Consider the following 72,089-nt stretch of genomic DNA (forward strand, 5'->3'; position numbering starts at 1 on the left):
TCGGCCTGATAGGGGTTACGACAGGGGCCAGCCTAAGAGAGCCAGATCGGCTGGGTATTCAGAGGGATTTCAGAGCGAGCCTTCCCAGCGGCAGAGAAACAGGTATTCGTCCCAGCCAGCCTACAGTACGCCCCCACAGTTCACAGGACAGAGCTCCAGAGGTCCCGGTCAGTCGAGGCCACCCATACCCCCATGTTCTTACTGTGGGAGGCCCCACCCGGGGGAGTGTTACCGCGCTACGGGCGCTTGTTATTTTTGTGGGAGCCCAGACCATCGAGTCAGAGAGTGCCCACTTAAGGGCAGTTCGGGTTCAGCCCGGCCTGCTGGGTCCGTTGCAGGCTCATCTTCTCCTTCAGCGGCCATGCGCCCTGCGGGGCGAGGAGCACCAGCACCAGCACCCGCACCAGCGCCAGCGGGTCGTGGCAGAGGACGTGGTGCAGCTTCTGGTTACAGCGGTCCTTCGAACCGCGTGTTTGCTTTAACCGGCTGGCAGGACCCAGGAGCGTCTTCGAGTGCACGCCCAGGTACGCCAGCCAATACTTTTTGAGAAATGTATGTATGGATAAGTTTGTATTTTGCTGAATTACGTGATCTTATACTTCTGGGTATTAGAAATAGTAAGATAAAGGTTAATTTGGTGGATACCGAGATTCAGAAAAGCAATATGGTAATGGTATGACTTAGCCGGGGGTGGGACTCGCTACCAAAATTTTTCCGAAAACCTGCGAAGACCCCGATTTACTCTAAAATTACGTGACAAAGGTCGTGAGGGGCACTCGACGAAATTATATTAGCCCTAACGTGTCGAAATGCATGAAAGTTTCGGAGTTAAGCGTGCTCAGGCCATAGCAATTCTGGGATGGGTGACCCCCTGGGAAGTAATGCAAAGTTTTGCACAATTGTAGGTATGACCGATATAAATGAAAAACTTGGGGTAATCTAAAGGAAAAGAGGATGTATGGAGTAATTAACGCCTTTACAGACACCACACAGACCGACGCGGATTAAATGGGCAAAAAGGAAAGGTGCGATACCACTCGGAAAACTTAGCGAATCTGGATAACAGTCAGCGACGACCCGAATGTTGTCAGGGGATAGAAAAAGCCCAATTACATCATAAGTTAGTCTGGTATGACGATGGTTGTAAAAGGAAAAAAAGTATGGATAGTAGGGAAGGAGAGAGATAAGTAGAGCGGGTAAGCAGAAATTTGAAAAAAGTCGATGAGCGACACCCAAGACGATTTGTATGATTGATTCTGAATATGTTTCTGTCTGACATATCTCTGTACGATTAACCCTGATTACGAATCTGTCTGACACACCTCTGTATGTCTGACTCCGGATATAAATCCGTCTGGTGTGCCTCTGTACGTCTAATTTTGATCACGCATCTGTCTGATACATCTCCGCATGTCTGATTCTAAGTGCGACTCTGTATGATACATTTCTGTAAGCCTGATTCCGATTTTGAAATCCGTCCGATACCTTTTTATACATCTGACTCCGATCTTAGGTCTGTCTGACATACTTCCGTGCCCCTGATTTTGACTACGAGTCCGTCCGATATGCTTCTACGCGTCCGGCCCTAATTCTGAATCTGTTGGTAAGGAGTGTCTGGTATGAAGTGGGATGTCGATAATGTGGTAGGGAATTCAGGAGTGTAATAAGAAATGAGGTGGACTATGATGTTTAGGAAACGTTCGTCGGTTACAAGAATATAGCTTATGGTTCGATTATTATGTGGGGTATGAGAAAAAAAAATCTATTATGAAGGCATTTAAATCGGTGATGTGAAAAATTACCCCATAATGTTGGCAAAGCAGCCATGTCGGAAAGTCAGTAAAGGACGACTATAAAGAGAACCCTCCCGGAGTAGTATGACGCCCCATAAGGTCAATTTAACATTCGAGGACGAATGTTCTAAAAGGGGGGGAGAATGTTACATCCGACATTTTTGTTCATTCGGAAAATTCAAGATAAATTGACTTGTGATGAATAAGGCCACAATTGGGCCTTACTTGGTATGAATGTGTAAGTTATGAATACCTTGGTGTGGAATTTCGAAAGGAGGCCAAGGGCAAAATTGGAATTTTGGAAATTTGCCCATGAATTATAATATGTGACCAACCATTTTGGGCTCCAAAAATTCATAGAATAAGGCCCAATATGGGAGGCCCAACCGGCCACAAAGGGGTCCAAACCCATAAAATATTTTTTATTATGTATATAATATTATATAAGTAGGATAAGATTGTGAGAACCTTCAAGAAAAATCAAAAGAAATCAAGAACAAAAGAGAGGAGCATTTCGGGTTTGGAGAAAAAAAAAAAGGAAAAGAAAGAAAAATTTTTGGAGCCAATCCTTTGGTTTAAAAAGCTCATCTCTTGAGAGATTATTGCTAAGCACAAGATTCTCTACAAGTTGATATAAAGATTGTGGCAAGAAAACAACTTCATCTTCCAAGTGTAGAACTTGAAGAAAGGTAAGGATTTCATGCTTTTGTTGTGTTAAAAATGATGTATGTATGTTGTAGTATGTGTGAATGAATGAAAAATATGGAAATTTGGTGTGTTGGAATTTGGGGTGTGTGGCCGAAATGCATATATGTATATGGCATGTCTATGGTGACTTGAAACTATGTTGAAATCTAGTTGTAGTGTGGTAGGAATTGTATTAGAAATTAAAGTTGAATGAATTAAGGAAAGTTGAGAATTTTGAGGTGTGGTCGTGTGGTGTGTGTTGGTGTTGGAAGGTGAATTGAATCTTGTTAGCATGTTAATTGTGTTGTTATGGAAGATTGGTTATTAAATTGTTGAAGGAAATTATTGAACTTTGTTATGATTTGTGTATAAGTGAAAATGAAAGTGTTAAGAGGCAAATTATGCTTATGACAATGAACTTGGAATATAAAAATGTGTTGATGAGTTTGCATGTTGAAAGTTAGGAAGGGATTGGAAAAGTAGTGACTTGATGGAAAGTTGAATGTTTGTGAATTTTATGAATATCTTGTGAATATTATGAGAACATGTTATGGATTCCTCCGATGTGTGTCGTAATGATTTTGATGGATAATGGATATGAAAATAATAAGTTTTGGTTGGAAATGTAAGCTTGAAACGAAAGATGATTCGTCGTGTCGAAAGGTGGCTAATAATGCCATAGCGTATGATTTAGTGTTTATTGATGTTTGTTGTTGTTTGGATGTCTCCTCTGGGTTATTGTGTTGCTAAATTGAGCCGAGCTAAGTCTCGGGGATGTCGTATATACAGAGGAAATGCTGCCGAAATTTCGGTAGGCAATTATGTGTAAAGTTAGAGTATTGAAAGAATGGAACTAACCAAATGGTAAACTTGACCATTTCCAGATTTTGGACGAAATTTGGAGTGACGCCAAGCGAGCATAAGGCGCCATCAAGGTATGTGAAGCACTTCTCTACGTTCCTAGGCATGTTCTGGATGTGGTAGGCTCGGCCGCGAGCCTTAAGTCCGACTCCGTTCCCCGGAATTCGAGACGGAAAACCGCTCCAATTCCTTCAATTCAATTGAACCTATTTTCTTACAAATTGTCCTTAAAGTGAGATTTTGCACAAAAATTTCCCCAAACGGAGTCGGAACACTTCCGAATGAGTATGGGTGACCTCATAAGGTCAATTATCAATAATTTACATATGTAGCCTCGGGTTGGTCCGAGGTGGGCCCACGAGGCCCGATACTCCCGGTACGATTTTAAATACTTCCATTTTGGGTCCGATTTTCTTTAAAAACTTCTGAACTATTATTTTGTGTATATTATGGCTATTTTGGTGCAATTTATACAACATGATTTTTGAATATCTAAGAATCCCATTCTGATAACAATCTGTCGTGCCTTCCCAACTAGGATATAGGCGCGTACTGTGCATATTATCTGGATATTCTGATTTTGGCTCGCCGTTTGGCACCCCTTCAGTTTGATCGAGTCTGTATGTTGAGTCTGTAGGTAGGTGGTTTCTCATTTATCGATTCGTGTCTGTCTCAATGCATTCCTTCACTGCGACCCGGGCCAGGTTCTGTTATCGTGCATATTTCTCTGCATTGTTCACCGCGTCCCTCGGCGTACGGGCCGGGATCTGTATGTCTGTATGATCTGTGTATGGGGATGGCGGCCAGGATGGCATATGATCTGATATGATTCTGTCTGTCCACCGCGTCCCGTACTAAGAGGGCCGGGTTCTGTTACCGCGCCCCCAGACAGGGCCGGGATCTGTATGAATATATACGTGTGCCATCTGTATTTATAAAGCACACGCCTCTGTATGATTTTGTATGATTCTGTGCTACTCCGCATGCATAATTCTGTCCGTCATACTACAGTCTGTCCGTCTGTGTTACGACTATTTCTGTATGTCCGTATGGCTTCTGCTTCTGTATGTCCGTATGGATTCAGATTCTGCTCGTCTGTCCGTATTATGATTCTGTCTGTCTGTCCGAACTATAATTCTGTTCATTTGTGTGTAACACGATTCTGTATGTCTGTCTGGATCATAACTCTGTCCGTCAGTTTGATTTATGATTTTGCCCGTTATATTTCTGTGACTCTAGTTCGGACTATGTTTATATCTGTTACGTTTCTGCTTTACATACTCGGTACATTTTTCGTACTGACCCCCGTTCTTCGGGGGCTGCGCTACATGCCCGCAGGTACAGACGCGCCAGGTAATACGCCGCCAGCGTAGGTTTCCGACTCTGCTATCTGAAGAGCTCCCTTGACTCGGAGCATATCTTTTTGGTATATATTTTCTGTCTTCTATGTACTCCGTATGTGTGTATTCTGGGTACGCCGGGGCCCTGTCCCGCCATATGATTCTGTATGTCTGTAGAGGCCTGTAGATAGATGTGTGGGTTTCGGGTTTCGTCTGTATGTTAGCCTTATCGGCTTATCTATATGTTTCTGTATGTTCAGATATATATATATGTTTGCACGCGTGCCGTAGTTGTATCGGCCTATTTCTGTACTTCTGTTTTGAAACGAAAAAAAAAAAAAATCCGTATGATTCGAAAGTCGGTCGGGTAGGTACGTACGGGTACCCAGTTAGGGTACCAGTCGCGGCCCACAGGGTTGGGTCGTGACAGATATGTTGGTCTGTGTTGCGTAGTGAATTATGTATGACTACAGATTTGTGCGCTTGGAAGATTCGAGAAGGAATATTTCTGAGAAAAAAAAATACTATGTATTTTACCTGATTTGATTTAAAAATTTTGGCGTAACTTTTTGTGCAGCAAGAGTCTGAGGGTTCGCTCGGCCCTAAGTAAGGGTCGGGTGCCCATCACACCCTAGTAAGGTTGGGGTGTGACAACAACGACGTAGAATTACCACTTCGAGAGGCAAGAGCAAGAACAAATATTATGAAAATGGTTACTGAGAAAGCTGGAATGTATTATAACAGATTGAAGGAAATCGACCAACGAAAGAGGCATGTGAGGAGTATAATTCAGTAAGAGAACATTCAAGGAAATATTGGGAATGCAGGATTAGTTTAACATTCGAGGACGAATGTTTCAAAGGGGGGAAGGATGTTATACCCCGTATTTTTGTACGTCGAATTATTAGCAAGCTAATCGACATAAGTTAAGGACGGGATTATTTTTTGATACGAAATAGGAACTTTTAATTCTCAATTTTAATTAGTACACGATTTGTTTATAAATTTCAATTAGTGTAGAAATATTATTGGAAATTAGGGACTAATTAACTATGATTAGATTATTAAGTAGGGATTAGTATTAATTAAGATTAATTAAGTTAATTATATCTTATGGGCCCCACCCGTTTTTAAATTAAAAAAATATATAAAACAAAACAAATTGATGAGCCATAGGGGGGGCGGCACGTGTCCAAAGAAGGAGCACCATATATAAAGTTAGGATGATGAACAACTTAGGTAATTCATTTCATTTTTCAAGTGGAAGGTTAAGAAAAAGAAAAAAAAAGGCATTGCCATGGTTGCCAAGCTCTCGGCCAGCCATGGTTGATTAAACAAAAATTTTGTTTCTTGTTTTGATTAAGTTCCAAGGTTATTTGCAAGTCGAAGGAGGTGATAGCAACATTGGGTATTGAATTGAGGAAGAAGAAATAGTGAAATTGGAGCAAATAAGTGTAGAATTGCCTCCGATTAAATTAAGGTAAGATTTTCATATTTTATGGTATAATTGGATTGATGGTGTTGTAATGAAAAGATTAAAATTAGATTAGATGAAATTGGAAGTAACAAATTGCATGAATTCATTGATATTAGGAGTTGTGGTTGTTATATGAATTGTTGAGTTGAAAGGATTAAAAGTATGATTTATGTTCATATGTTGTGGTTCGTGTTGTTGTCGTGTTGTTATTGATGTGGATTCTAAATTTGGAAGGAAGAAGTGTATAACGTATCGTATACAAAGCGTATGTTGGTTTGTTTATAATCTTAAATGTTAATGATTTGGATTGGAAAAGGGTTAAGAAAGGTTATTGGGTTGTTTGAGTTGTTTGTGGGATGGATTGTAAGGATTCTATATGAATATTTCTATTACTGTCATTGTTGGTATTGCTGTGATAACAGGAGGTTAATCAGAAGTTCGGGTTAGGCGAGTTATATAGGGGAAATGCAACTCAATTTCCGTTAAGTTCTTAACTAATAAAAATCCTAATCAAGAAAGTATGAATTGAAGAATGATTCCTACAGGTAATTGATTGCATATTTATAAGCTAGAAAGTATAGCTTACTAATACTTTCATATCGAATAGGCTAAAGGGGCGGCGAAGCGAACTTGACTATGGTTAAACTATAACAGGTATGTAAAGCTAACCCTTCTTTCTTTTTGGCATGATCTTTATGAAACAAACAGGCGATGTGTATATGATTCCAAAGAAGTTCCTATTCTTAGAGCCACTAGGATAGCCAATGTTCTTAATTTCCAGAAGCTATTTCATTATGTCTTGATACGTGTATATGATTCCAGAAGTTCTATTTTGATATAATCCATAGTCACATTCGAAAGGTACTTTATATGACTATTGTCTTGATTTTCGAGTGATAGCTCGTTTTGATTGTTCTATCGAGTCACAGATATGATTTAACTTGCATATAGTTTCTCACTACTCTGCTCGTGCATGCCTCAATATGTCTTTCACTGAGTCCCGGGCAGGGTATGTTATCGTGCACAGTTTCACTGCATTGTTCACCGAGTCCCTCACTAGAGGGCCGGGTACGGTATATATATATATATATGATGATATGATGATATGTTTATGGCGGCCAGGATGGTATATGATGACTTTATTCACCGAGTCCCACAATGGGCCGGGTATGATATATGATATTGACATGCATGATTTATGTTTCGAAAGGCAAGTGTTTTGGTATTCTGGATGTTATACTTGTCTCCTGTACTCCCTACTTCAGTTATGATCTTCTTTACTGTATTTCATGCTTTATATACTTAGTACATATCTCGTACTGACCCCCTTTCTTCGGGGGGCTGCATTTCATGCCCGCAGGTACAGACACTCGATTCGGTGATCCCCCTAGCTTAGGATTTTCCAGTCAGCTGTCTTGGAGAGCTCCGTTGTTCCGGAGCCTAGATTTTTGGTACAGATCTTCTGATGTATATATATGTTTTTCCAGGGGTACGACGGGGCCCTGTCCAGTCATATTTCGCTGTTGATACTCTTAGAGGTCTGTAGACATTTGTGTGGGTTGTGTATAGATTATGATCAGTTGTGTCTATATAGTTTCTTGTGGATGTTTCTATTTGTTGTGGCAGCATTGCCGGCTTGCGTATGTTATCGATATGTAGTGGCAGCCTTGTTGGCTTGCGTATTATAATGATATATAGTGGCAGCCTTGTCGGCTTGCGTACTTCATTACGTTGTGATTGGTTGAGACTCCGCAGGAGACAGATTATCATGATCTGTGACATTGAGAACCTTTGGGTCTATGTCGATTCCCATGTTGTCTATAGTGTCAGTCTGACTATTTATAGCAGGTGCACATATGGGTGTCCAACTCGGGCACCAGTCATAGCCCACGGGGATTATTGACCCCTCAAGGTATGTAAATGATTTCTACCTTTGTATTTAAGTTGAGTATCAAGAGTTTTAGTGATTCTAAGTCAAGAGGGGGGTAGTTGTGAAAGTGGTAAGTGACGAAAGACAAAATAGTAACTTAGGGTTATTTTAAGAGATGATTGGGAATGGATTGGAATATATTTTGATATATAAGTGTTGTTATTGTTGTTATGGTTGGTATTAAAGTGAATGAGAAGTTGAAGAGTTGTTAAGCGTATGAGAGAAATTTTGTTCATGATTCGTTAAGCTCTATATGCATCTAAAGGAGGTTAGCAAGTGAAGTACCTAGTCTAATGATGGTCTATATTGTCTTAATTGTATACTTACAAGTTGAGAAGTAGGAGTTGGACGATTTCATATACGTCAAGGTATGTTAAGGCTATCTTTACTTTCTTTTGGCATGATCCTATGATGTGATCCAACAAGCGAATAAGCGAGATTTCATATTTCTCTACTCTTAGAAGCATAGGAGTATTTCAGTCCTTGATGTTCATGTACCTCTTTTATGATTATTCCTTCTGTTCATGGGTCCAGTTTTATGTATACAGTTATTCATGCATCACATTCATTTATAGATATATATGTATGTTGACCCGTGACCAGAAGGCGTTATATACGCAAGTATTATATGTATATGGGGTATGGAAAGGAGCAGGCGTTATATACGCATTACCACCTGATCAGCTGGTGCACTATTATGACGATATGAGAATCAGGCTGCAAGTATCGCAGCAATGTACATGATGATGGCCGCAGAGAGGCTGATATGATATTACAAAAGAGACAGGCGTTATATATGCGTATATATCAGGCATTACTTACGCACCTATATACAAATGTATGACCTTCATTGATAGGCACGAGTAAGAATATTATGCACCCACTGAGGTATTGTTAGATATATATATTATGTTGCTCTTATGCTTTACATGCTCAGTATATTATCTGTACTGACTCCCCGTTGCTCGGGGGACTGCGTTCATGCCCACAGGTACAGGGAGATAGACAGGTGGTCTAGCTCAGTAAGACCTCTAGATTTAGTAGCGGTCAGTACGCTCCATTCGATCCGGAGCTAAAGTCAGTTTTGGTATGCCCCTTTTGAGATGTGTGTGCATATGGGTATGAGGGGCCCTGTCCCGCCCTTTCTACAGCTTTTATTCCAGTAGAGGTCTGTAGATAGTTTTATGTATTAGTCAGACGATGTAGCCTTGTCGGCCTCTATTCTTTTGTGTACAGTATATGTAGCAGCCGAGTGGGCTTGCATTGTTCTTCCACATGATTGTGTATATAGGTATGCAGATTGTACAAAGTTCTGATGTTTCATTTTTATGAGATTAGTTGTGCCATTTTTGGGCCTTTGATGTTCATTATATTTCAGATACGAGTATAGGGGTGTTTGGTCGCTAGAGGTCAGACCCCCGTCACGGCTCATCGGTTGCGTCGTGACAGAAGTGGTATCAGAGCAGTTCCGTCCTAGGGTTGTCTACAGACCGTGTCTAGTAGAGTATTGTTTATGGGCGTGTTGTGCACCACACTTATAAATAGGAGGCTACAGGACATTTAGTATGAAGTCATTCTTTCCCTACTAGATTGTGCGACAGAGCCATGTGTTAGGCGTTCGCTTTCTGATAAATTGTTACGATTTCAGCGATGCCTCCCAAGAAAGCTACAGCTGCCCAGAAGGGCAAAAAAGCCATAGGTGAGGCCACTAGCCGTACTCAACGGGCCACTAAAGCCCAGGATGCGATTCAGAGTGAGGGGCCGTCTGAGACATCGCATACACGCCTCCAGCCCCTGCCCTAGTTCCTCAGCAGGATGCACCGGGCCAGGATATGCGGGATGCCGTACGGTTATTGACCCGATTAGTAGCCGCCCAGGCTCAGCGGCCGGGAGTCGGTGTTGACCAGGCAGATGGGACTGGTAGTTCGAGGGTTAAAACCTTTCTTGGGTTAGGTCCTCCAGAGTTTTCCGTGGTAAAGCAGAATATGGACCCTCATGATTTCATTGATGGTGTGCAGAGGACTTTGAGGGTTATGCATGCGGATGAGGTCGAGTCCGTAGAGTTGGATTCGTATAGTCTGCATGATATTGCAGTACAGTGCTATCTGACTTGGGAGTTATCTAGGGGAGAAAATGCCCCTCCAGCTGTGTGGCGATAGTTTGCAAATGCTTTTATCCGCTATTATTTGCCTCTTGAGGGCAGGCGAGCCTGAGCAAATAGATTCTTATGTATTAAGCAGGGCAGTATGAGTGTCCAGGAGTATTGCGTGTATTTTGATTCTATGGCCAGGTATGCTCCAGCCATGGTGGCTGAGATGGAGGATAGAGTTCATTGTTTTTGTTATGTCCCGTATTTTCGTATAACGAGAAATCAAGAAATAAATAAGACTTGTGTGTGTTGAGGAAATAATTTTGGTCCAAGTTGCTATGCTCATGTTGATTATGAAATCATGGATGTCAAGACCTCGGGGAAGGCCGAGGGTAAATTCGGAATTTTAGAAATTAGTTTCGGGAATTACAAAGCGGGACATATTATGAATTGGGCCAAGAGAATTTGAACAAAGTTGAGGCCCAAATTTTGTGAAGTGGCCGGCCAAGGGAGGCCCAAGCCCACTTTTAAAGAGTCATGTGCTAAGCACATGACTCCTATTATGGATATATATCATGATCACTTGGTAATTATCAAGACTTTAATCAAAAAAAAAAATCCAAGAACAAAGAGAAAGGGGTTTCGGCCGAAAAAGAAAGAGAAAAAAAAAAATTTGTGGCTTGTTTCTAATCCAATCACCTAGCCTCTTTTGGAAAAATTGATGGGTTCGAGGTGCTCTTCGTGGTGGTACAACTAGTTTGACGAGAGGACGACGTTTGCGGCGAATCGGGATCTTAAGATTAAGGTAAGGTTTTGATGTTTTAATGATATGAAATGGATGTATATGTGTTAGTAATTGAATTGGCGTAAAGATTTTAGAATGGTGTTGTGTTGTGCATGGCGTGTGTGTGCAAAGAGAGGGTGTTTGGCCGTGGGTTTTGTAAGATTTAAGGCATAGGAATTTGATCTTGTTTAGCTTGAATGATGTGTTGTTGTGGTCATTATGTTGTAAAGGATTGATTAAGGAATTGAGTTGGTGTTAGAAAATAATTTTGGACGTTATCGGAAAGTGTATACCCTTGGTATATTTGTGTATATCATAGTATATATATATATGATACTAAAGACTTTAAATATGATTTATGGTTGATGATAATGAGTGTGGAATGAAACGACGCAAGTTAGAACGTTCGTCGTAACTTTTGGTGTTTTGAATGAAAATTGGAAAGTAGTGAATTTTGGGGATGTTTGTATGTGGTTTGGAACTTGTTTGTTATGTAATGGAATAATCTTGAATGAATGAATACAATAATGTGGATATGAGTTGAAATTGCGAAGTTTGGAAATAGGATTACCAACTTACGAAATAAGGTGCAATTGTGAAGTTAATGTGTTTGATTGTAATTCGTATTGTGTAATGATGTTTGGGCTGTTGATGTTGTTATATTTTGAGCCGAGCTAAGTCTCGGGGGTGTTAGATTTATAGGGGAAGTGCTGCCGAAATTTCGGTAGCCAAATATAGCCCAAAGACTAAAATGTTAATTCTCATGAATAGTAACTGGTAAAAGTGACCATTTGCAGTTTCTGGACGAAACGGGAATTGCGATTTGAGGAGCGTAAGGCACCAACCAGGTATGTAAAGCCTACCTCTCATTCTTTTGGCATGTCCTAGACCCACTAGGAAAATTTCGGAATCTCGGGATTAACCCTGCTCTTGGAAATCGAAGTTGAAGTTCGAGCACTATTCACTCAGCGCGATTGAACCCTTTTTTGTCACTTTTGGTTAAAAGAATGTTCGTACCTCCATAACTTGTGCTGTTGTGTCCCAAACCCTTCGAAACTTTCGTAGATGGCTCTATGGAGCCGAAAGTCTGTGATTTGTGTCCGCCGCCTCAATTTGACCCGAGGTGGGCCCGCGAGCCCCGAGGCTCCCCTTATTCGGTTTGTTTGATTCGCTTGGGTCTGTTATGATTCGCAATCTTCTGTTTATGACTCAAGGATGTGTTTGAAACTTCCTATGCCATTAATGCATGTTCCGTACTTTGGGATGATGTGATAATTCCGGAAAAAAAAAAGACTTATGAACAGTTTTCTTACGAATTTGACAGTTTGGAACTTCGTAACCTTTATATGCCTACTTTTATCAATTCGATTCCTACTCCGAGCCTTCTGGCGTCGGTATATACCTATATGTAAACTATATGTTGAGTCCGGTAAATTATTTTTGATATGCATATGGTTTCTGCACTACTCTGTTCGTGCTGTCTGCTATGATTTCGTTCGTCGGTACCCGGGCCGACTTTGTGATCGTGCGCGCTATAATATATTCGGGAGTTATGATGTGTTACGGTTTCCGAGGCCTCGCCATAGGGCCGGTTACCGTTTATGGAGTTATGATGTGATATGGCATTTGACATGTTCTGATGATATGATGTGTGTGTGATATGATGTGTCTGGAGACTGTACGGAGATTTGAAAACTTCTGGAGTTATGATGTGTTGTGGCACCAGCGTCGGGGGGGTGACCACGTTCCTAAACCCTATACATGATTTGATTTGCATTTGTACGTTCGCCTCCCGCACAGGTTTGCTTTGTGTGCGATGTTGGTGTGTTTGTTCTTTCTGACTCCAGCTATGTTTGGGATTTCTGTACCTTCTGCTTTACATACTCAGTACTTCTCCCGTACTGACCCCCGTTTCTTCGGGGGCTGTGTTTCATGCCCGCAGGTACAGAAGCTCGTTTGGGTGGTCCTCCAGTTTAGGCTACTCATTCTGCTGTGTTGGAAAGCTCCCCTTGATCCGGAGTCTACTTTTGGTACATATCTTTTGTTGTGTCTGTACTCTGTATATTTGGATGAGTGGGTACGGCGGGGCCCTGTCCCGTCCTATGTTCTTATGTTCTGTTTTGTCTAGAGGCCTGTAGTCAGATTTGTGGGTCGTGGGTCCGGTGTGTTTGCATGTGAGTCTGTTGTACGATCTTAAGTGGCTCGTACGCTACTATGGCCAAGTCGGCCTCTGAGTTTGTATGTATGTGTATGCATTTGGGGGCGATGTGCATTCCGCCACCCTTCTGATGTGTGTGTGTGAAATTTGGCGATGTATATTCCGCCTCCTTTCTGATTTGCGATTTGTTTGATTTGTACGGGCGACTGCTTAGGATAAGTGTTCGGTAGTTGTCTGATTGCGATGTTGAGTTCGAATAACGTACGTTGCGTTTGGTCGAGTCTGATTACGATGATTTGGGTGTGAGTTCGTTTGGGGTGTCCCGGAAGGGCACCAGTCGCGGCCCACGGGGCTGGGTCGTGACAAAAGTGGTATCAGAGCGGTTTGTCCTCGGAATGTCTACAGGCCGTGTCTAGTAGAGTCTTGTTTATCGATGTGTTGTGCACCACATCTATAAACAGGAAGCTACAGGACATCTAGGATGTTGTGTTGCCCTTTCTTTGGAATCTTAGATCGTGCGATAGAGCTGTGTTATTAGGATTATTCTGATCTGACCCGTTGTTGTGTTTGCAGTAATGCCTCCGAAGAAGGCAACGGCGGCCCAGAAGGGCAAGGCGAAGGTGGGAGAGACCAGTCAGGCACAACGAGCTACTCGGGCTCGTGTCTATGATTTGCCTGAGGTTGCACCTCATTCTGAGGGGTCTGCTACACCCCCATTAGTACAGCCTGGAGCGGGACCTTCAGCAGCTCCAGAGGTCCGTGTACCCGCTCCTGAGACTCCAGCTCCTCAGCCAGGGGCGGAGGATAGGACCCTGAGGGAGGCTGTACAGTTGTTGACCACGATTGTAGCCGGACAGGCTCGCAGGCGCGGGCGGAGGGACGATGATGATGAAGACAGGCGGGAAAGCCTGAGAGTTCGGGAGTTCTTGTTATGCGGCCCTCCAGAGTTTTTCGGGTCTAAGCCCGACGAGGACCCCCATGACTTCATTCGGGGGATGCGGCGTGCATTAGACTTGGTCAGGGCGTCAGAGACCGAGTCGGTTGAGCTAGCTTCGCATAGACTTCGGGATGTTGCCGCGCATTGGTATGAGACTTGGGAGCTATCCCGGGGTGAGGGTGCTCCTCCAGCTATGTGGGATCAGTTTGTGACTGCTTTCACCCGCCACTTTCTGCCCCCAGAGTTACGACGGGAGCGAGCTGATCGGTTTTTGCATCTGCAGCAGAGGGGTCGGAGCGTCCGTGAATATAATTTGGAGTTTGATTCCCTGGCCCGGTATGCCCCTGCTGTGGTGGCAGATATGACAGATCGGATGCATAGATATGTTATGGGGTTGGATCGTTATCTGATTGACGGCTGTATGGCGGTGTCATTGCAGACAGATATGGATATTGCCCGTCTACAGGCCTACGCCCAGGGGATGGAGAACCGGCACCGAGCAGATCGGCCCAGCAGAGAGTATGATGGGAGACGGCCCAAGAGGGCCAGATCAGCGGGGCATTTTGGAGATTCTCGGGGCGGGCAGCCTCAGTATCAGTCCAGTGGGTATTTTCCTCCGTCAGGCCGGGACACACAGTCTGCTAGTAAGAGATTTGATGGCGCAGGACCGTCCAGGGCAGACCAGAGTTCCAGAGCCCCAGGTCCTCAGGCGAGCAGGGGTCCCAGTCAGATTAGGCCACCTATGCCCCCGTGTTCATATTGTGGAAGATCGCACCCAGGTGAGTGCTTCAGGGTCACAGGGGCCTGTTTTGCTTGTGGCCGCCAGGGCCATATCATGCGGGATTGTCCGTGGGCAGGCGGTTCCGGTAGCGCAGCACCACCGATGAGATCCGTTGCTGGTTCGTCATCTACCCCTTCGGCCACGCGCTCTACAGGGCGAGGTATGCCAGCACCAGCGGGCCGCAGTAGAGGCCGTGTTGGGGGTTCAGATTCTAGCGGTCCCTCGAACCGCATCTACGCTTTGACTGGTCGTCGGGACCCAGAGGCACCCCCAGATACAGACCCAGGTATATTACTAACCTTTTTGTTTAATGAATATGTGCAATGGTAGGTTTGTACCTCAGTATTATGCGATATTGTTTTTGTGTGTGTCAGTAAAGGTAGGGTAAGAATCCGAATTAATGAAAGTAACCGAGGCAGTTATCTTTACATGTGGGAGGAAAATATATGGGATTTGGAAGGCTAGAACGATAGACCACGCAGCCAGAAAAGCAAACCACCTTTTTGGGTCAGAGTGGGACCCGCTACGAAAAATTTCTGAAAGATTTGCTAAGACCCCGTTTGGCCTAAAATTGCGTGACAAAGGTCGTGCAGGGCAATTGATGGAATTATATCAGCCCTAACGCATCAAAATGCGTGAAAGTTTCGGGGTTAAGCGTGCTCAAGCCAGAGCAATCCTGGGATGGGTGACCCCCTGGGAAGTAATGCAAAGTTTTTCATAAGTGTAAGTATGATTAATGTAGATGGGAATTTGAGGTAACCAAAAGGTAATAGAATGTGTGTGGAGTAATTGGTGCCCTTTCGAGAGTCGCGCGGAACGAGGCGGACTAAATGGGCAAAAAGGATAGGGTACAACACTTCTTGGGAAATTGAACGAATTTGAATAACAGCCAGAGATGTTCGCCGGTAAGGTATGAGTAAACGTGTGTAGGTGTATATGTATGTGTATGTGTGTGTATGATTCTCATTTGGTGCCTAGGAGGGCTAAGAGCTGAGCCCGGCGACTAATGTTGTGATAAATGAAAGGTAAGCAGTGTGAATAAATAGAATCCTTGAAAGAATCGATACGTAAGACGCAAGGTAAATTGTGTGACGACTGATGAGTGAGTTTGCAAATAAAAAGGAAATTCTCATGAATTATTGGAGCCTTAATGTGAATGATGTGATCCTAAATTGACAATCTATCTGTGGTGCTTCCGCACTTCCAATTCCGATGAGGCTCTACCTGGTACGCCTCTATATTTCTGAGTTCGACTATGTTCCCGTCCGATGAACCTTTTGTGCGTTTGATTCTGGATCCGTTTCTGTCTGGCACACCTCTGTATGTCTGACTCTGGATATAAATCCGTCTGATATACTTCTGTGCGTTTGATTTTGACCGCGTGTGTGTTTGATACACTTCGGTTTGACTGGTCACAACTTTGTATGAAACAATCCTGTATACTTGATTCTGATTTCGGATCCGTTCGATATGAGTCCATACGTTTGACTTCAAGTGTGAATCTGTCTGGTGTATCTTCGTGTGTTGATTCTGCTTACGAGTTCGTTTGATACGCCTTTATACGTCTGACTCCGATCTCAGATGTGTCTGATATGCTTCCGTACCTTCGATGTTGACTACGAATCCAACCGCCATAGTTGAGTATGTCTGCCTCCGATTATGAATCCGTCCGGTTTTAGTTCTGAATCTGTTCGGCATGAAGTGTCTGATATGAAGTAAAGCGAGATTACGACGATGTGGTAAGGAAACTCAGGAGTGTGAAAAGAAGATGATATTGACGATGGTGTCTGGAAAGCGTCCGTCCCTTACAAGAATATAGTGCAGAGTTCGGTGATTACGTAGAGTATGAGAAAATGTATCATGAAGGTAGTTGAGTCAGCGATGTGAAAAATCTACCCTAGTATTGGTAAAGGAGACATATCAGAGAAATCGATAAAGGACAACTATCAAGAGAACACTCCCGGAGTAGTACGACACCCGTGGGTTCGATTCAACATTCGAGGACGAATGTTCTTAAGGGGGGGAGAATGTTATGTCCCGTATTTTCGTATAACGAGAAATCAAGAAATAAATAAGACTTGTGTGTGTTGAGGAAATAATTTTGGTCCAAGTTGCTATGCTCATGTTGATTATGAAATCATGGATGTCAAGACCTCGGGGAAGGCCGAGGGTAAATTCGGAATTTTAGAAATTAGTTTCGGGAATTACAAAGCGGGACATATTATGAATTGGGCCAAGAGAATTTGAACAAAGTTGAGGCCCAAATTTTGTGAAGTGGCCGGCCAAGGGAGGCCCAAGCCCACTTTTAAAGAGTCATGTGCTAAGCACATGACTCCTATTATGGATATATATCATGATCACTTGGTAATTATCAAGACTTTAATCAAAAAAAAAAATCCAAGAACAAAGAGAAAGGGGTTTCGGCCGAAAAAGAAAGAGAAAAAAAAAAAATTCGTGGCTTGTTTCTAATCCAATCACCTAGCCTCTTTTGGAAAAATTGATGGGTTCGAGGTGCTCTTCGTGGTGGTACAACTAGTTTGACGAGAGGACGACGTTTGCGGCGAATCGGGATCTTAAGATTAAGGTAAGGTTTTGATGTTTTAATGATATGAAATGGATGTATATGTGTTAGTAATTGAATTGGCGTAAAGATTTTAGAATGGTGTTGTGTTGTGCATGGCGTGTGTGTGCAAAGAGAGGGTGTTTGGCCGTGGGTTTTGTAAGATTTAAGGCATAGGAATTTGATCTTGTTTAGCTTGAATGATGTGTTGTTGTGGTCATTATGTTGTAAAGGATTGATTAAGGAATTGAGTTGGTGTTAGAAAATAATTTTGGACGTTATCGGAAAGTGTATACCCTTGGTATATTTGTGTATATCATAGTATATATATATATGATACTAAAGACTTTAAATATGATTTATGGTTGATGATAATGAGTGTGGAATGAAACGACGCAAGTTAGAACGTTCGTCGTAACTTTTGGTGTTTTGAATGAAAATTGGAAAGTAGTGAATTTTGGGGATGTTTGTATGTGGTTTGGAACTTGTTTGTTATGTAATGGAATAATCTTGAATGAATGAATACAATAATGTGGATATGAGTTGAAATTGCGAAGTTTGGAAATAGGATTACCAACTTACGAAATAAGGTGCAATTGTGAAGTTAATGTGTTTGATTGTAATTCGTATTGTGTAATGATGTTTGGGCTGTTGATGTTGTTATATTTTGAGCCGAGCTAAGTCTCGGGGGTGTTAGATTTATAGGGGAAGTGCTGCCGAAATTTCGGTAGCCAAATATAGCCCAAAGACTAAAATGTTAATTCTCATGAATAGTAACTGGTAAAAGTGACCATTTGCAGTTTCTGGACGAAACGGGAATTGCGATTTGAGGAGCGTAAGGCACCAACCAGGTATGTAAAGCCTACCTCTCATTCTTTTGGCATGTCCTAGACCCACTAGGAAAATTTCGGAATCTCGGGATTAACCCTGCTCTTGGAAATCGAAGTTGAAGTTCGAGCACTATTCACTCAGCGCGATTGAACCCTTTTTTGTCACTTTTGGTTAAAAGAATGTTCGTACCTCCATAACTTGTGCTGTTGTGTCCCAAACCCTTCGAAACTTTCGTAGATGGCTCTATGGAGCCGAAAGTCTGTGATTTGTGTCCGCCGCCTCAATTTGACCCGAGGTGGGCCCGCGAGCCCCGAGGCTCCCCTTATTCGGTTTGTTTGATTCGCTTGGGTCTGTTATGATTCGCAATCTTCTGTTTATGACTCAAGGATGTGTTTGAAACTTCCTATGCCATTAATGCATGTTCCGTACTTTGGGATGATGTGATAATTCCGGAAAAAAAAAAGACTTATGAACAGTTTTCTTACGAATTTGACAGTTTGGAACTTCGTAACCTTTATATGCCTACTTTTATCAATTCGATTCCTACTCCGAGCCTTCTGGCGTCGGTATATACCTATATGTAAACTATATGTTGAGTCCGGTAAATTATTTTTGATATGCATATGGTTTCTGCACTACTCTGTTCGTGCTGTCTGCTATGATTTCGTTCGTCGGTACCCGGGCCGACTTTGTGATCGTGCGCGCTATAATATATTCGGGAGTTATGATGTGTTACGGTTTCCGAGGCCTCGCCATAGGGCCGGTTACCGTTTATGGAGTTATGATGTGATATGGCATTTGACATGTTCTGATGATATGATGTGTGTGTGATATGATGTGTCTGGAGACTGTACAGAGATTTGAAAACTTCTGGAGTTATGATGTGTTGTGGCACCAGCGTCGGGGGGGTGACCACGTTCCTAAACCCTATACATGATTTGATTTGCATTTGTACGTTCGCCTCCCGCACAGGTTTGCTTTGTTTGCGATGTTGGTGTGTTTGTTCTTTCTGACTCCAGCTATGTTTGGGATTTCTGTACCTTCTGCTTTACATACTCAGTACTTCTCCCGTACTGACCCCCGTTTCTTCGGGGGCTGTGTTTCATGCCCGCAGGTACAGAAGCTCGTTTGGGTGGTCCTCCAGTTTAGGCTACTCATTCTGCTGTGTTGGAAAGCTCCCCTTGATCCGGAGTCTACTTTTGGTACATATCTTTTGTTGTGTCTGTACTCTGTATATTTGGATGAGTGGGTACGGCGGGGCCCTGTCCCGTCCTATGTTCTTATGTTCTGTTTTGTCTAGAGGCCTGTAGTCAGATTTGTGGGTCGTGGGTCCGGTGTGTTTGCATGTGAGTCTGTTGTACGATCTTAAGTGGCTCGTACGCTACTATGGCCAAGTCGGCCTCTGAGTTTGTATGTATGTGTATGCATTTGGGGGCGATGTGCATTCCGCCACCCTTCTGATGTGTTTGTGTGAAATTTGGCGATGTATATTCCGCCTCCTTTCTGATTTGCGATTTGTTTGATTTGTACGGGCGACTGCTTAGGATAAGTGTTCGGTAGTTGTCTGATTGCGATGTTGAGTTCGAATAACGTACGTTGAGTTTGGTCGAGTCTGATTACGATGATTTGGGTGTGAGTTCGTTTGGGGTGTCCCGGAAGGGCACCAGTCGCGGCCCACGGGGCTGGGTCGTGACAAAAGTGGTATCAGAGCGGTTTGTCCTCGGAATGTCTACAGGCCGTGTCTAGTAGAGTCTTGTTTATCGATGTGTTGTGCACCACATCTATAAACAGGAAGCTACAGGACATCTAGGATGTTGTGTTGCCCTTTCTTTGGAATCTTAGATCGTGCGATAGAGCTGTGTTATTAGGATTATTCTGATCTGACCCGTTGTTGTGTTTGCAGTAATGCCTCCGAAGAAGGCAACGGCGGCCCAGAAGGGCAAGGCGAAGGTGGGAGAGACCAGTCAGGCACAACGAGCTACTCGGGCTCGTGTCTATGATTTGCCTGAGGTTGCACCTCATTCTGAGGGGTCTGCTACACCCCCATTAGTACAGCCTGGAGCGGGACCTTCAGCAGCTCCAGAGGTCCGTGTACCCGCTCCTGAGACTCCAGCTCCTCAGCCAGGGGCGGAGGATAGGACCCTGAGGGAGGCTGTACAGTTGTTGACCACGATTGTAGCCGGACAGGCTCGCAGGCGCGGGCGGAGGGACGATGATGATGAAGACAGGCGGGAAAGCCTGAGAGTTCGGGAGTTCTTGTTATGCGGCCCTCCAGAGTTTTTCGGGTCTAAGCCCGACGAGGACCCCCATGACTTCATTCGGGGGATGCGGCGTGCATTAGACTTGGTCAGGGCGTCAGAGACCGAGTCGGTTGAGCTAGCTTCGCATAGACTTCGGGATGTTGCCGCGCATTGGTATGAGACTTGGGAGCTATCCCGGGGTGAGGGTGCTCCTCCAGCTATGTGGGATCAGTTTGTGACTGCTTTCACCCGCCACTTTCTGCCCCCAGAGTTACGACGGGAGCGAGCTGATCGGTTTTTGCATCTGCAGCAGAGGGGTCGGAGCGTCCGTGAATATAATTTGGAGTTTGATTCCCTGGCCCGGTATGCCCCTGCTGTGGTGGCAGATATGACAGATCGGATGCATAGATATGTTATGGGGTTGGATCGTTATCTGATTGACGGCTGTATGGCGGTGTCATTGCAGACAGATATGGATATTGCCCGTCTACAGGCCTACGCCCAGGGGATGGAGAACCGGCACCGAGCAGATCGGCCCAGCAGAGAGTATGATGGGAGACGGCCCAAGAGGGCCAGATCAGCGGGGCATTTTGGAGATTCTCGGGGCGGGCAGCCTCAGTATCAGTCCAGTGGGTATTTTCCTCCGTCAGGCCGGGACACACAGTCTGCTAGTAAGAGATTTGATGGCGCAGGACCGTCCAGGGCAGACCAGAGTTCCAGAGCCCCAGGTCCTCAGGCGAGCAGGGGTCCCAGTCAGATTAGGCCACCTATGCCCCCGTGTTCATATTGTGGAAGATCGCACCCAGGTGAGTGCTTCAGGGTCACAGGGGCCTGTTTTGCTTGTGGCCGCCAGGGCCATATCATGCGGGATTGTCCGTGGGCAGGCGGTTCCGGTAGCGCAGCACCACCGATGAGATCCGTTGCTGGTTCGTCATCTACCCCTTCGGCCACGCGCTCTACAGGGCGAGGTATGCCAGCACCAGCGGGCCGCAGTAGAGGCCGTGTTGGGGGTTCAGATTCTAGCGGTCCCTCGAACCGCATCTACGCTTTGACTGGTCGTCGGGACCCAGAGGCACCCCCAGATACAGACCCAGGTATATTACTAACCTTTTTGTTTAATGAATATGTGCAATGGTAGGTTTGTACCTCAGTATTATGCGATATTGTTTTTGTGTGTGTCAGTAAAGGTAGGGTAAGAATCCGAATTAATGAAAGTAACCGAGGCAGTTATCTTTACATGTGGGAGGAAAATATATGGGATTTGGAAGGCTAGAACGATAGACCACGCAGCCAGAAAAGCAAACCACCTTTTTGGGTCAGAGTGGGACCCGCTACGAAAAATTTCTGAAAGATTTGCTAAGACCCCGTTTGGCCTAAAATTGCGTGACAAAGGTCGTGCAGGGCAATTGATGGAATTATATCAGCCCTAACGCATCAAAATGCGTGAAAGTTTCGGGGTTAAGCGTGCTCAAGCCAGAGCAATCCTGGGATGGGTGACCCCCTGGGAAGTAATGCAAAGTTTTTCATAAGTGTAAGTATGATTAATGTAGATGGGAATTTGAGGTAACCAAAAGGTAATAGAATGTGTGTGGAGTAATTGGTGCCCTTTCGAGAGTCGCGCGGAACGAGGCGGACTAAATGGGCAAAAAGGATAGGGTACAACACTTCTTGGGAAATTGAACGAATTTGAATAACAGCCAGAGATGTTCGCCGGTAAGGTATGAGTAAACGTGTGTAGGTGTATATGTATGTGTATGTGTGTGTATGATTCTCATTTGGTGCCTAGGAGGGCTAAGAGCTGAGCCCGGCGACTAATGTTGTGATAAATGAAAGGTAAGCAGTGTGAATAAATAGAATCCTTGAAAGAATCGATACGTAAGACGCAAGGTAAATTGTGTGACGACTGATGAGTGAGTTTGCAAATAAAAAGGAAATTCTCATGAATTATTGGAGCCTTAATGTGAATGATGTGATCCTAAATTGACAATCTATCTGTGGTGCTTCCGCACTTCCAATTCCGATGAGGCTCTACCTGGTACGCCTCTATATTTCTGAGTTCGACTATGTTCCCGTCCGATGAACCTTTTGTGCGTTTGATTCTGGATCCGTTTCTGTCTGGCACACCTCTGTATGTCTGACTCTGGATATAAATCCGTCTGATATACTTCTGTGCGTTTGATTTTGACCGCGTGTGTGTTTGATACACTTCGGTTTGACTGGTCACAACTTTGTATGAAACAATCCTGTATACTTGATTCTGATTTCGGATCCGTTCGATATGAGTCCATACGTTTGACTTCAAGTGTGAATCTGTCTGGTGTATCTTCGTGTGTTGATTCTGCTTACGAGTTCGTTTGATACGCCTTTATACGTCTGACTCCGATCTCAGATGTGTCTGATATGCTTCCGTACCTTCGATGTTGACTACGAATCCAACCGCCATAGTTGAGTATGTCTGCCTCCGATTATGAATCCGTCCGGTTTTAGTTCTGAATCTGTTCGGCATGAAGTGTCTGATATGAAGTAAAGCGAGATTACGACGATGTGGTAAGGAAACTCAGGAGTGTGAAAAGAAGATGATATTGACGATGGTGTCTGGAAAGCGTCCGTCCCTTACAAGAATATAGTGCAGAGTTCGGTGATTACGTAGAGTATGAGAAAATGTATCATGAAGGTAGTTGAGTCAGCGATGTGAAAAATCTACCCTAGTATTGGTAAAGGAGACATATCAGAGAAATCGATAAAGGACAACTATCAAGAGAACACTCCCGGAGTAGTACGACACCCGTGGGTTCGATTCAACATTCGAGGACGAATGTTCTTAAGGGGGGGAGAATGTTATGTCCCGTATTTTCGTATAACGAGAAATCAAGAAATAAATAAGACTTGTGTGTGTTGAGGAAATAATTTTGGTCCAAGTTGCTATGCTCATGTTGATTATGAAATCATGGATGTCAAGACCTCGGGGAAGGCCGAGGGTAAATTCGGAATTTTAGAAATTAGTTTCGGGAATTACAAAGCGGGACATATTATGAATTGGGCCAAGAGAATTTGAACAAAGTTGAGGCCCAAATTTTGTGAAGTGGCCGGCCAAGGGAGGCCCAAGCCCACTTTTAAAGAGTCATGTGCTAAGCACATGACTCCTATTATGGATATATATCATGATCACTTGGTAATTATCAAGACTTTAATCAAAAAAAAAAATCCAAGAACAAAGAGAAAGGGGTTTCGGCCGAAAAAGAAAGAGAAAAAAAAAAATTCGTGGCTTGTTTCTAATCCAATCACCTAGCCTCTTTTGGAAAAATTGATGGGTTCGAGGTGCTCTTCGTGGTGGTACAACTAGTTTGACAAGAGGACGACGTTTGCGGCGAATCGGGATCTTAAGATTAAGGTAAGGTTTTGATGTTTTAATGATATGAAATGGATGTATATGTGTTAGTAATTGAATTGGCGTAAAGATTTTAGAATGGTGTTGTGTTGTGCATGGCGTGTGTGTGCAAAGAGAGGGTGTTTGGCCGTGGGTTTTGTAAGATTTAAAGCATAGGAATTTGATCTTGTTTAGCTTGAATGATGTGTTGTTGTGGTCATTATGTTGTAAAGGATTGATTAAGGAATTGAGTTGGTGTTAGAAAATAATTTTGGACGTTATCGGAAAGTGTATACCCTTGGTATATTTGTGTATATCATAGTATATATATATATGATACTAAAGACTTTAAATATGATTTATGGTTGATGATAATGAGTGTGGAATGAAACGACGCAAGTTAGAACGTTCGTCGTAACTTTTGGTGTTTTGAATGAAAATTGGAAAGTAGTGAATTTTGGGGATGTTTGTATGTGGTTTGGAACTTGTTTGTTATGTAATGGAATAATCTTGAATGAATGAATACAATAATGTGGATATGAGTTGAAATTGCGAAGTTTGGAAATAGGATTACCAACTTACGAAATAAGGTGCAATTGTGAAGTTAATGTGTTTGATTGTAATTCGTATTGTGTAATGATGTTTGGGCTGTTGATGTTGTTATATTTTGAGCCGAGCTAAGTCTCGGGGGTGTTAGATTTATAGGGGAAGTGCTGCCGAAATTTCGGTAGCCAAATATAGCCCAAAGACTAAAATGTTAATTCTCATGAATAGTAACTGGTAAAAGTGACCATTTGCAGTTTCTGGACGAAACGGGAATTGCGATTTGAGGAGAGTAAGGCACCAACCAGGTATGTAAATCCTACCTCTCATTCTTTTGGCATGTCCTAGACCCACTAGGAAAATTTCGGAATCTCGGGATTAACCCTGCTCTTGGAAATCGAAGTTGAAGTTCGAGCACTATTCACTCAGCGCGATTGAACCCTTTTTTGTCACTTTTGGTTAAAAGAATGTTCGTACCTCCATAACTTGTGCTGTTGTGTCCGAAACCCTTCGAAACTTTCGTAGATGGCTCTATGGAGCCGAAAGTCTATGATTTGTGTCCGCCGCCTCAATTTGACCCGAGGTGGGCCCGCGAGCCCCGAGGGTCCCCTTATTCGGTTTGTTTGATTCGCTTGGGTCTGTTATGATTCGCAATCTTCTGTTTATGACTCAAGGATGTGTTTGAAACTTCCTATGCCATTAATGCATGTTCCGTACTTTGGGATGATGTGATAATTCCGGAAAAAAAAAAGACTTATGAACAGTTTTCTTACGAATTTGACAGTTTGGAACTTCGTAACCTTTATATGCCTACTTTTATCAATTCGATTCCTACTCCGAGCCTTCTGGCGTCGGTATATACCTATATGTAAACTATATGTTGAGTCCGGTAATTATTTTTGATATGCATATGGTTTCTGCACTACTCTGTTCGTGCTGTCTGCTATGATTTCGTTCGTCGGTACCCGGGCCGACTTTGTGATCGTGCGCGCTATAATATATTCGGGAGTTATGATGTGTTCCGGTTTCCGAGGCCTCGCCATAGGGCCGGTTACCGTTTATGGAGTTATGATGTGATATGGCATTTGACATGTTCTGATGATATGATGTGTGTGTGATATGATGTGTCTGGAGACTGTACGGAGATTTGAAAACTTCTGGAGTTATGATGTGTTGTGGCACCAGCGTCGGGGGGGTGACCACGTTCCTAAACCCTATACATGATTTGATTTGTATTTGTACGTTCGCCTCCCGCACAGGTTTGCTTTGTTTGCGATGTTGGTGTGTTTGTTCTTTCTGACTCCAGCTATGTTTGGGATTTCTGTACCTTCTGCTTTACATACTCAGTACTTCTCCCGTACTGACCCCCGTTTCTTCGGGGGCTGTGTTTCATGCCCGCAGGTACAGAAGCTCGTTTGGGTGGTCCTCCAGTTTAGGCTACTCATTCTGCTGTGTTGGAAAGCTCCCCTTGATCCGGAGTCTACTTTTGGTACATATCTTTTGTTGTGTCTGTACTCTGTATATTTGGATGAGTGGGTACGGCGGGGCCCTGTCCCGTCCTATGTTCTTATGTTCTGTTTTGTCTAGAGGCCTGTTGTCAGATTTGTGGGTCGTGGGTCCGGTGTGTTTGCATGTGAGTCTGTTGTACGATCTTAAGTGGCTCGTACGCTACTATGGCCAAGTCGGCCTCTGAGTTTGTATGTATGTGTATGCATTTGGGGGCGATGTGCATTCCGCCACCCTTCTGATGTGTGTGTGTGAAATTTGGCGATGTATATTCCGCCTCCTTTCTGATTTGCGATTTGTTTGATTTGTACGGGCGACTACTTAGGATAAGTGTTCGGTAGTTGTCTGATTGCGATGTTGAGTTCGAATAACGTACGTTGAGTTTGGTCGAGTCTGATTACGATGATTTGGGTGTGAGTTCGTTTGGGGTGTCCCGGAAGGGCACCAGTCGCGGCCCACGGGGCTGGGTCGTGACAGTTTTGTGGCTGGTCTAGGGCCACATTTGATTGATTCTTGTACGACTGATGCATTACAGCCAGGCATGGATATCTCTCGTATACAGGCATATGCGCAGAATTTGGACGATCGCAAGCGCCAGAGGAGGACATATCGTGATCACGACCTGAGCCATGGTAAGAGGTCCAGATCTTTTGATAGTGGGGGTGAGTTTAGAGGAGGACAGAGAAAAAAACATCCCCGATATCCTTTCCATTTAGCAGGGAGTGCATCTCCGCGGTTTCCAGGTTCGAGATTTGACCGGTCTCTTTATTTCGGAGCAGGCCATAGTTCTAGAGCATCAGGCTCTCAGTACAGACTAGAGTCAGGCCAGATGAGACCCCTTTTGCCGCGATGTGCCCAGTGTGGCAAGTTACATGCCAGTTAGTGTCGACTGGGATCAGATGGTTGTTATGCTTATGGCCAGCTAGGCCACAGGGTGAGGAAGTGCCCGATGAGGATTGGTAAAGGTATGGTTCAGCCTATAGGGTCTGTGGCTGGCTCTTCTTCTGTAGTGCGCCCTTTAGGGAAAGTTTTTCAGATGCCAGCAGAGCGAGGTAGAGGAAGGAATAGAGCGTCCAGCTCGAGCGGTCCTCAGCACCGCGTGTATGCATTTGCTGGTAGATAGGACCGCGAGACGTCTCCTGATGTTATTACATGTATATTATCGATTTCCTCCCATAATGTTTATGCACTGATTGATCCAGGTTCCACCTTATCATATGTTACACCATTTGTTGTTGGCAAGTTTGGGGTAGAGCCTGAGTTGATCAAACCTTTCGAGGTGTCCATGCCAGTCGATGATCCAGTTATAGCTTGGCAAGTATAACGAGGCTGTGTTGTTATAGTTTATGATTGCCACACCGTGGCAGATTTGATTGAGTTAGATATAATTGATTTTGATGTTATTATGGGCATAGACTGGTTAGCTTCTTGTTATGCTAATGTCGATTTCAGAGCAAAGATGGTTCAATTTCAGTTTCCAGGCGAGCCAGTCCTAGAGTGGAAGGGCAATGCTGCTTCGCCTAGAGATAGGTTTATTTCCTACCTTAAGGCAGAGAAGATGATCAGAAAAGGGTATGTTTTTCATCTAGTTCGAGTTCAAGATGTGCAAGCAGAGTCGTCGACTCTTCCGTCCGTCCTTGTGGTTAATGAATTCCAAGAAGTGTTTCCAGATGAGCTGTCAGGCATTCCCCCAGAGAGGGAGATCGATTTTGCTATTAACCTATTGCCAGACACCCAGCCAATATAAATTCCTCCTTATAGGATGGCATTTGCGGAGTTGAAGGAATTGAAGGAGCAGTTGAAAGATTTGCTCGAGAAGGGCTTTATCAAGCCTAGTACATCATCGTGGGGAGCACCAGTGTTATTTGTGAAGAAGACGGATGGTTCATTGCGAATGTGCATTGACTATAGGAAATTGAATAAAGTGACTGTAAAGAATAAGTATCCGCTTTCGAGGATTGATGATTTATTTGATCAGTTGCAATGCGCCAAGTATTTCTCGATGATAGACTTGAGGTCAGGATACCACCAGGTTAGAGTGAAGGAAGTAGACATTCCGAAGACAGCATTCCGGACTAGATATGGCCATTATGAATTCCGTGTTATGTCGTTCGGGCTAACTAATGCCCCAGCCGTATTCATGGATTTGATGAATCGTGTATTCAGACCCTTTTTAGATTTGTTCGTAATTGTGTTTATAGATGATATTTTGGTTTATTCGCCGTCAAAGGCCGATCATGCAGAACATCTGCGGACAGTGCTTGGAATTCTTCTAGGTAAAGACTGGTATGCCAAGTTTTCTAATTATGAGTTCTGGTTGAACTCTGTGGCATTTCTGGGTCACATTATTTCAGAGGAAGGCGTTAGGGTGGATGCCCAAAAGATTAAGGTTGTGAAGAATTGGCCAAGGCCCACGGCACCAACGGAGATACTTAGTTTCTTAGGCTTGGCGGGGTATTATAGAAGGTTTGTAGAAGGATTTTCCTAACTTTCAGGCCCATTGGCCAAATTGACTCAGAAATCAGCTAAGTTCCAATGGACAGATGCTTGTGGGCAGAGTTTTCAGACGTTGAAGGATAAGCTAGCTTCAGCACCTATTTTGACTCTTCCAGAAGGAGCAGATGGCTATGTGGTATATTGTTATGCTTCGGGTGTTGGATTAGGTTGTGTATTGATGCAGCACGGTAAGTGTCACGCCCCAAAACACACCCTAGACGTGACCGGCATCCGACGTCACGAACAACATCGGAAGAACCTAAACAACACAATAATGATACTTGAACCCGCCAGGTTCAACATTCGCCTCCAACAATTTATAAATTAAATACAACACATCATGAACACATGAATTAAATCAGCGGAAGTCTTTATAAGTAATAGCCATCAACGTGGCAAACACCCATTAAGTCGTACGAGACTTTTGACAATCTACCCACAATTCTGACAACTATCTATGGAGCTTCTAAGAGACATAACAATCGTCAAACTTCGGGACGCAGCCCGAAAATCTAGAATAATAAATGAAACAGGAAGTGTCCCACGAATAAGGATGTGGGCTCACCGAATCCACAGCAGTAGCAAGTCCTCTTAAGCGTCGAAAGTATCACTAACCTGCTCTTCTTCGTTACCTAACATACCATCAAAAACAACAATGGTATGCCTGAGTACTTTCGTACTCAGTGAGTGCCTCGGGACAACAAGTGTTATGAAAATAAAATATAATGATATATAAAGAAATCAGTTCTGAAAAGATAGCATAAAAACAGTCATTCCACTTTGTGATTCTCAATATCATTTGTTAAACAGTTTACAAAGCCATTTATCAATATAGAAACAAGTATTCAACATGTGTATCTCCATAAGAATTATCAAAACCGATTATGAAGTCTTTTGTTAAGTTACAACTTTTAATTATGCCTTTCAAATTGATCATGATTGTCAACAACAGTTCTATGAGAGATTACGAATATTACACACACCAACACAAGCCCAAGAATCAATCACATCGAGGGGATGACCGTAGGGTTCCCTTGTCACAACGCACCACACCAAATTACAAAGTCTCGGTGACCACTCATCCTCCCGAATGGCTAGGCATAAACACACCGGAATATGAAATCCCCGGTGACCACTCATCCTCCCGAATGGCTAGGCGTAAGCACACCGGAATATAAACCTCGGTGACCACTCATCCTCCTGAATGGCTAGGCGTAAGCACATCGGAATATGAAATTCCCGATGACCACTCATCCTCCCGAATGGCTAGGCATAAGCACACGGGAATATGAAATTCCCGGTGACCACTCATCCTCCCGAATGGCTAGGAATAAATACATCAACAGAGTTCATAGCTTAAAAGCCGAATTACAATTCATCTTAAAGCAGTCACATCACCATTTACCATTAAGGTTCGTTATGCCATATCGTAAAGATAAATCATTCCAATCAATGTTTTGAAAACATACAACTTCTTTACAAAGATTTCCATGTCCTAATTCACCAATGGGAATGTCATTACCAACTATTAACTAGCATTACTAAGCATCTCTCATAGAGGAAAACATTCATAATATCTTATACATAAATAGAGTTTATTACAATCTAGGTTTAATGTGGGTTTGTCCCCTCACACACATTAACCACCATTTAAAACATGAATTAGAGTTCAAGGAACATGAAAAGATTGCTTTTCATTTGATTCATTAAAGGATCTTGAAATTAAATCCATCCTTAAATTACTTCCAAAACAGCCCACTATACCTTCGGATGCCAATGCTTGTATACACTTCTTTATTTCCGTATATCCATAGTATAACAACAACAAAATATAAAACAACCCCAAAATACACGAAAATCATATAAAACAGCCCCAAAATATTGTCACAAAACAGCCACGAAATCATATAAACAGCCCCCAAATATATCGTCACAAAACAGCCCGGTATACGCTTTGTATACAATATATTCATACACTTTATTCTCTCAATTTCAAGAACAACAACTTATCAACAACATCAACAACAATATCAACAATTATTTTATATCAATATCCAACTAATCCTATCCATTTAATCATACCAAAACAGCCCACAAATCATTTGATATCCAAAAATTATAACCGAACTTCCAATGTCATTTTCTCTATTCTAACTCGTCAAATCTATCAATGATAAGGGTAAAAACATCATTAAAATCTTAGGCATACCTTATATGAGCAGATACCACGAAAACAACATCCCCCAAGTTCAATTTTTAGCTTAGAACGACGGCAACAACTTGTTCTACACTTTATCCTTCACGAGCCTCGGGATTCGGGGCCTTGAACTTGATCGATTCTCCACTTTCTCTCTCTAAATATCCTCTCTCTCTCTCTAAAAATTCTGAACCTTTGGTAGGGGAAATGTGGCTGCTAGGGCTGAACATTTCCCCTAAATACCAAGGGAAATGGGCCTGACCCGGTTTTGAATTAGGTTGGGCCAACAGCTTGACCTTTCTGTCTTAAAACGTTCATATCTCCTTATCCCGATGTCACATGGAGTCCCACGACCTATGGTTGGAAAGGTATTTCAATTATCTACAACTTTTGTTCTTTGAGTTTTCCCAAATTCTCAATAAATAATGGGGTTATGGCCTCCAGAAGTCAGATCAGCCAAAAACGTACTTGACGGGCCAAGTTACGGCCCAACGGGACGGTCCGTAACACGTGTTACGGCCCGTAACTTGGCACCGTAACTTGGTGAAAATTTCCAGTGAGTTTCTAGAAATTTTTGGGACGTTACGGCCCCAAGGGACGGTCCGTAACGCAGACCAAATTTCCAGTGCGGACAGGCTTCAGTAAAACGGTCATAACTTTTTGTACATAGCTCCGTTCAAGGCCCATAACCTTCGCAGTGGTTTTGAAAATCGAAATAGTAAAATCTCGCACCCCCTTCGCAGTGGTTTTGAAAATCTTAATAGTAAAATCTCGCACCCCCTTCGGAGTGGTTTTGAAAATCAACTTTATGCTTCCTTTAGTACAAAACTAATTTTTCTCGAAATCATTAGTAAACCCTAAACACGTTTCAAGTTAATCCGAGTTGGCATAAGAAAGTTAACAACCATATGCACGAGCAGAGTAGTGGGAAACTAATTGCACATAAATCAACTTTTAAGACTCGATGGATAAGTATACTTACCGACGCCTGAAGACTCAGAAACAAGTTTCGGGTCAATCCGACTTAGTATAAGAAAGTTATGAGCGTTTGAAGTACAGAACCTTCTACGAACGTTTCAGAAGCTATTTTTAGAAAATTAAAGCAACAATCATACCATGTACCTTTCAAATATCGTTATGGACATCATTCATTATAGAACCCCCCATGAACGTTTCTAACGCAATCCGAGTTCGCTTATGAGATCTATGAACATTATTCGTTATAGAAACTTCTACGAGCATTTCCAAGACAATCCGAAACCATCTACGAAAATTAGGGACATTACTACTTACAGATCTCTTATAAATAAAACAAGAACTCTTTATGCTCTTCTTGTTATTCATTCATATAATAAGCTCGACCATACTAAATATACGCATATCAAAAAGTGAATAAGGATCATTAACAAGCTCGGAATCAAGAATAGAGTCACCCCAAGATAAGTATCATAGCTTACTTAGCTCTAGGACATGCCAAAAGAAAGAAAAGGTAAGCTTTACATACCTGTTCCACGTCCTATTAGCTACGCTTATTTTTCCAAGCTCGCTATCGCTAGTCTACATTCAAGAAGATTACACAATCATTAAACACATCATCACACACTTGTCTTAGTCTTTCAAATAGATTCATTTATAATCTGCCGAAATTTCGGCAGCATTTCCCCTGTAAATACACCATCTTATCAACAAAAATACCAACAATCATATCTCCAACTCAACAATTACTTCAAATGCATTCTAACGCTAGCAATCCTTTCTACACAATTCGACGGTATTCCTCTTATATTAAATTCAACCACACATACCACTTCACCCGAAACCTTCCAAATTCAACAAGAACAATAACAACATATTTTCTTTCCTTCCAAATTCTTAAACTACACCAACAACCCACACGTTAACAATATCATTCACACAAACATAAGAAACCATACTAATGTCACATTAGTTCCTACAACAACCCACCACCAATTACAACTTCAACTAGAATTATTAAACTTTCATTTCCATCATAGATTCCATTACAACAACAACCAAAATACTAGATAAAATTTTTTCCTCATCCCTACACAATACAACACATACACGGCCACACATAGCATATACACGGCCAAACACCAACACACCAAATTTCATGAATTTCATCCACTTTTACGTACTACAACATACACAACCATCCATACTATATAAAAGAAGATTAAATCTTACCTTTTTCCCCTTAACTTCTCACTTGGCTTTGGTTGTGAACTTGCAACAAAGAGGGATCTACTTGCTCCAACAATTATACCACGTTAAAGAGGACCTTCAAATTAGTAGGAATGCTAGGAGAAATAATTTTTGAATCAAAATTTTTGGACTTTAATTTTTTCCCCCCATGGCCGAATAGGCCTCTCCTTTCTTCTCTTCAAGCTTCTTGAAATTTCTAAGGGACAAAGATGAAAATATGACTTTTAAGTCATCTTATACACATATATAATTAATCCATATGGGCCTAAGCCCACTTACCTTGGACGGCCACTTGGGCCTCTTATTTCAAGACCAATATTTTTTTTTTGTCTTGCACTTCATGACAATTTATTTTCCAAATTCCAAATTTTTCCCTTAGCCTTCCTCCGTATTTCCTATGAGCCATCTTGCGAATTTCCCTTTTTGCCCCTAGTCTTTCTTAGTATTTCCACTTCAAAAATTCTCATGAACAACTTGTGTGCTAAACAAGGTCGAATATATAGCCTTTCTCTCGAATTATCCGAATACGCAAAATACGGGATATAACACTTCAATACTTGCACTATGAAATTTTTGTTGTTCACTTCGTCTCACCGTCCGCACTTTCCACAATCTCTTACCAAGTTCGTTTGTTTTGTTTCAAAATATAAGAAATTAATTACCCTAATATTTTCTATTCCCTCAGGTGGTAAAAAGTGACCAGCAACTAGAGGATGCGCTTGGCCCATTCCTTTTAATTTTTTTTAATTCTCTTTTGGCTAAATTACCAAATAACCCGTATTTAAAATTTGGGTTATTACATTTTTAACAACTCCTGAATTAACTTAACTTTCTCCATAGCCTGATGGATCAAGTCTGGCCCTAACAATTATGCTTCACCAACTTCAAACCATCCAATAGGTGATCTACACTTTCACTCATACACGGCTTCAAACAGTGGCATCTTGATAGTGGCATGATAACTATTATTTTAAGAAAACTCAATAAGAGATAAGTGATCATCTCAATTACCTTAGAATTGCAGGACATGTGCCCTCAATATATCTTCGAGCATCTAAATAGTGTGTTTTTCCTATTCATCTTTTGAGAAAGAAAATCGGTACTGATATTCATGTTTGTACCCAATCACTTCTTAAAAGACTTCTAAAAGTTTGTTGTGAGCTGGGCACCTTGATCTGATATAATGGACACTAGAGTCCATGTAATCTTAAAATTTCGTGAATATAGAGCTCATAGTCTCTGCTGATTGGTGGTCTTCATTGAAAAAAAGTGCCCTGACTTAGTAAGTCGGTCTACAATCACCAAAATTGAATCATGCTTTAAAAATGAGCTACCCAAACCCGTCATAGGGTCACGATTTATATTCTCACATTTTAAAATAGGAATATCTATGTTCTAAGCCAACCCACCCTTCCTCTAGTGTTCGGCTTTTACTTGCTGACAATTTAGACTCTATCAACTACATTCTTCCTCATGTCATTCCAAAAATAAATCTGTTTAAGGCATGATACATTTTAGTAGCACCTTGATGGATAAAATATCATGAACTATGTCCCTCTACCTTAATTCTTTGTAACGACCCTCCCGGTCATTATGGAAAATCTAGGAACACCCTACCAAATAGAACCCTTCCAATGGTAGAACAAGCTTGCAGAAACTCAAACATAGAAGTCTAGGAATAGAAAACTTGTCTTATTTGTGATTATTGTTTGGTTGTGTTGAGTCCATTGGGGGTGGCATAGGAAATTAGACCTCCGTTAGGGATTCTGAAGCCACGGGTGAGTCTGTGTGGTATTTTTACATTAATGTTCATGATTTGTTGTGTTTGTGAGGCCTCGGATGAAGTGCTGGGTCGTAGAGTGGAAAACGGGGAGAAAAACTTGTCTCAATGGTTTGGATTGTCGCTGCGGAGGACAAAGTTCCGATGCAGCAAGCCTGCGGTAGTGACGGACTGGTGTAGAAGGGCCGTGCCGGCTATGGCGGACACTGGACCACTGTAGCGCTTTTGCTATGGCAGGTTCGTGCTCACCATAGTGGAAGTGAGCATTTAGTGGAGGTCTGCTATAGCAGGCCCTTACCCCCTATAGCGGGACTACTGCAATGATAGAACGATTACCGCAGCGGTCGATAGGGAGAGTAAACCGTGTTTTTAAACACTTAGTCCGAATTCTTTATTCATAAATGATGTGATTCTTCGAGTTAACAAAGAACCAATCAACCAGGATCTTATTCTTGAAGCGATTGATGGGCAGAATTCAAGAAACAGACGTAAATCGGGCTATACTTCTCGAAATTATGTGATTTCAAGAGGAGGAGAAAGGTGACGATTTGAACTATAAAAATAAATATTGAATGGTTTAAATCACGTAAGTATTGAAGGCGTAATGATGGAAAGAAAATTAGGGTTATGGATATGAACTAGAACGAATTTTAATCAAGAAATGCGTTCTTGAATGATCAAGAACAAATAAAGTTCCTAAGTCACAACTTAAAATCAACTTATGTGATAAAGAAACACCACACGCTATTGAAAACAAGATAAAGACTATCACCACCTTGCTTGGAACCAAAAACAATGATAAAGAACAAGAAATAGAGAAAATAACTCTATTACAAAACATAGGTTTATGCTAAAAACGTGAATAGTATACTTACAAGTCATGAGAACCCTTTATATAGGCCTAGGGTCTCTTCTTTTATGGCTACAAATCCCTATTCTACTCTAGAAAGGAAATAGCTAAAAACAAGGAAAGTAAAATGCCGATTCTATAAGGAAAACAAAAAAGAAAACTAGAATCCTACTACAACTAGGATAAAGATCCTACTAATGATAGGAAATTAAATCCTACTATAATATAAATCAAGAAATAAGAAACCTATTTAGAAAAGGATTCAAGAAACAAGAATGGGAAATAATCTTCAAACTTGAACTTCTTGGACTTTTCTTTTTCTCGAATTTCAGTCTTGTGTTTCTTGATTTTCTTGAATTTCTTGATATTCTTCATCTTTCATCATTCTCCCTATGTTGAGAAAGACTCATCATCAAGTCTAAAGGCTCCATAAATGCTGAAAGATTAGCAAAAAAAAATAATTGGAACAACCCATACCACCAGGCTTGAAGTTTCATTTTTCTAGTTTGTCATAGACCTTCATCATGTTGTCAACAAGCTTTGCATATGGTCGAACCATATCCCACTTTCTTAGTAGTAACTTTGTTCCATGATTCTCAAATATATCATCTTAAATTTATCTTCAATGTTTACGCCATGATCAAAACTTATTTCTTTTTGATCTTCATGAATCTTGAAAACTCTCGTGCCTATGTGGTGTTTGCATGAAAAATCTGAGATAGTGCCATGAAAACCTTTATATAAATCAAATTCAACTACCTTTGGATCAAGGTTGGAGATCAAATCATTTCTTCTTAAGAACTCCTTGACAAATTTGCTACTCCCAGATTTGACATGGTTATAGCCATTAACCTCAATGAAATTGAGAGATCTTAAATTGACACATTCTTGCAAAGGTTAATCCTTTCGAGGAATAATTGTTGCTCGAACTACATCATATAATGAACTCTCATTCATAGACTCTTTTTTCATAAACTCGTCCTTTTTCCCTTCCAAATCTTCATAGACTATTGGTGCTATGCAATACGCTGCTTTGGTTGGTGTGGAGTAAGAAACAAAATCTATATTCTTTTCAAAAGCTCTTAATGGTGGAAACTCAATCTCACAAATGGTTGGATGCTCTAATGGATCCTCATCAAACTTTGGAGGTAAATCCTCAACTTGTGGATCTAATTCATTCTTCTCCTCCGTTTGCAGTTCTACATTGATGGGACCAATGATTTGTAATTTGGTCACAAAAGAATCATCAACATACTTAGAGTTTTTAGCAACATCTTCTGGATTCAAGGGAACCAACTTAATTTTTCGTCCATCCTTTGTAAAAGAATAGGTATTACAATATTCATCATAGTTAGCACACCTTTCATACACCCATGGTCTTCCAAGTAATAAGTGGCAAGCATCCATCTTTGTTACATCACACCAAACAAGATCATTATATATTTTGCCAATAGAAAAAGAAATTAGGCATTGATGAGTTACCTCTAAACCACCACCATCATTCTCAAATTTGATTCTATAAGGATATGGATGAGGTTTTGTTAACAAGCCAAGTTTGGAAACCATCTCTTCAGAAACAACATTAACATGACTTCCTTTATCAATGATTACCGAACATACCTTATCACGGGAGGTACATCTAGTGCGGAAAAGAGATTCTTTTTTCCTTAGTTTTTCATCTTCATGAACCCAACGTCCTCTTGTTTATTGCATATAATGCATAATATTCCTCAATTGTGCTCTGATACCAAATTGATGTGATTCTTCGAGTTAACAAAGAACCAATCGACCAGGATTTTATTCTTGAAGCGATTGATGGGCAGAATTCAAGAAACGGACGTAAATCGGGCTATACTTCTCGAAATTATGTGATTTAAAGACGAGGAGAAAGATGACGATTTAAAATATAAAAATAATTATTGAATGGTTTAAATCAAGTAAGTATTGAAGGCGGAATGATGGAAAGAAAATTAGGGTTCTGGATATGAACTAGAACGAATTTTAATCAAGAAACGCGTTCTTGAATGATCAAGAACAAATAAAGTTCCTAAGTCACCACTTGAAATCAACTTACGTGATAAAGAAACACCACACACTATTGAAAACAAGCTAAAGACTATCACCACCTTGCTTGGAACAAAAAATAAGGATAAAGAACAAGAAATAGAGAAAATAACTCTATTACAAAACTTAGGTTTATGCTAAAAACGTGAATAGTATATTTACAAGTCATGAGAACCCTTTATATAGGCCTAGGGTCTCTTCTTTTATGGCTACAAATCCCTATTCTACTCTAGAAAGGAAATAGCTAAAAACAAGGAAAGTAAAATGCCTATTCTCTAAGGAAAACAACAAAGAAAACTAGAACTAGGATAAAGATCCTACTAATGATAGGCAATTAAATCCTACTATAATATAAATCACGAAATAAGAAACCTATTTAGAAAAGGATTCAAGAAACAAGAATGAGAAATAATCTTCAAACTTGAGCTTCTTGGACTTTTCTTTTTCTCGAATTTCAGTCTTGTGTTTCTTGATTTTCTTGAATTTCTTGATATTCTTCATCTTTCATCAATAAAACCCCAACACAGTTTCCTAAGAGCACTTAGGGCGAATTCTAAGGTTAGGGCAAGAATATTCTTGAGAGGTATGTCTCAACCCTTCCTTCCTTCACAATGCATTCATCTCTAAGATTATCATCATTCTAAGAAGTCTACAATGGTAAATTGAGACTAGTAACCCTAGAACTTAATAGACCTTTAATAGTTGGTGGGTTATGAATAATATTGTGTGATTATCATCTAAAGGCTTGGGTTATCACTTTGTAATCAAGAATTGAACTATTAGAGACATGAACTAAGTGAATTGAGACTTGGGGTTTCATAAAGATGGTAGCATGACCATAGAAATTGATTGTAAGAGATAACTTGAATGAATAACCTTATGATGGATAAGGCTAATGCTAGGATGGTATACACCTAGTAAGCATTCACCCATTAAAAATGGGTAAAGTGGAATGGTGTTCATTGAATTGATATTGTTGATTAAAGTGTTATGAATTATTTAGCATCTTAATTACTAGACTTTGAGCGTTCCGAATCATTAAGGAAGGGAAAGGCTATAGCGGAGTGATTCGTATTGTTCCAGCTCTGCAGTTGAGGTAGTTGCAATTTACCCGAGTTAGACTGTAATTAGTTGATTGTATGTGTTATGAGATTTATAGGAGAAAACATGTCTAGTCTTCGAGCATAACATGTGGTTGGAATTCCTATATGCTATTGATTGAGTAATAATGTGAGCTAAAAGTCGTTACTCGATGTGGTGATTTATAATTTGACAACAATTATGGTGAGAAGTTAATATGATCTTCTTGATGAAAATGATATACTACTTGATAATCGCTCATTAAAAGTGATTTGACTATATATATATGTGTGTGTGTGTGTGTGTGAAAAGGCGCATTTGAAAGGGGGTGAGGATGTGATCTAGATTTTGGGAATATTTGACAAGGGGGTGAGGATGTGGCCTAAGTTAAAGGCTCGTGATCCGAGGTAAGATTCTGGAGCGAAGGTACATGGACACCATGGGTCCCCTGCAGGTCATATCTATTGGGAAAAGACACCAATTAGCATGTAAGTACACGAGTGATAAGTGACTGAGTAAGTGAGAATATTGTGGCGAGGCTTATTCCATTGCTTGTTTACGTTGACTTGATTGTTAGTATCATTGGTGGACTTGATTATTAACATCATTGGTAGACTTGATTAACAATATCATTGGCGGACATGTTTGGTTAGTATCATTCATTGACTTGGTGTTGGCTATCTGATTATTTGTTGTTGACTGGTTTGTCTATTTTATTGGTTTTATGATTCATGCATGATATTAATCTTAGTCGGCCTATGATATCCACCGGTACATAGTGTTTATACTGATGCTACCTTGCTGCATTCTTTTAAGTGCAAATTGTGATCCCGAGACTGCTACTCATTGCTGATAGATTGAGGGTGAGCTTCTATCCGTGCTAGGCCGTCCGAGGATATTCCTTTACCTAATGTCTATTTTCATTACAGACATTCATGTTTACTTATTTCAGACAGTATGAATTCCTTAGACATGTTTTGGATTAAAGTCCTTGTGCGGTGACTTTGGGATTTTGGGGTTGTAATAGTTAGGACTTCCGCATTTACATTATTATTTATGACGTGACTACTTTTGATCTAATCTTGCGTTTAATATATTGCGAACTGAATGAATTGACTAAGTAAAATTTGACTTGAATGAGCAGACGGTTAAGCGTATTGGTTCGCCCACTAGGAGTTAGTGTAGGTATCGGTCATGGTGGGTTAGGTCGTGACAGAGTTGGTATCAGAGCCTTAGGTTCATCGATCTCGTCGTACTAGTACATTTCTAGTGGAGTCTTGCATATCAGTACGGAGATGTTTGTACTTATCTTCGGGAGGCTACCGGACACTAGAAAAATTCCCTTCCTTTATTTCTTTCGGGCTACTTGATTGTAATTGGTATTTGGATGATTCAAATTGGTACCTGACTATCCTTCATTATTTCATAGATGGTAAGAACACGCGCGGAAGCAGCCAGAGGTAGAGGTGCAGGTAGAGGGCAGCGCCGGTTGGGGGCGGAGTTCCATTAGTTGATCCCGCGCCTCGAAAATGTAGTCGCACTAGCTCAGCCAGCAGCAGTGCCCGCTCCGCCAGGGGCTGTAACTACTCCAGGATTACCAAATGCAATGGCTCAGGTGCTGAACTGGTTACACGGGTTGGCACAGATCGAAGCGATATCGGCCATTCCAGCAAGTAGCGGTGCAGGGATAGCAGCCCCAGTTTCGGATAGAGTTCATGTCACGACCCAGCCCCGTGGGCCGCGACTGGCACCCTACCTGGGTACCCAAACCGAATCGCACGTTCATTTTCAAATCCAAACTTATTTCATAATTTTTCGAAATCATATCGAACATAATTTATATCAAGTATGTCTTAAGCGGTCGTGCCAAATCAAAATGTCATATTAAATACAAACTGAGCGGCGGAATGGACATCGCCGGTCAAAAGTGCAAATATAAGCATAAGGGCCATTTGGGGCCGGCATAACAAATAGACCGCCTTAAGACCAGAAAACGGAATCAGACAAACATACATAGGACCCTCGCCCCACATATATGACTACAGGCCTCTACGAACTCAAAACAAAGACATATGGCGAGACAGGGCCCCGCCGTACCCAAATAGTCAAATATACCAAATATATACAAAGCAAAAAGAGTCTGTACCAAAAGTGGACTCCGAATCAAATAGGAGAACTCCGGAATAGCAAGAAGTGAAGCCTACTGCGGAGGATCACCGATATCTGCACCTGCGGGCATAAAACGCAGCCCCCGAAGAAAGGGGGTCAGTACGAAATATGTACTGAGTATGTAAAGCACGGAGTACAGAAATATGGATCAAAACCGAAAGCAAATCAAATGTCAGAGTGGAGTACAAATGGGTAGATCAAAATCTATATCGAAATCATATACGTATACATAATGCAAATGAAATCATGCAAACGCTTAGGAACGTGGTCGCCACTCCGACGCTGGCGCCACACACAGCATAACACCAGAGGGTTTCAAATCTCCGTACATCCCCGAACACAAGCATAATCATAGGTGAGCGTATCGCATCACGAGCCATATCACAGCATAACTCCAAACGGAACCCGGCCCTATGGCGAAGCCTCGGGAACCGTAACACAGCATACGGCCGAATTGTCATAAGGCGCACGAATCAAAACCGGCCCGGGAACCGGTGAACGAAGTCATAATAAGGCACGAGCGGAGTCGTGAGCCAACCAATGCAATTCGTACTTCAGAATAGTTTTCCAAAACGAAGTAAACCCATAAGTCCTATCATAATGCAAAATAGTCGGGTACTTAGCCGATATAAAGTTTCATTTCACAAGACATTTCCAAATAGTACGTATAGCTCAAAACGTAACTTAGCGTATTATAATGTTCAAAATACATCTCATAGGAGGGAATTTCACAATCGAAAGTATCGTATCCAACTTTATTCACAAAGATAGCCCAATAAGGCAAATAGGGCGTTTCAGGGTAGCGGGCCCACCTCGAGTCAAAGTGAGGTGGCGAACTTGTCTTTACGAACATTTATATGCCAAAGGTCATACATGGTCGTTCCTAGGTTACCCGACCACATTTCGATAGGTTTCGGACGAGTGGTGGCATTCTAGCCAAAACAGAGCCCTTAGGCTTCAATCGAATTGAATGAATAGTAACTTTTCTGTGGATCGGGTTTCGAGGAGCAGAAATGCTCCGGAAGTTCTCATATTCGTCTAACACACTAAGATATGCCAAATGAAGGAGTGGGAAGCTTTACATACCTCACAGACGTCGTAAGCTCTCCCGAAAGTCCAGTCCCGTTTCGTCAAAAATCTGCAAATGGTCAAAGTTACCAATTGAGATTCTTAGGCTTAAAAATACCTTTAACTCTACTTTTGCCTACCGAAATTTCGGCAGCATTTCCCCTATAAATCTAACATCCCCGAGGCTTGGCTCGGCTCAAGATACATCAATCACAACAGCCCACACGTCAACAAACAACACAAACAACAATCAAACCATTCTAGCTTCAAAATTCTACTTTGTTATCTAAGTTGGCAACTTTCATTCAAACTTTCAAAACTCCAATTCTACGTCTACATAATTGTATTCATTTCCTCATTCAAACTTATACAATCACATCCTAACTACAATCCAAGCCATACACGAAATTACACCAAAATCCATTATGTTCCATAATTCTTCAAAACAATCAAAAGTTCACGACGAACATTCTAACTCACGTCGTTTCATTCCGAATTCATTAACATCATTATAAGTTCATATCTAAAGCCTCTAGCACCCTAAATATACAATGATATACATAATGATACCAAGGGTATACGCTTTCCGATAATATCCAAAATCATTTTTCAACGCCAATTTCATTCACCAATTAATCATTTACGACATAAGGGTCACAACAACACATTATACCAACTTAACCAAGATCAATTCACATCAATTTTCCTCTCTATGGCTCACGGCCAACACACACTATCCACACACACCCACGACTTTCTATTTATATCAAAATTACGGGATTCTCGTCTATTTCCAATCCTTAACACATTCATATCAATTCTATAACATTAGAGGGGCAAAATTCTTACCTTTTCTTGATTTTCCGACTTGTCGCAAACGTAGTTCTTGTGCCAAACAAATTGTATCACGTCGGAGAGCGTCTTGTGCTTACTATACTTACCAAAGGGACACGATTTTGTGATCAAACCAAAAGGCTAGAAAAAATATTTTGTTGAGGAATATGTGGTTCGGCCGAGAGCCTCTTTTGTTGGTGGTCTTGAATTTTATTTTTTTGTTCTTGATAATACTAAGAGATAAGTTGATATATATCCTTATCCTTGGTCATGTGCCTAGCACATGACATTAAAAAAAAAATGGGTTTGGGCCATTGTTGTGGCCGGCCACCCTCCATTCTTTGGGCCTCAATTTTGTGTTCTAATTCTTGGCCCAATTCACAAAAGTCCCGTTTTGTAATTCCTGAAACTAATTTCCGAAACTCCAAATTTATTCTCGGCCTTCCCCGAGGTCTTAACAATAATAATTCCATAACCAACATAGTCATATTCACTAAAATCAAATTATGTCCTTATAACACACAAGTCGTAATTATTTCACGATTTCCAATTATACGAAAACACGGGATATAACATTCTCCCCCCCTTAAGAACATTCGTCCCCGAATGTTAAATTAATCTTATAAGGTCCTATGATCAAGGCAGGAGTGTCCCTTTTTAATAATGACATACATAGTTCATTTTATCAATCAACACAACAAACTGAAAAAGAAATTAGATTACCTGTGGATGTCGGAAACAAGTGGGGATATTTCTTCTTCATCTCGTCCTCCGCCTCCCAAGTCATCTCCTCCCGATTATTGTTGCGCCACAGGACTTTGACGGAGGGCACCTCTTTAGTGCGTAGTCTCCGCACCTGTCGATCCAGAATAGATATAGGCTGCTCGTCATAAGATAACTGCTCCGTCACCTGAATGTCATCTACTGGGAATATCCTGGCAGGATCACCAATACATTTCCGCAACATAGACACATGAAACACCGGGTGTACGGCCTCCAAGTCGGATGGTAAGTCTAGCTCATAGGCGACCTCGCCTATCTTTCGCACGATCTGATACGGTCCAATGTACCGGGGGCTCAACTTACCCTTTTTACCGAATCTCATGACACCCTTCATGGGCGACACCTTCAGGAATACCCAGTCGCCAATCCGGAACTCTAACGGTCGACGTCGTCTATCTGCATAAGCTTTCTGTCGACTCTGAGCAGCCAATAATCGCTCTCGAATAAGCTTTACCTTATCTACAGCTTCCTGGATCACATCTGGCCCAATCAGCTTAGTTTCGCCCACGTCAAACCAACCAATAGGAGATCTGCATTTCCTGCCATACAGGGCTTCATACGGTGCCATCTGGATGCTGGAGTGATAACTGTTATTATAGGCAAACTCAATAAGCGGCAAATGATCATCCCAGCTGCCCCTGAAATCAATAACGCAGGCCCGCAACATATCTTCGAGCGTCTGAATAGTGCGCTCGGCCTGCCCGTCGGACTGGGGGTGAAAAGCTGTACTGAGACTCACCTGAGTCCCTAATCCCTCCTGAAATGACCTCCAGAAATTTGCTGTAAACTGGGTACCTCGGTCAGTAATAATAGATATCGGGACTCCGTGAAGTCTGACTATCTCTCTGATATACAATCTGGCATAGTCCTCAGCCGAATAAGTAGTCCGAACCGGAAGGAAATGGGCTGATTTCGTCAGCCTGTCAACAACAACCCAGATAGAGTCGTACCTGCGTGGAGTGCGCGGTAGTCCAACAACGAAATCCATATTAATCATCTCCCATTTCCAGGCTGGAATTTCCATTTCCTGCAATAATCCACCGGGCTTCTGATGCTCGATCTTAACTTGCTGGCAGTTCGGGCCCTGACTAACAAACTCAGCAATATCTTTCTTCATGCCGTCCCACCAATACAAACACCTGAGGTCCCGATACATTTTAGTGGAACCAGGATGGCCAGAATATCGTGCATTATGGGCCTCGCCCATAATCTGCCACCGTAAGCCCGCAACGTCCGGTACACAGAATCTGCCGTCATATAATAATACTCCGTCAGGCGAGATCTCAAACTGAGTCTTTGATTTACTAAGGGCCACATCTCTGTACTGAATCAAAAGAGGATCCTCAAACTGGCGCTGCTTTACCTCCTGAATAATAGATGACTCAGCAACTGGACGAATAGAAATCCCAGAATCTCCAGAATCCACCAAACGAACTCCGAGGCTGGCCAGCTGATGAATATCACGAACCAAATCTCTCTTATCAGATGGAACATCAGCCAGACTGCCCACGGACTTGCGGCTAAGCGCATCAGCTACCACAATGGCTTTCCCCGGATGGTACAAAATATCAACGTCGTAATCCTTTAGTAACTCAAGCCATCTCCGCTGCCGCAAATTTAGTTCCTTCTGTCTGAAAATATACTGGAGACTCTTATGGTCCGTATAGATATCAACATGGACCCCATATAAATAATGCCGCCAAATCTTCAAAGCATGAATCACCGCGGCCAACTCAAGATCATGAGTGGGATAGTTCTTCTCGTGCAGTCTAAGCTGCCGGGAAGCATAGGCTATGACTCGACCGTGCTGCATCAATACACATCCTATCCCAATACCAGAGGCGTCACAATAGACAACATACCCGTCAGATCCCTCTGGAAGAGCCAGAACTGGTGCTGTAATCAATCTCTCCTTCAGCATCTGAAAGCTGCGCTCGCAGGCATCCGACCACTGGAATTTTGCTGCTTTCTGGGTAAGCCTCGTCAGTGGTGCTGAAATAGAAGAGAAATCCTCCACGAACCTGCGGTAATACCCAGCCAATCTAAGAAAACTACGCACCTCTGTCGGTGTAGTAGGCCTGGGCCAATTCTGCACAGCCTCAATCTTCTGCGTGTCAACCCGAATACCATCTGCGCCGACAATATGGCCCAAGAATGCCACAGAAGTCAACCAGAACTCACACTTAGAGAATTTAGCATATAACTTCTGCTGACGGAGGATGCCAAGTACCGTCCTCAAATGATCTGAATGCTCCTCGACTGATCGCGAGTAAATCAGAATATCATCAATAAACACAATAACAAACATATCCAGGAAAGGCCGAAATACCCGGTTCATCAGATCCATAAATACTGCTGGAGCATTAGTCAGCCCGAAAGACATAACTCTGAACTCATAATGCCCGTACCGAGTCCTGAAAGCAGTCTTCGGGATATCTGACTCCCGTACTCGCACCTGATGATAACCAGAACGCAGATCTATCTTTGAACAATGTCTAGCACCCTGCAGCTGGTCAAACAAATCATCAATCCGGGGGAGGGGATATTTGTTCTTAATAGTCACCTTATTCAGCTGCCGGTAGTCGATACACATACGCAATGACCCATCTTTCTTCCTGACAAACAATATCGGCGCCCCCCAGGGTGATGTGCTGGGCCTGATAAAACCCTTATCCAGCAAATCTTTCAGCTGCTCCTTCAACTCAGCTGGTGCCATCCTGTACGGAGGAATAGATATAGGCTGTGTATCCGGCATCAACTCAATAGTAAAATCAATCTCCCGCTCAGGCGGAAGGCCAGGAAGCTCTTCAGGAAAAACATCTGGAAACTCGCTGACGACCGGAACAGACTGAAGGGTAGGTACCTCCGCGGCAGTATCGTGCACACGAACCAAATGATAGATATACCCCTTCTGGATCATCTTCTTAGCCTTGAGGTATGAAATAAACTTACCCCTCGGCGATGCTGTAGATCCAAACCACTCTATGGCTGGTTCTCCTGGAAACTGAAAACGGACTACCTTTTTCTGGCAGTCGACATTAGCATAACAGGAAGACAACCAGTCCATGCCCATAATGACGTCAAACTCAAGCATGTCTAACTCTATCAAATCAGCCTTAGTGCTACGATCATAAATGGTCACAGAACAATCCTTATAAATCTGTCTCGCTATAATAAAATCCCCAACTGGCGTAGCTACCTCAAATGGTTCTATAGGCTCAGACACTATCCCAATCTTACTAGCAACGAGCGGGGAAATATATGATAAAGTAGAGCCAGGGTCAATCAATGCATATACAGATCTGGAGAAAACCAGCAATGTACCTGTGACGACGTTTGGCGAAACCTCCTGATCCTGGCGGCTGGCCAAAGCATATATGCGGTTCGAGGGACCGCTAGAACCTGAAGTGCCACCGCGGCCTCGACCGCGTCCTGCCGGTGCTGAAATACCTCGCCCTCCAGGGCGTGCAACTGATGGAGCAGAAGAAGAACCGGCGGCTAACCCTGTCTGCTGAGCAGCACTACCAGAACCGCTAGCCAAAGGACAATCTCTCATAAAGTGGCCCTGACCACCACACGAAAAGCAAGCTCCAGTCGCTCGATAACACTCCCCGGGATAAGACTTCCCGCAATGGGGACAACGGGGTCTGGGTGGTCTGGCCTGGCTAGGACCCCTGGGTACCTGTGAACCTGCCACTCTGGAGCTCTGACTGGCCCCGGACGGTCCTGTACTATCGAATCTCCGGCTGCCTGACTGAGTACCCCGGCCGGAGGGAGGGAAATGCCTGTCTGACTGCTGCTGCTGAGGCTGTCCACCTCGAGAATCTCTCGCATAACCTGCGGACCTAGCCCTCTTGGGCGGCCTCCTATCTCGATCTCTGCCAGCCGGATCAGACCTGCGACGGTCCTCCATACCCATCGCATAGGCCTGAAGTCGGGAAATGTCCATGTCTGCCTGCAATGACACTGCCATACAGCTATCAACCAAATACCGGTCCAATCCCATAACATATCTGTGCATCCGATCGGACATATCTGCTACCACTGCCGGTGCATATCGGGCCAGAGAATCAAACTCAAGGTTATACTCGCGAACACTCCGACCCCTCTGCTGCAGACGTAAGAATCGATCAGCCCGTGCCCGCCGTAACTCTGGGGGCAAAAAGTGGCGGGTGAATGCTGTCACAAACTGATCCCAAGTGGCTGGAGGGGCACCCTCTCCTCTAGACAGCTCCCAAGTCTCGTACCAGTGGGTAGCCACATCTCGAAGCCGGTGCGAAGCCAGCTCAACCGACTCGGTCTCTGAAGCCCTGACCAAGTCCAGTGAGCGTCGCATCCCCCGAATAAAGTCGTGGGGGTCCTCGTCGGTCTTAGACCCGAAGAACTCTGGAGGGCCACATAGCAAAAACTCCCGAACTCTCAGGCTGTCTCGCCTGTCATCATCGTCGTCGTCCCTCCGCCCGCGCCTGCGAGCCTGTCCTGCTACCAGTGTAGTCAACAGCTGTACAGCCTCCCTCAGGGTCCTATCCTCCGCCCCTGGCTGAGGAGCTGGAGTCTCAGGTGCGGGTACACGGACCTCTGGAGCTGCTGAAGGTCCTGCTCCAGGCTGTACTATTGGGGGTGTAGCAGACCCCTCAGAATGAGGCACATCCTCAGGCAAATCATAGACACGAGCCCGGGTAGCTCGCTGTGCCTGGCTAGTCTCTCCAGTCCTCGCCTTGCCCTTCTGGGCCGCCGTTGCCTTCTTCGGAGGCATCACTGCAAACACAAAGGCGAGTCAGGTCAAAATCATCCTAATAGCACAGCTCTATCGCACGATCTAAGATTCCAAAGAAAGTGACATCCTAAATGCCCTGTAGCTTCCCGTTTATAGATGTGGTGCACAACACATCGATAAACAAGACTCTACGAGACACGGCCTGTAAACATTCCGAGGACAAACTGCTCTGATACCACTTTTGTCACGACCCAGCCCCGTGGGCCGCGACTGGCACCCTACCTGGGTACCCAAACCGAATCGCACGTTCATTTTCAAATCCAAACTTATTTCATAATTTTTCGAAATCATATCGAACATAATTTATATCAAGTATGTCTTAAGCGGTCGTGCCAAATCAAAATGTCATATTAAATACAAACTGAGCGGCGGAATGGACATCGCCGGTCAAAAGTGCAAATATAAGCATAAGGGCCATTTGGGGGCGGCATAACAAATAGACCGCCTTAAGACCAGAAAACGGAATCAGACAAACATACATAGGACCCTCGCCCCACATATATGACTACAGGCCTCTACGAACTCAAAACAAAGACATATGGCGAGACAGGGCCCCGCCGTACCCAAATAGTCAAATATACCAAATATATACAAAGCAAAAAGAGTCTGTACCAAAAGTGGACTCCGGATCAAATAGGAGAACTCCGGAATAGCAAGAAGTGAAGCCTACTGCGGAGGATCACCGATATCTGCACCTGCGGGCATAAAACGCAGCCCCCGAAGAAAGGGGGTCAGTACGAAATATGTACTGAGTATGTAAAGCACGGAGTACAGAAATATGGATCAAAACCGAAAGCAAATCAAATGTCAGAGTGGAGTACAAATGGGTAGATCAAAATCTATATCGAAATCATATACGTATACATAATGCAAATGAAATCATGCAAACGCTTAGGAACGTGGTCGCCACTCCGACGCTGGCGCCACACACAGCATAACACCAGAGGGTTTCAAATCTCCGTACATCCCCGAACACAAGCATAATCATAGGTGAGCGTATCGCATCACGAGCCATATCACAGCATAACTCCAAACGGAACCCGGCCCTATGGCGAAGCCTCGGGAACCGTAACACAGCATACGGCCGAATTGTCATAAGGCGCACAAATCAAAACCGGCCCGGGAACCGGTGAACGAAGTCATAATAAGGCACGAGCGGAGTCGTGAGCCAACCAATGCAATTCGTACTTCAGAATAGTTTTCCAAAACGAAGTAAACCCATAAGTCCTATCATAATGCAAAATAGTCGGGTACTTAGCCGATATAAAGTTTCATTTCACAAGACATTTCCAAATAGTACGTATAGCTCAAAACGTAACTTAGCGTATTATAATGTTCAAAATACATCTCATAGGAGGGAATTTCACAATCGAAAGTATCGTATCCAACTTTATTCACAAAGATAGCCCAATAAGGCAAATAGGGCGTTTCAGGGTAGCGGGCCCACCTCGAGTCAAAGTGAGGTGGCGAACTTGTCTTTACGAACATTTATATGCCAAAGGTCATACATGGTCGTTCCTAGGTTACCCGACCACATTTCGATAGGTTTCGGACGAGTGGTGGCATTCTAGCCAAAACAGAGCCCTTAGGCTTCAATCGAATTGAATGAATAGTAACTTTTCTGTGGATCGGGTTTCGAGGAGCAGAAATGCTCCGGAAGTTCTCATATTCGTCTAACACACTAAGATATGCCAAATGAAGGAGTGGGAAGCTTTACATACCTCACAGACGTCGTAAGCTCTCCCGAAAGTCCAGTCCCGTTTCGTCAAAAATCTGCAAATGGTCAAAGTTACCAATTGAGATTCTTAGGCTTAAAAATACCTTTAACTCTACTTTTGCCTACCGAAATTTCGGCAGCATTTCCCCTATAAATCTAACATCCCCGAGGCTTGGCTCGGCTCAAGATACATCAATCACAACAGCCCACACGTCAACAAACAACACAAACAACAATCAAACCATTCTAGCTTCAAAATTCTACTTTGTTATCTAAGTTGGCAACTTTCATTCAAACTTTCAAAACTCCAATTCTACGTCTACATAATTGTATTCATTTCCTCATTCAAACTTATACAATCACATCCTAACTACAATCCAAGCCATACACGAAATTACACCAAAATCCATTATGTTCCATAATTCTTCAAAACAATCAAAAGTTTACGACGAACATTCTAACTCACGTCGTTTCATTCCGAATTCATTAACATCATTATAAGTTCATATCTAAAGTCTCTAGCACCCTAAATATACAATGATATACATAATGATACCAAGGGTATACGCTTTCCGATAATATCCAAAATCATTTTTCAACGCCAATTTCATTCACCAATTAATCATTTACGACATAAGGGTCACAACAACACATTATACCAACTTAACCAAGATCAATTCACATCAATTTTCCTCTCTATGGCTCACGGCCAACACACACTATCCACACACACCCACGACTTTCTATTTATATCAAAATTACGGGATTCTCGTCTATTTCCAATCCTTAACACATTCATATCAATTCTATAACATTAGAGGGGCAAAATTCTTACCTTTTCTTGATTTTCCGACTTGTCGCAAACGTAGTTCTTGTGCCAAACAAATTGTATCACGTCGGAGAGCGTCTTGTGCTTACTATACTTACCAAAGGGACACGATTTTGTGATCAAAACAAAAGGCTAGAAAAAATATTTTGTTGAGGAATATGTGGTTCGGCCGAGAGCCTCTTTTGTTGGTGGTCTTGAATTTTATTTTTTTGTTCTTGATAATACTAAGAGATAAGTTGATATATATCCTTATCCTTGGTCATGTGCCTAGCACATGACATTAAAGAAATGGGTTTGGGCCATTGTTGTGGCCGGCCACCCTCCATTCTTTGGGCCTCAATTTTGTGTTCTAATTCTTGGCCCAATTCACAAAAGTCCCGTTTTGTAATTCCCGAAACTAATTTCCGAAACTCCAAATTTATTCTCGGCCTTCCCCGAGGTCGTAACAATAATAATTCCATAACCAACATAGTCATATTCACTAAAATAAAATTATGTCCTTATAACACACAAGTCGTAATTATTTCACGATTTCCAATTATACGAAAACACGGGATATAACAGTTCAGGCTCCGGGAGTTCAGCATACCGGAGTCGTGGCTCCTTGCTTGGATGATGTTTTGAGTTTCGAGGCATTTTCAAGGCCAGTTGCAGGGCCGGTGGGGAGCATGATTTTTTTGGGTGTTCACTGAGATGAAGCCTCCGGTTTTCTATGGTACTGAGTCAAAGGATGCGTGGAAGTTAATTATAGATTGTCATGAGAGGCTCCATAAGATTAGGGCAGTGGACAAGTCTGGTGTTGAGTTTGTGACTTTTCAGTTCTTGGGTGATGCCAAGTTGTGGTGGAGGGCATATGTGGAGTGCAGGCGAGCTGGGTCACCTCCGTTGACTTGGGTTCAGTTCTATTCAGTGTTTTTGGAGAAGTATTGTCACGACCCGACTCGGGGCCGCGACGAGCACCCGGTGCTAGCCCACCCGGGCACCCTCTTAGCTTACTCTTATGCTTACATCTAGGTGAGCCACATAATTATAAATGCATTTCCATTCATTCGTCAACTAGTCCCATTTGGACAACATCACATTTATATCATCATAGGTATCTATGCCATATCAATGTACGGGCTAACGTGGCTAACAAAATGATATACAAAATATAGGCCGACAAGGCCAGACACATCTACCCACGCACACACATGCCTACGAGCCTCTAAGAGTATAACATATCACATTAGCGGGACAGGACCCTGCAATTCCCATAATTATATACACAAAAGAATGAGTACCCAAAAGATATGGCTCCGAAGGAAATGGAGCTCTCTATATAATCTCTTAATAGGCAGCTATGGATCAAGTCTTTCTCCCTGTGCACCTGCGGGCATGACGCAACGTCCACAAACAAAAGGACGTCAGTACGAAGAATGTACTGAGTATGTAAAGCATGAGCAACATCAATAAATAAGCATCATGAACAACATATGAAATAGCATAGGAGGGGGGGGGGGGGACAATAACATCATCATCTTTACACTTACTTGCCTTTCATAGGGGCTTCCCATTTTTCATACGTATTCGTACACCTACGTCATCATTTATATTCCATAATAGTGCTCGTACCATACTCGTGCTCATATTCGTATACATGTCCTTAGCCGTATTCTCATACATAGTCTTATCACATTCATATTCATATTCATATTATATATTTAGTCATTTCATATACATAGCATACCCGACCTCATAGGATCAGTGTTTCATACATACTTGGCCAACCAAGGCTCAAGGTTACTCATACCTGGCCCTACCAAGGCTTCAGGGTTATCCGTACCATCTGCAGAGGTGTGCGCGCGTTTCGTAATTGTATACATACTTTATACATAATCATATACATATATCCTACCCGGCGTTATAAGCTCAGGGTTTCATTATAGCCTTTCATAGGCACACATATAAGTATAATAGCCCATAGGAACCTTTAGCATCATTATTATCATCCTTATCATTACTATCGTCATCATTATCGTTACTTCTATATCATAGGCCTACTCGTCGTACGAAGTGCGTGGTACAATCGTAGTACATATCAAGGATCGTGAGCTTATGAGCTCGGAATATCAACCAATTGAAAACAACGTACTCATATAGAGGATGTAAGAGTTTGGCCAAGGAGCCATGCCTTATGATAGAAGGGTCGGCCTTACATACCTTTTCGTCGAACTATTCTACACTTGCACGCTTCCTTCCAATGTTAGCGTTCCTATCTTCATTAATATCATAACAATGGTTGTTAGTCATTCACATTATCCACATAATCTAGATTTCTCAATTTGCTTCTAATTCACCCATATTTATGGTCATAACATTCAACTTCGCCCATTCGTCCAAAGTGTCGATTTCATGATCTCAATACTATTTATAACACATTCATATCACAACACAACAACATTCGTGATTCAATTCAAACTATTCCTCAAAATGCCACTATTCATCATTCATGACCTAGTTGACCATATTTTCTACAATCCATGCATTTCAACTCTCCAATATCTAAACATCATATAAATATCATTCATATTACCTTAGAAGTTGTAGGAACAAGCTTTAGTTGATAATACTCCACTTTGACCAAAACCCTAGTTTTTCTCCATTTGGATTTCTTGACTTGGATGACCTTTGATGATGTTCTTACTCTTGATTCACTTTGTTTTATGTTGTTGATGACTTATGATCCTTGAAATCTTGGATAATAAATGTAGAGAGATGTTTTAGAGAGAAGTGGTGTAATGTTGAAATGAAATAAAACAAGTGTTGGTCCCTTTATTTAATGACTTGCAAAATCTGAACTGAAGTGCACAGTGGTCGTCCATGGGGGTTTACGCTCCGTATTCCAGTTTACGGACCGTCCTTCGTGGTCGTCTTTAACCATATTCAGAACCAGAAACTTAAGGCTGCAACATGGTGATTTACGACCATGGTTTACGGGCCGTAAATCAATTTACGGTCCGTCCTCTAGGTCGTATTTAGCCATTTCCTCAACTGGCAGAAAGTTGAAGTTTTGCATGCCAACTTACGACCTGATAGTTTACGGACCGTATACCAATTTACGGTCCATCCTAGCACTTTACGACCACTAGGCAGTTGTAAATCTGCAACTTCCCATATTTCTTAGACTTCTCATTTAATCACCCACATCTATGCACATGCATTGCTCACCTTATATCTCATCTTAACTTAGCCAACTTTCTCATTTCACATCGGATACCTTTGCAATCTCGCCTAAGGTCATCAAACGTCGTTTCTTGCTCATGGACATCATGCACTCATATTCATCACTAGTTCATTCACTTTCGTACCAACGGAAAAATTTCCGAGGTGTAACATTCTCCCCCCCCCCCCCCCCCCCCCCCCCCCCCCCTTAAGAACATTTGACGTCCACGAATGTTAAAGTCTTCGGGGATTCTATAAAAAAAAATTGCCAGAGTTTCCCCTATAATATAGCACTACCATCCGCCCACAACACCCATAATATCGATGCCTCACAGGGCCAGAACATAATAGCATAAAAATTTGGCCACACACGACCTAAAAGCATAAAAGGAAAACAGGCATACCTTATGATCTTGACGTTTCATCTTGGACCTCTTCCAAGGGCTGAAATAAATGTGGGTAGTTGGATCGCATACTTTCTTCCGCTTCCCACATCATTTGCTCTCGTTTACTACTTCTCCATAGAACCTTAACTGAGGCCACTTCTTTGTTTCTAATCCTCCGTACTTGCCTATCTAATATGGCAATGGGTATTTCTTCGTAAGACAACTTTTCTGTCACTTGAACATCATTTACTGGGACGATCCTCGTGGGATCTCCGACACATTTTCGAAGCATCGAGACGTGAAATACTGGATGGACTGACTCCAACTCAGGAGCTAGATCTAACTCATAGGCCACTTTGCCTATCTTTCGTACAATCTCATATGGCCCAATATACCGGGGACTAAGTTTCCCCTTCTTGCCAAATCTCATAACGCCCTTCATCGGCGACACTTTCAAGAACACCCAATCTTTCACTGCGAACTCTAAGTCCCTTCGACGATTATCCGCATAGGACTTTTGACGACTTTGGGCTTCTAACAACCGATCTTGTATGAGCTTAACTTTCTCTATAGCTTGCTGGACCAAGTCTGACCCTATTAGCTTAGTTTCTCCGATTTCAAACCACCCGATCGGGGATCTACACTTCCGCCCATATAAATCCTCATACGGTGCCATTTGAATGCCGGAGTGGTAACTATTATTGTAAGCAAATTCAATGAGTGGCAAATGATCATCCCAATTTCCTCCAAAATCTAACATACATGCTCGCAACATATCTTCAAGAGTCTGAATGGTACGTTCGGCATGCCCATCGGTCTGTGGGTGGAATGCCGTACTAAGACGTACTTGGGTCCCTAAACCCTCTTGGAAAGACTCCCAAAATTTAGCTGTAAACTGAGTTCCTCTATCGGAGATAATAGACACTGGAACGCCATGAAGTCTCACTATCTCTTTAAGGTAAAGCCTTGTATAATCTTCTGCCACATAGGTCGTTCTGACCGGTAAGAAATGCGCTGACTTTGTGAGTCTATCCACGATCACCCATATGGAATCATATTTACGTCGAGAACGGGGTAACCCTGTGATGAAGTCCATATTAATCACCTCCCACTTCCACGTTGGGATTCCTATAGCTTGCAACAATCCGCCTGGCTTTTGGTGCTCGATTTTCACTTGTTGACAATTGGGACATTGAGCCACAAATTCCGCTATATCTTTCTTCATCCCATTCCACCAATATATATACTTAAGGTCGTGATACATCTTCGTCGCTCCGGGGTGAACGGAGTAACGGGAACAATGAGCTTCTCTCAAAATCTGGTGGCGTAGACTTGCCACATCAGGGACACATAATCTGCCTCTACATCGGAGAACTCCGTCTCCTGAAATATCAAAGAATGACTCCTCCTTCTGAGGGAGTGTATCTCTGTACTGCATTATCATGGGATCCTCATATTGTCGCTCTTTCACTTCCGCTACTAGCGACGAGACTGCCGAATTCTGAATAGTAGCCCTGCCGCTACCTCAGTCCACCACTCGGACTCCTAGGCTAGCTAATTGTTGAAGCTCACGGGCTATCTCTTTCTTTTCTGGTCGTACATCACTTAGACTTCCCATCGACCTACGGCTAAGAGCATCAGCTACAACATTTGCCTTTCTGGGGTGATACAAAATATCAACATCGTAGTCTTTCAGCAATTCCAACCATCGTCGTTGCCGCAAATTTAACTCTTTCTGCTTAAAGATGTATTGAAGACTCTTATGATCTGATTAAATATCCACGTGGACACCATATAAGTAATGTATCCATATCTTTAATGCACGGACCACCGCGGCCAATTCTAAGTCATGGGTAGGATAATTCTGCTTATGTTTCCACAATTTCCTTGAAGCATACGCAATCACTTTGCCATGTTGCATCAACACACAGCCTAGTCCAACACCTGATGTGTCGCAATACACAACGTATCCTTCCACTCCCTCTGGAAGTGTCAGAACTGGGGCAGAAGTCAATCGACCCTTTAACTCTTGGAAACTACGTTCACAAGCATCTGTCCATTGAAACTTGGCTGATTTCTGTGTCAACTTTGTGAGTGGTGCAGAAATAGAGGAAAAACCTTCAACGAATCTCCTGTAATAACCTGCTAAGCCCAGAAAGCTACGAACCTCTGTAGGAGTTGTGGGTCTTGGCCAAGTTTTCACGGCCTCAATCTTTTGACTATCCACTCGGATACCATCAGCTGCAACAATATGCCCTAAAAATGCCACTGAGTTCAACCAAAACTCGCATTTGGAAAACATCGCGAATAACTCTCTAGTTCGAAGAACTCCAAGGACCATACGCAAATGATCCGCATGTTCTACATCGGATCTAGAATACACCAAGATGTCATCGATAAATACTATCACAAATAAATCCAGGAAGGGCCTAAACACATTATTCATCAAATCCATAAACACCGCTGGCGCATTCGTTAGCCTAAATGACATTACCCGAAATTCAAAATGACCATATCTTGTTCTGAAGGTTGTCTTAGGGATATCTTTCCCCCTAACTCTCACTTGGTGATACCCTGACCTCAAATCAATCTTTGAAAACCATTTGGCACCTTGCAATTGATCAAATAAATCATCAATCCTCGGGAGAGGATATTTATTCTTAATCGTCACCTTATTCAATTGCCGGTAATCGATACACATTCTCAAAGAGCCATCTTTCTTTCGGACAAACAATACGGGCGCTCCCCATGGGGATGAACTAGGCCTAATGAAGCTTTTATCAAGTAAGTCTTTCAGTTGCTCCTTCAACTCTTTCAATTCTGCGGGTGCTATTCTATAAGGAGGAATAGATATGGGTTTAGTTCCTGGCAATACATTAATGGCAAAATCAATCTCCCGCTCGGGAGGAAGGCCTGGAAGCTCCTCCGGGAACACATCCAGAAATTCGTTCACTACGGGAACTGACTGAAGAGTCGGCGATTCAGCTTCTACATCTTGAACTCGCACTAGATGATAAATACATCCTTTCGTGATCATCTTCCTTGCATTTAGATAGGAAATAAATCTACCTTTTGGTGATGCCGCATTCCCTTTCCATTCTAAGACTGGTTCTCCCGGAAACTGGAAACGAATCATCTTCATTCGTCAATCAACTTTGGCATAACAAGAAGCCAACCAATCCATGCCTATAATAACATCAAAATCTACCATTTCTAGCTCATGAAAATCAATCATGGTACGACGGTCACAAATCGTGACTATATAATCCCTATATACTTGGCAAGCTATTACCGATTCACCCACGGGTGTGGACACCTCTGTTACATCCGACATTTTTGTTCATTCGAAAAATTCAAGATAAAATGACTTGTGATGGATAAGGCCACAATTGGACCTTACTTGGTATGAATGTGTAGGTTATGAATGCAATGGTGTGGAATTACAAAAGGTGGCCAAGGGCAAAAATTGGAATTTTGGAAACTTGTCCCATAAAATTACAAAATTAGCCAAGTGGGCTCAAAAAAAAAAAGGGAGAAAATTAGGCCCAAGTGGGAAGGCCCAACCGGCCATGTACATTGATCCAAAGCCCATGGAATTAATTAATTCCCATGTGCTAATATATAGCATCCCTATCCTTAAGAATATTCAAGAAAGAAATCAAAGAGAAGCAAAAAAAAAAGGGGAAAGAAGCCATTTCGGGTTTTGGAGAAAGAAAGAAAGGAAATAAAGAAAAATTTTTGGAGCCAATCCTTTGGTCTAAAGAGTTCAACTCTTGAGAGATTATTGCTAAGCACAAGATTCTCTACAAGTTGATGTAAGCATCTTGACAAGGAAACAATTTCAACCCCAAGTGAAGAACTTGAAGAAAGGTAAGGATTTCATGATTTTGTTGTGTTAAAAATGATGTATGTATGTTGTAGTGTGTGTGAATGAATGAAAAATATGGAAAATTTGGTGTGTTGGAATTTTTGGATGTGTGGCCGAATGCATATAGGGTTATTGCATGATTTTAATGGTTTGAATTCTTGTGTAAGTTAGTTGTAGTGTGGTGGAAATTGTATTAGAAATGAAAGTGGAATGAACTAGTGAAATTTGGAAAATATAGCATGTGGCCGTGTGGTGTGGGTTGGTGTTGGAAGGTGAGTTAAATCTTGTTAGCATGTTAATTGTGTTGTTATGGCCTTATGAAGTAGACGGAAGGATAATGGTTAAGCTAAAACGAAGAAATTGTTGATTAAGTTGTCGTCGGAAAGTATGTCGCGTTATCGTGATTTCTTGAAAATATGATTAAGGATAATGAATTTGGAATGTAAAAATGTGTTGATGAACTTGTATGTGGAAGGTTGGAAAAATTGGATAAGTAGTGGCTTTAATGGAAAGTTTGTATGTTTGTATATCGTGTGTATAGTGTGTGGAAATGGTATGATATGCCTCCGACGTATGCTATAATGATCTTGATGGATAATAGATGCGAAAATAATAAGTTTGGTTTGGAAATGTAAGTTTGAAACGAAAAATGTTTCGTTATGTTGGAAGCTGGCTAATGATGCCTTAATGTATGTCTTGATGTTTGCTGTTGTTTTGATATCATTCTCTGGGTTGTTGTGTTGGTTGTTGGCTGTGTTTTAACTTTTGGGGATGTCGTATATACAGAGGAAATGCTGCCGAAATTTCGGTAGGCAATTATGTGTAAAGTTAGAATATTGAAAGAATGAAACTAACCAAATGGTAAACTTGACCATTTCCAGATTTTGGACGAAACTTGGATTGACGCCAAGAGAGCATAAGGCGCCATCGAGGTATGTGAAGCACTTCTATACGCTCCTAGGCATGTTCTGGATGTGGTAGGCTCGGCCGCGAGCCCTAGGTCCGACTCCGTTCCCCGGAATTCGAGACGGAAAACCGCTCCAATTCCTTCAATTCAATTGAAACTATTTTATTGCAAATTGCCCTTAAAGTGAGATTTTGTACAAAACTTCCCCAAACGGAGTCGGAACACTTCCGAATGAGTATGGGTGACCTCATAAGGTCAATCATCAGTAATTTACGTATGTAGCCTCGGGTTGGTCCGAGGTGGGCCCACAAGGCCCGATACTTCCGGTGCGATTTTTAAAATATTTCTGTTTTGGTCCGATCTTCTCCAAAAACTTCTGAACTATTATTTTGTGAATATTATGGATATTTTTGTGTAATTTATACAATATTATTTCTGAACATCCGAGCATCCCATTCTGATAATCTGTCGTGCCTTCCTAACTAGGATATGAGCGCGTGCTATGCATACTATCTGGATATTCTGATTTTGGCTCGCCGTTTGGCACCCTTCTGATTGATCGAGTCTGTATGTTGAGTCTGTAGGTAGGTGGTTTCTCATTTATCGATTCGTGTCTGTCTCAATGCATTCTTTCACTGCGACCCGGGCCAGGTTCTGTTATCGTGCATAATTCTCTGCATTGTTCACCGCGTCCCTCGGCGTACGGGCCGGGATCTGTATGTCTGTATGATCTGTGTATGGGGATGGCGGCCAGGATGGCATATGATCTGATTTGATTCTGTCTGTCCACCGCGTCCCGTACTAAGAGGGCCGGGTTCTGTTACCGCGCCCCAGACAGGGCCGGGATCTGTATGAATATATGCGTGTGCCATCTGTATTTATAAAGCACACGCCTTTGTATGACTCTGTGCTACTCTGCATGCATAATTCTGTCCGTCATACTACTGTCTGTCCGTCTGTGTTACGACTATTTCTGTATGTCCGTATGGCTTCTGCTTCTGTATGTCCGTATGGATTCAGATTCTGCTCGTCTGTCCGTATTATGATCCCGTCTGTCTGTCCGAACTATAATTCTGTTCATTTGTGTGTAACACGATTCTATATGTCTATCTGGATCATAACTCTGTCCGTTAGTTTGACTTATGATTTTGCCCGTTATATTTCTGTGACTCTAGTTCGGACTGTGTTTATATCTGTTACGTTTCTGCTTTACATACTCGGTACATTTTCCGTACTGACTCCCGTTCTTCGGGGGCTGCGCTACATGCCCGCAGGTACAGACGCACCAGGTGATACGCCGCCCGCGTAGGTTTCCGACTCTGCTTTTTGAAGAGCTCCTTTGACCCGGAGCATATCTTTTGGTATATATTTTCTGTCTTCTGTGTACTCCGTATGTGTGTATATTCTGGGTACGGCGGGGCCCTGTCCCGTCATATGATGCTGTATGTCTGTAGAGGCCTGTAGATGGATATGTGGGTTACGGGTTTCGTCTGTATGTTAGCCTTATCGGCTTACTTGTAAATGTCTGTATGTTCAGGTATATATGTATATATACGTATGGTTGCGCGCGTGCCGTATTTGTATCGGCCTATTTCCATACTTCTGTTTTGAAACGAAAAAAAAAAAATCTGTATGATTCGAATTCGATCAGATAGGTACGTATGGGTATCCAGTTAGGGTACCAGTCGCGGCCCACGGGGTTTGGGTCGTGACAAAAGTGGTATCAGAGCGGTTAGTCCTCGGAATATCTACAGGCCGTGTCTAGTAGAGTCTTGTTTATCGATGTGTTGTGCACCACATCTATAAACGGGAAGCTACAGGGCATTTAGGATGTTACCCTTCTTTGGATCTTTAGATCGTGCGATAGAACTGTATTAGTAGGATGAACCTCTCCTAACGATCTGCTATGTTTCAGTGATGCCTCCGAAGAAGGCAACAGTTGCCCAGAAGGGCAAGGCCAGGATTGAGGCAGGAGAGACCAGCCAGGCCCCGAGGGTTACCAGGGCCAGTGTGCACCCTGCACTTGAGGATGTGCCCCCGTCGTCTGGATCTGTTACACCCCCCTTGCCGGAGGATATCAGAGCAGCAGGAGCTGCTAATCGGGAGACGGCTCCACCGCAAGCTCCTGAGGTTCCAGTGCCCGAGCCTCCAGCTCCACAGGCAGGGGCGGAGGGTAGGGCCATGCGAGATGCGGTTCAGTTATTGACCACACTAATGGCGGAGCAGGTTCGTAGGCATGGATTTGGGGGTGGTCGTGCGGACAGGTATGAGAGCTCCAGGGCTCGCGAGTTTTTGACATGTAGTCCTCCAGAATTCTCCGGGACAAAATCTGAGGAGGACCCCCAGGAGTTCATCAGAAAGATGGAGAGCACACTGCGATTGATTAAGGCTTCGCCGACTGAGTCTGTGGAGTTGGCTTCGTATCGACTGTATGAGGTGGCAGCAAATTGGTATGAGTCTTGGCAGCTCTCCAGGGGTGCCGACGCTCCCGCAGCGGTATGGGCCGAATTTACTAAGGCCTTTCTTGACCATTTTCTACCACCAGAGCTACGAAGAGCTAGGGTCGATCGGTTCTTGAACTTGAGACAGAATGGTAGAAGTGTTCGTGAGTACAGCCTAGAGTTCGATTCATTGGCTAGGTATGCACCCACCATAGTAGCTGAGATGGCCGACAGGGTGCACAGGTATGTGATGGGACTGGACTCTTATCTGATTGATGATTGTTTGGCTGTGGCTGCTCAGCCAGGGATGCATGTAGCCCGGGTACAGGCACACGCCCAGGGCATGGAGGACCGACGTAGGGAACGTCGGCCTGATAGGGGTTACGACAGGGGCCAGCCTAAGAGAGCCAGATCGGCTGGGTATTCAGAGGGATTTCAGAGCGAGCCTTCCCAGCGGCAGAGAAATAGGTATTCGTCCCAGCCAGCCTACAGTACGCCCCCACAGTTCGCAGGACAGAGCTCCAGAGGTCCCGGTCAGTCGAGGCCACCCATACCCCCGTGTTCTTATTGTGGGAGGCCCCACCCGGGGGAGTGTTACCGCGCTACGGGCGCTTGTTATTTTTGTGGGAGCCCAGACCATCGAGTCAGAGAGTGCCCACTTAAGGGCAGTTCGGGTTCAGCCCGGCCTGCTGGGTCCGTTGCAGGCTCATCTTCTCCTTCAGCGGCCATGCGCCCTGCGGGGCGAGGAGCACCAGCACCAGCACCAGCACCAGCGCCAGCGGGTCGTGGCAGAGGACGTGGTGCAGCTTCTGGTTACAGCGGTCCTTCGAACCGCGTGTTTGCTTTAACCGGCCGGCAGGACCCAGGAGCGTCTTCGAGTGCACGCCCAGGTACGCCAGCCAATCCTTTTTGAGAAATGTATGTATGGATAAGTTTGTATTTTGCTGAATTACGTGATCTTATACTTCTGGGTATTGGAAATAGTAAGATAAATGTTAATTTGGTGGATACCGAGATTCAGAAAAGCAATATGGTAATGGTATGACTTAGCCGGGGGTGGGACCCGCTACCAAAATTTTTCAGAAAATCTGCGAAGACCCCGATTTACTCTAAAATTACGTGACAAAGGTCGTGAGGGGCAATCGACGAAATTATATTAGCCCTAACGTGTCGAAATGCATGAAAGTTTCGGAGTTAAGCGTGCTCAGGCCATAGCAATTCTGGGATGGGTGACCCCCTGGGAAGTAATGCAAAGTTTTGCTCAAGTGTAGGTATGACCGATATAGATGAAAACTTGGGGTAATCTAAAGCAAAAGAGAATGTATGGAGTAATTAGCGCCTTTACAGATACCACACAGACCGACGCGGGTTAAATGGGCAAAAAGGAAGGGTGCGATACCACTCGGAAAATTTAGCGAATCTGGATAACAGTCAGCGACGACCCGAATGTTGTCAGGGGATAGAAAACGCCCAATTACATCGTCAGTTAGTATGGTATGACGATAGTTGTAAAAGGAAAAAGAGTATGGATAGTAGGGAAGGAGAGAGATAAGTAGAGCGAGTAAGCAGAATCTTTGAAAAAGTCGATAAGCGACACCCAATGCGATTTGTATGATTGACTCCGAATACGTTTCTGTCTGACATATCTCTGTACGATTAACCCTGATTACGAATCTGTCTGACACACCTCTGTATGTCTGACTCTGGATATAAATCCGTCTGGTGTGCCTCTGTACGTCTAATTTTGATCACGCATCTGTCTGATACATCTCCGCATGTCTGATTCTAAGTGTGACTCTGTATGATACATTTCTGTAAGCCTGATTCCGACTTCGAAATCCGCCCGATACCTTTCTGTACATCTGACTCTGATCTCAGATCTATCTGACATACTTCCGTATCTCTTCTTTTGATTATGAATCCATCCGCCATAGTTTAGCATGTCTGCTTCCGATTACGAATCCGTCCGATATACTTCTACGCGTCCGGTTCTAGTGCTGAATTTTTTTGGTATGAAGTGTCTGGTATGAAGAAGGATTACGATAACGTGGTAGAAATCTCCGGAGTGTAACAATAAATGATACGGACTATGACGTCTGGAAAGCGTTCGTCAGTTACAAGAATATAGCTTATGGTTCGACGATTGCGTGGGGTACGAGAAGATATATTATGAAGGCATCTGAATCAGTGATGTGAAAAATTACCCCATAATGTTGGTAAAGAAGCCATGTCGGAAGGTTAGCAAAGGACGACTACAAAGAGAACCCTCCCGGAGTAGTATGGCGCCCCATAAGGTCAATTTAACATTCGAGGACGAATGTTCTAAAGGGGGGGAGGATGTTACATCCGACATTTTTGTTCATTCGAAAAATTCAAGATAAAATGACTTGTGATGGATAAGGCCACAATTGGACCTTACTTGGTATGAATGTGTAGGTTATGAATGCAATGGTGTGGAATTACAAAAGGTGGCCAAGGGCAAAAATTGGAATTTTGGAAACTTGTCCCATAAAATTACAAAATTAGCCAAGTGGGCTCAAAAAAAAAAAAAGGGAGAAAATTAGGCCCAAGTGGGAAGGCCCAACCGGCCATGTACATTGATCCAAAGCCCATGGAATTAATTAATTCCCATGTGCTAATATATAGCATCCCTATCCTTAAGAATATTCAAGAAAGAAATCAAAGAGAAGCAAAAAAAAAAAGGGGAAAGAAGCCATTTCGGGTTTTGGAGAAAGAAAGAAAGAAAATAAAGAAAAAATTTTGGAGCCAATCCTTTGGTCTAAAGAGTTCAACTCTTGAGAGATTATTGCTAAGCACAAGATTCTCTACAAGTTGATGTAAGCATCTTGACAAGGAAACAATTTCAACCCCAAGTGAAGAACTTGAAGAAAGGTAAGGATTTCATGATTTTGTTGTGTTAAAAATGATGTATGTATGTTGTAGTGTGTGTGAATGAATGAAAAATATGGAAAATTTGGTGTGTTGGAATTTTTGGATGTGTGGCCGAATGCATATAGGGTTATTGCATGATTTTAATGGTTTGAATTCTTGTGTAAGTTAGTTGTAGTGTGGTGGAAATTGTATTAGAAATGAAAGTGGAATGAACTAGTGAAATTTGGAAAATATAGCATGTGGCCGTGTGGTGTGGGTTGGTGTTGGAAGGTGAGTTAAATCTTGTTAGCATGTTAATTGTGTTGTTATGGCCTTATGAAGTAGACGGAAGGATAATGGTTAAGCTAAAACGAAGAAATTGTTGATTAAGTTGTCGTCGGAAAGTATGTCGCGTTATCGTGATTTCTTGAAAATATGATTAAGGATAATGAATTTGGAATGTAAAAATGTGTTGATGAACTTGTATGTGGAAGGTTGGAAAAATTGGATAAGTAGTGGCTTTAATGGAAAGTTTGTATGTTTGTATATCGTGTGTATAGTGTGTGGAAATGGTATGATATGCCTCCGACGTATGCTATAATGATCTTGATGGATAATAGATGCGAAAATAATAAGTTTGGTTTGGAAATGTAAGTTTGAAACGAAAAATGTTTCGTTATGTTGGAAGCTGGCTAATGATGCCTTAATGTATGTCTTGATGTTTGTTGTTGTTTTGATATCATTCTCTGGGTTGTTGTGTTGGTTGTTGGCTGTGTTTTAACTTTTGGGGATGTCGTATATACAGAGGAAATGCTGCCGAAATTTCGGTAGGCAATTATGTGTAAAGTTAGAATATTGAAAGAATGAAACTAACCAAATGGTAAACTTGACCATTTCCAGATTTTGGACGAAACTTGGATTGACGCCAAGAGAGCATAAGGCGCCATCGAGGTATGTGAAGCACTTCTATACGCTCCTAGGCATGTTCTGGATGTGGTAGGCTCGGCCGCGAGCCCTAGGTCCGACTCCGTTCCCCGGAATTCGAGACGGAAAACCGCTCCAATTCCTTCAATTCAATTGAAACTATTTTATTGCAAATTGCCCTTAAAGTGAGATTTTGTACAAAACTTCCCCAAACGGAGTCGGAACACTTCCGAATGAGTATGGGTGACCTCATAAGGTCAATCATCAGTAATTTACGTATGTAGCCTCGGGTTGGTCCGAGGTGGGCCCACAAGGCCCGATACTTCCGGTGCGATTTTTAAAATACTTCTGTTTTGGTCCGATCTTCTCCAAAAACTTCTGAACTATTATTTTGTGAATATTATGGATATTTTTGTGTAATTTATACAATATTATTTCTGAACATCCGAGCATCCCATTCTGATAATCTGTCGTGCCTTCCTAACTAGGATATGAGCGCGTGCTATGCATACTATCTGGATATTCTGATTTTGGCTCGCCGTTTGGCACCCTTCTGATTGATCGAGTCTGTATGTTGAGTCTGTAGGTAGGTGGTTTCTCATTTATCGATTCGTGTCTGTCTCAATGCATTCTTTCACTGCGACCCGGGCCAGGTTCTGTTATCGTGCATAATTCTCTGCATTGTTCACCGCGTCCCTCGGCGTACGGGCTGGGATCTGTATGTCTGTATGATCTGTGTATGGGGATGGCGGCCAGGATGGCATATGATCTGATTTGATTCTGTCTGTCCACCGCGTCCCGTACTAAGAGGGCCGGGTTCTGTTACCGCGCCCCCAGACAGGGCCGGGATCTGTATGAATATATGCGTGTGCCATCTGTATTTATAAAGTACACGCCTTTGTATGACTCTGTGCTACTCTGCATGCATAATTCTGTCCGTCATACTACTGTCTGTCCGTCTGTGTTACGACTATTTCTGTATGTCCGTATGGCTTCTGCTTCTGTATGTCCGTATGGATTCAGATTCTGCTCGTCTGTCCGTATTATGATCCCGTCTGTCTGTCCGAACTATAATTCTGTTCATTTGTGTGTAACACGATTCTATATGTCTGTCTGGATCATAACTCTGTCCGTTAGTTTGACTTATGATTTTGCCCGTTATATTTCTGTGACTCTAGTTCGGACTATATTTATATCTGTTACGTTTCTGCTTTACATACTCGGTACAGTTTCCGTACTGACCCCCGTTCTTCGGGGGCTGCGCTACATGCCCGCAGGTACAGACGCACCAGGTGATACGCCGCCCGCGTAGGTTTCCGACTCTGCTTTTTGAAGAGCTCCTTTGACCCGGAGCATATCTTTTGGTATATATTTTCTGTCTTCTGTGTACTCCGTATGTGTGTATATTCTGGGTACGACGGGGCCCTGTCCCGTCATATGATGCTGTATGTCTGTAGAGGCCTGTAGATGGATATGTGGGTTACGGGTTTCGTCTGTATGTTAGCCTTATCGGCTTACTTGTAAATGTCTGTATGTTCAGGTATATATGTATATATATACGTATGGTTGCGCGCGTGCCGTATTTGTATCGGCCTATTTCCATACTTCTGTTTTGAAACGAAAAAAAAAAAATCTGTATGATTCGAATTCGATCAGATAGGTACGTATGGGTATCCAGTTAGGGTACCAGTCGCGGCCCACGGGGTTTGGGTCGTGACAACCTCAAAAGGTTTGATCGACTCCGGCTCAACTATAAATTGACCCGCAATATAAGGAGTACCATATGATAACATGGAGTCCGGATCAATCAAAGCATATAAATCATGAGAGAATACCGATAATATACCTGTGACCACGTCAGGAGAAGACTCAAGATCATGGCGTCCAGCCAAGGCATAAATACGGTGTTGAGGACCGCTAGTACTCGGAGCTCTGCCTCTACCTCTACCATGGCCGACTAGCGCATGTGAACCTGGCCCCGTAGGGCGTACAGATGCCGAAGATCCGGCTACCAACCCTGACAGCTGGGTCCTGCCTCTACCATGTACTGAGGGGCAATCACGCATAAAATGGCCTGGGCGACCACATGAATAGCAACCATCTGAACCCAATCGGCATTGACCCCAATGCGACTTTCCACACTGGGAACATCGTGGTATAGGTGGCCTTGACTGGCCTGAATCACCTCTAACCTGGGACCCTGAATAACTTTGACTCGGCCCGGGATGAGTAGATCTATCAAGGCTCTGGCCTGAAAACCGTGGAGGTGCACTGGTCATAGAATAGCCTGAATGTCTAGGGAACTGTTGCCTGTGTCCGCCTCTGGACTCACTTATTGGGCCCGAAGATCTGGCCCTCTTGCTATGTCTCCTATCCTGTTCACGTTCACTTTTCCGCTGCTGTAGGCTTTCCTCTAAGTTCTGAGCATGTGCCTGAATGCGTGCAATATCCATACCGTCCTGAAGGGACGCAGTCAAGCATTTATCCATCAGATGGGGCCCTAGGCCCTTTACAAATCGATGTACCCTGTCGCCCATATCTACTACCATGGCCGAAGCATACCTGGACAAGGAGTTAAAATGGAGGCTATACTCTAGGGCACTCATACTGCCTTGCCTCAAATTTATGAATTTATCGGCCCTAGCTCGCCGAACTTCTGGGGGCATATAATGACGGAGAAAAGCATCAACAAACTCTTACCATACCAGGGGGAGGTGCATTTGCTCCCCGTGATGCCATCCATACCGTATACCACTGAATCGAGACATCTCTCAATCTATATGACGCTAACTCCACTGACTCGGTGTCCGACGCATGTATCAACCGGAGCGTCCTTAGCATACCATGAATAAAATCCTGGGGATCCTCCTCCGGTTTTGACCCAAAGAATTTCGGAGGGTTCAAAGTAATAAAGTCACGGGCCCTTGCGCTAACAGCCCTATCACCATGCCCTGAACTTTTGCTCTGAGCCTGGGCCGCAACCTACTGGGTCAACAAATTAATGGCCTCTTTCACATCCTGGCCCGAAGCATCTGGTGGAGGAGCCGGAGCTGGAGCTGAGGCTTTCTCACGCTCCTCAGTAATAGGCATTGTCTGGGAGGATTGAGATTGAGCCGCACTCTGGGACTCATCTTCCTCTACTACCGGTGGCGGTGCTCTTTCAGCCTGCTTTTCTGCCACCGTCTTGCCCTTTTGGGCTGCTGTAGCCTTTTTCTTTTTAGGCATATCTGAAATACACAACACACGATTTAGGAACAAGAATTTCTTACATCATAGCTCTAGCGCACGATTCTCATGAAGAAAGAAGGTCAATCATTCCTAAAATGTCCGCAGCTTCTTGTTTATAAGTATGGCGCGCAACACACCCATAACCAAGACTCTACTAGACACGTCTCGTAGAAACACTCTAGGACTGAATTTCTCTGATACCACTTTTTGTCACGACCCGACTCGAGGCCGCGACGACCACCCGGCGCTAGCCCACCCGGGCACCCTCTTAGCTTACTCTTATGCTTACATGTAGGTGAGCCACATAATTATACATGCATTTCCATTCATTCGTCAACTAGTCCCATTTGGACAACAACACATTTATATCATCATAGGCATCTATGCCACATCAATGTACATGAGCCAACGTGGCCGACAAAATGATATACAAAACATAGGCCGACAAGGCCAGACACATCTACCCATGCACACACATGTCTACGAGCCTCTAAGAGTATAACATATGACATTTGCGGGACAGGACACCGCTATGCCCATAATTATATACACAAAAGAATGAGTACCCAAAAGATATGGCTCCGAAGAAAATGGAGCTCTCTATGTAATCTCTGAATAGGCAGCTATGGATCAAGTCTGTCTCCCTGTGCACCTACGAGCATGACGCTGTGTCCACAAATAAAAGGACATCAGTACGAAGAATGTACTGAGTATGTAAATGTTACACCTCAGAAATTTTTTCGTACTTGTGTGATGAGTCGAAAAACGAAAGGCTTGGGTGCATGATGTTTTGTTAAGTCAGGAATGGCAAATGATGAATTTTTGGAAATAAGGAAGTGGCGGAGAATTTTCAGCTCAGTGGTCGTAAAGGGCACTATATGGCCCGTAAAGTGATTTACGGACCATATAGTGCAATCGTCCTCCAGCTGTCCAATAATTTCAAGTTCTGTCAAAGTGTTGAAATGGCTAAAAACGACTTGGAGGACGGCCCGTAAACTGGTTTACGGACCGTAAACCTCGGTCGTAAACTGCCATGTCCCTTAGCCAAACTTTCTGTTTTTGAAATGCTTAAAAACGATTGCGGAGGACGGACCGTAAACCACAATACGGTCCGTAAACTGTGGTTTACGACCATTGTTCATCCCGACAATTTCTCATTAAAGATTAGTTTTGTGATTATTAAAAGAAACTTAGGCTTCATTTCATTTCATTTTTCTTCCATATAACTCAAGAATGCTCTAGAACTCTCCAAATATTTTCTCCATAAGAATTCAAGAGAATCAAAGGGAAAATCAGGATCAACACCACTAAATTCACGAAAACAAGTGTAAGAACACATCAAAGGATCATCTAAGTCAAGAAATCCTTAAAAGGGTGGAACTAGGGTTTTGGCTAAGTGAAGTATTTCAACTCAAGGCCTGTTCGATCATCATTTAAGGTATGTTTCATGAATATACCACGTGATTCAAGGTGTTGGAAGGATTAGATACTTAAAATGTAGAAGAACATATGAATGGGTCATTATTGAGTGAATAGTGACATAAACGAATGATAGTGGAATTAAATCATGAATGTTGAAGTGTTGTGAGTACAAATACGATATAAATGATGTTTATAACGTGAAACAAGTAGTAAATGCACGAAAGCACTAAGGTGAGCTATAGGGAGAAATATGGGAAAATTGGAGGAAAATGGTGGATTTTGTTAATGGTGCATAAATGATGATTTTGATTGCGATATTGCGAATAGCATTGTGAATGTTGGGAGTAGATATAAAACATGGGAAAAGTAGTATAAACGAAGGAAGCACTGCCCAAATTTTCCTAGAACTAGCGATCCGTTATTGTAGTTAATTAACTAATGAAGTACGAATTCTCTCATGAAGGTGACGACGTGGTATCGAAGGAGAATAAGTGGACAACAACTTAGATAAACGGCAAGGTATGTGAGGCTAGTCCTTTCTTTCCAATGGCATGAATCTTATAGTCCGAATTACCATCTTTCCATGAGCTCCTACATTCCAAAAATTTAAATGCCTATATGAGATAAGTTATACAATATGATGATGCTAGGATGATGATGATGTTAGTCCTTGCCTACACTCACCTTATGTACTAGTCCTTTCAAGGTGAGGCAGAATGTCCGCAATTTCTCCATAAAGTAGTCGGGGGGTCACGACCTTACGTCACCCCGATAGAGTAAAGTTGTTCTCAAACCTTACGCATGTGCTATGATAAGCTAAGTATTTTACATGAGCATTGCATACCGGGCCTAGTTGGCCGGGCAGACACCGCTTCGGCGGGCGGCGATACATATACACCACGACCTTCGGGCATGGGCAGACACCACTAGTGGGCGGCATGAGATGGTACCCCGGACGCGGGAGGCCTGCACGCGGGCTTATATTATTGATTATCACACCGTTCCGACATGGGCGGGCAGCTTGCATACGATGCATACATGTTACGATGATAAGTATGAGTAAGACAGAATGCATTATTCCATTTATGATTATCGGTCAGATCCATATCCTTTATATTGATGCTCTCATTATATTATTGATGCCTTTCTTCATTGTTCATGCCTCTCATACTCAGTACAATAATCGTACTGACGTCCCTTCTTTGGACGTTGTGTTCATGCCCACAGGTACACAGGGAGGCGAGCTTGATCCAGATACTTAGGAGCTGTCAGCTGTTGGGAGCACTCCATTGCTCGGAGGTGCTTATGATTTCTCTTTGGTATATATGTATATATATTTTGGGCACGACGGAGTCTTGTTCCGCCTATGTATTCATTATGATGGTAGTGGCTCGTAGATACGTAGTGTGGGTCAGGTGGTCTCAAAAGATGCTATTATTATATATATATTATTTTGGTAGCCGAGAGATATATGTATATAAAGTACTTATGTTTTGATACAAATTATGTTTCCTATACTTTCATGCGTAAAACTGGCAAAAGATCATTAAATGAGTAAAATGAGTAGTAGAGTGAGCGGTGCTCGGTATCTAGCTCTGGGTACCCGTCGCGGCCCCTAGTTGGGTCGTGACAGAAGTGGTATCAGAGCAGTTCGTCCTAGGAAGTGTCTACGAGTCGTGTCTAGTAGAGTTTTGTTTATGGTGTGTTGCGCGCCAAATCAATAAACATGAGGCTACAGGGAATTTAGGAAAATGATCATCTTTCTTTTTACTAGATCGTGCGATAGAGCCATGCATAGGATTTTATCCTTCCCTAAAAGTGCGTTGTGATTTCGGAATGCCGCCGAAAGGAAAAGCTACAGCTGCCCAGAAAGACAAAGCTACGACGAAGAAGCGGGCAGAAAGGGAGCCTCCGGCGAATGTAGAGGAAAGTGAATCACAGAATGAGGCCTCGCCTAATGTAGGAGAGCAGGGAGGAGCCTCAGTCCCAATTCCTCCGCCAGTTGCTTCAGGTCAACAAGTGACCGAGGCCATACACCTACTGACACAATTGATTGCTGCCCAGGCACAGCGGCCGAATGCGGG

This window comes from Lycium barbarum, chromosome 4 (assembly GCF_019175385.1).
Source record: "Lycium barbarum isolate Lr01 chromosome 4, ASM1917538v2, whole genome shotgun sequence".
Lineage (NCBI taxonomy): Eukaryota > Viridiplantae > Streptophyta > Magnoliopsida > Solanales > Solanaceae > Lycium > Lycium barbarum.